Genomic DNA, 72,089 nt, shown 5'->3' on the forward strand with positions numbered 1-72,089 from the left:
TACTTAATAACCTTAATTATGTATGTTTTGGGAGGCATGACAGCACTGTGGCCAGTCATTGCAGAATTGCTTCCTGTGTTGTCCTAATGTAGCCACTTTGGCCTCTGGTTTCTAATAACATAGGATTAAACAGATTAGGAAAATGTACTGAACTGAAATACACTGAAGATAACTATTAAACTTTCCCATATCGGGATGCAAAAAGCACAACAGAAACATCCATGTTTTTTAGGGCATGCACTTTATAAGTGGAAGTGTATCACTATAACAGAGTGCACTCTTTCATTTCAATGAAAAAGAATACTACAGACAGCACCTGCCGTTTATTCATCCTTCCTGTTTCTTTGGTAGCTCAGACTACAGCGTCTGTATTTATCAAACATCTCAGAGTAGGAAAACAGTCCTAAGTGGCTCAAAAATGTCAAAATGATGCAAATTTGGTCCTACTCTTGGCAGCAGGAGTAAAAACGTTTCATCAGTTCACCTAATTTAGGAAACTACTCCTGACTTAATCCAAATTTATGAGAACTCACAAGCTATCTTAAGTTCCTAAGAGCTACCAGAAGATGGCATTCAAGCAGAGATGCAGAGATTGGCATGCATATCAAGGGAAAGGCTGAAAGTTTTGTAAATGTTGGGCAATAATGAACATTTAAAAAGATATCAATCTGACAGAATAATATTCACAACAAATCTTGTACGTTACGTGATAGATCCATCTACGCAGAGAAGCCAAGTGTGCCGTCTGAAATGAAAGTGTTGGTAACATTAAACTTTTTGACCCAAGGGAAAATGCAGCTCTGGAATAGCAATGATTTGGATATATCATAAAAAAAAACTTTTCCTGCATTTTGCACTAAACTTTAAACACCCTTGCAACGCGTGAGGTAATAAGTATACTTTTCCCCACGACTCCATGTGAGCTAATGTTAAAGCTAGCTGCATTCATTATATCAGCATGCACATAAAGATCATTGCCCTACTTTTGGATAGGCCTACAAACAGTCTGTGAACTACAAACGATATCACAGTATCAACACACAGGTGCTCAAGGATACAGACTGTATTGTAGTAGCTAGCATATAACCCTGAAGGTAAGTGAGGCAGGATGAGGGATTGACAGCAAAATGTCACATTGTGCAACTCCGTAAGACAATCAGGAACACTGAAAGAGCGAACGCCACTCCAGAAACCATACAACAATACCGGCTGCTAGTGTCACTAACTGTTACTTTACAAATCATACCCCATGAGCATAACAGCTAGTAGGTGTTTCTTCTGAAAATATGGCTGTTGGTCATTTATTGTTAAATATATGTGCCTGTTATTGGGCTTAACTCTTATTCATTGAGTGTGTTTCAGTCTTTCCATCTCAGTGTTTGTTGCGAAGCTGCACAATCATGTGTAGTTTAGTGTCGTATCCTACCTTATTATGTTTTCCTTCCTTTTATTCTCCTCCTCCTCCTTAGCATCAGTATCAGAAAACTACAAAATGTCATCATGATTGGCAATTTGCATCTCAGGATGGCATAAAATTGTGCTGCACCTTCCTGGGAGTGGGAGTGGGTAACTGCTTCTCATGTTCTACTCTGAGGTAGAATAAAATTCTTGTTCTAGTCAAACTTTTAGTGCAGTTTCTAGGAGTCATTCTGAGACGCTTGATAAATATGGGCACAGATCTTGTCATTACTTTGTTATGAAGAAAGATTTACCCTCAAAAATCTTCTGCTTTAAAAATGGAGGAAAGCATGATTGTAAATTCTCACTTTATTACAATGTTTGAGTCTTGTGGAGCAGCCTACTTTGGAAGATCCTTCTACTTGCATTAAAGTAAGCAGATTTTTTGCTTTCTTTTCTGTTACAGATGAGATGGCACCTTTTGGGATTTTATCACTACCAAGGGGTTTGCCTTTTTATGCATCTGCAAGTAGCTATTGTAATACAAAAAGAACTCCACAACAAAGAAAAGAGTTGGGGACCATCCCCATATAATGTCCAATGGACAATAAATGTAAAAAAGCAATATTTTTGATCAAAATACTTTTACCATAATTGACAAAGGTACATGAGAAAAGATGGCGTTTTATACAGTGGAAAAAATGGCTGACAGAAATGAGTTAGAAGGAGATGATGTCATAGCTGTCAGATGGAAGTGACATCATCATTGGGAGCCGGAAGTAATGTAATGCCAGAAGTGACATCATCAAGGTGGAGCCAGAAGTGATGCCATGTCACAGGCACCAGAAGTGATGTCATGGCGAGGATGCCAGAAGTGACGATTGGAAGCCATCTTGGGAACCCGGAAGTATGGAAGGTAAGTTATATTTCTTCTTTTTGTCTGGTGAGAAAGAGACAGAGGTGTTAGTACCCTATATCAACCCTGTGTCTCGCGATATTTCACTCACCTCCGGGCTTGTTGACTGCCTCCTAAGCACACATGTGTGACACTAAGTAAGGCCCAAAATTCTAATTACCTCAGTATATATCACAAAGTTAGTTAATTTACATTTTTAATTAGTTTTTATTTCTATACAATTTTCACCTGTCATTTAGTTTGCAGTTTAGTTTTATGAACTTTTGACCATTTCTATTTTACTTTTCAGGTTAGTTTTTATTTTAGCTTAAACGTTGGCTGTAAATGACAATTAAGAAAGACATACTATGCCTACATAGCAGAAGGATTGTAAAAACTTAAACAAAGGACTCAGTGAAACTCTTTTTAATCCAGCAATCTATACAGAGAGTTTTGTTTAGAACATTTTACAACATGTGTTTCACTCACATTGTAGAAGTGTCCATCTGTTCGAGTAACAGGCTATTTTTACTGGGCATTTTAAACTACAGATCAAGTACTTTACAGTACCTTATGAAGGCAGGTAACTCATACACTCTCCTACATATTTCATTAACAGCTGTGCCAGCACATTTTTTCCCATTTTGTGTTTGATTGATTGAAGTGACCAGGCAGCCGCTTTCTATAGAGACAAATTTAAAGCTTGTTGACCACAATAGCTTATTACTTTGTCGTCTTTGGTCACACTCCTCAACCCCTTTATAGACTTCTTTATGAAAGCATTTTAAAAGTGTTTTAAAATCCACTTGGCCCTTTCATTTTATTGTGTTTCAGATTTCTGTTTTGTTTTTTGTAAGATCACTGGCATTTTGTTACAGTCTTTGAATGGCTGTGCCCTTATTGTTTGCATTCCCTAAGCCCATTGCCATTCACTTGATAAACTCTGTAAACAAGCCCTGCCTATATAAGATGGACACTCACAATAGCATGCATTTGTACTGTCTGAGTAGACAGCCAAGGCAGTCAATTTAAAAGGAGAATTGAGAGACGAAATGTGAAATTTGAATGTTGCAAAGTCAAAGGGAGGAAGTCAAACTGTATCATTTGTCACATGCAATATAAGAAACTCACCTTCTAGTCAAAGAAGGATTGCCTGAAATGAGTAACACACTAAGTCACACATCAAAGTTTGTTTAGAAATATCCACAATCACAGATGCCCCAGGTACACAGTGCCAGCAATTTCAAGCGTCTTTTTTTGTGATCTTCAGAAGCATGACCTCCATAACCACACCCCAACAACCGAGTGATGTGTCATGGTAGTGGTTCCACAAAATGGTAGTACATATGGAAAACCAAAATGGTGTAACAGTAAAATGATAACATAATATTAATAGTTGCATAATTCCTAAACCTAAATAGGACAACAAATATATAAAAATGATCTCTGATGCTCCAAACCTCCAAATGTAATGCTGAACCTTCTGGACAAAATGTATTCAAAAGAGAAAAAAAAATTAATTTGGCATACAGTACATCATAAGAGCAGCTAAGCTTTCAGATTTAATATAAGGACAAACATTATGATTAGGGTTAGTAGGGGGCCAATAAAACTTTGCACCGTTATTCAGATTTTGATTTTTAGTTTTGTATTTTGCCTTAGATATACTGTTCTTTCTGTCTCTAATAGTATTCAGACTCTTGCCTGATTAAAGACTTAAATGTAACTTTTTGCTTTGCATCCTCCTCCAGCATAAGCTATTGTCTATGGGGGAGGAGCAAAAGCTTTAAATTCGTCAAAAATTTCGATCTACAGTTTTTCATGGATCTTGATTTTTTTAGGGTCCCCTAACACCGAAAACATTGTAATCTCAATGAAGGGCGTATGTCTGTCTTTGTGTGTGTGTGTGTGTGTCTGTGTGTCACAGTTTCTTGACAACAGTCTACAGCTAAAACAGCTGGACAGAAAAATACCAAACTCAAAAGTTAAGCCTATTATGAGATGACGATGTGCTGATTAGGTTTTGAGCCAAATCGTGCAACAGAAAGGGGCATCCTAGAGGAACTCTCAAATACCATAATTCTACAATTAATTATGAAATCTTCTAGTCAATTGCTATCGTAATAACCTATTTTATGATCAGAAAGTTCAGCATCAGAGTGTTAAATAATTACTGAAATGTTAAAGAATAGTTTGGGTAACTTGGTTCCTAGGGTGCAAAACTCTAATGACGCTCACATCGGAATTTTTCTTGGTCACTATACTCTTACCAGTTCCATTTGGATACTATTTTTGTCAAGAAATAAAGAAAACAGCATAAACAAATGAAAGTTAAAATGAATAACATGTCCGAACAAAAGAAAATACAATAAATTAATTAAAGACATGTTCCTGAAATTCATGATCTCACAGCACTGTTATGGTTCTAATCCCTGGCTTAAGCATATACTTTTTTAATTGCATCTCTTAATGTTTTTTAAATATTATTTTGTTAATATTGTTGTTTTTGTTTTATTATGTCAATTGTAATGATTGATATTTTGCTAATTATTTTGTGTCTGATCCTTTAAATGTTGTTTCTTATGTGCAATAGATTGAGCCTGGGGAGCTGTCCCCAGTACTATTTAAGGAGAAGCAAGACATGTAATGGCTGCTTCAGCATTGAGGAAATTCTCCTTTTCTTTGGTTTTGTGTTTACATTTGGGTCTTGGATTCCATGTTTTTTGATTTTACGTGCTAAGATACTGATGTTGGATTTCAGATTAGCTTTCCTCATTTTCAGTATCGCCTTTTGATTCCTTTTTTCTTTGCTCCTGCTTTTATATTATTTCTTTGTAAGATTTTGAATTCTTATAACAGACTTTTAAAAATTAAAGATCTTTGTTTGGTTTTTGTGGGTCAGATGTCATGATCAGGCTATAATTTTTACTGTTTTTTCCAACTTTTGCTTGACCTTTAATAATAATAATAATTCTTTACATTTATATAGCACTTTTCTCACTACTCAAAGCGCTCGTTTAATTGTTTTTTTTGTTGTTTTTTTTGAACGTCAAGGAATCTATTAGAAACATTTATTTTTGTTCCCATGTTTCTTTACTGGTGATAAATATGATTTAATTTCTCCCACGATGCTGTTTTGTCTTTGTTTTGGGTGGTGACATTCTGGGATAGTTTTGTTGACAGTTGCTATGCCGTTGCTGGGCTTGACCACTGGGAGTGGGCAATGCATGACATCATTACTGCGACGTCTTAAAAGTCACCGTGCTTCACTTCCTGGTCTTCATCTGCCCTGTCAATCACAAATTATGTCAATGTTTTTTTTTGTCTACAACTTACTGCTCTTTTCTTTGACCACAGTTCTGTCTACATGCTCCTGTTACAACCCCTGTTTGAATTCTGATCTTTCCCTGCTTTCTCCTTATTCCATTCTTTCACTCAAAGCTAGTATCACTCTGTGCAAGCTGTACACCCGAGTGTTTTAAGTGTTTTCCTTCTCCCTCTTTGTATGTGTTTTGATTTTAAAGCCTTTTGTCCCATTCTTGTTCTAAATGTTTTGACTCCACTCAATACCAAAAGGCCAGACCTTCAAAAATAGCCAAAAAACTCATCTCACCCCAAGGCCAGCCTGGATCCAGGGCAATGGGAGGCTCAAGACCTAACTGTCTCAAAATGGAGGTCAGGTTTTTAAATTCAAAAAGTAGTAGTAAAGAGTCTCAAAACTTAAAGTAAGTCTCTCCAGGGGAAAAAATATAAAAACACTTACTGGGGTTGGAGACAAGGCCACAAGAATTCTTAATAAACTTGAAGGTTTATTCGCAAAATAAAATTAAAATAAAAAAAACAAAAACAAAATGCTGAAAAGGCAAAAAAGGGGAAATTCTCAGCACGTGTTCCAATACAAAAATCATAAAATGTGTAATTTTATGTTCTCTTAATGTTTTTGCATTTAATGAGTGCTACCCTAACAGGGTGGTTCACCCTGACGTTACTACTCCTCAGCCTTCCTTTTGGATATTTAAGTCGCAGTAGAGGAGGCTTAGTGGTACATTTTAGTTTTATGTTTTATTATTTTCTTTATGGAATTTTTTTTTACATTTTTGCTCTATGCATTGTGAATTTGGACTTGTTTGCTGTCAATTGCCTGTTTAACTAACTACTTTTTTACTCTTTTGAGCTTTTCTTTTGTATTCTTCCTTTATTGGGATTGATGCCCTTATTTATATCTATTCTTTTGTTCAGTTTGTTTCTCCAAGCCTTTGTGAGTCATCAAAGATTTTATGGATAAATTAAAGGTATTTTTGAACACTAAAGTTAGTTTCTTCATTTCTGTCCCTGGTAGGCCACAGCCTCAGGCAGTATGGTGGGAACTAGATGGATTGGAGTGAATTTAGTTGGGACAGACTAGAGGAGATCCTGGCCTGCACTTTTAAAGACTTCACACCCTTTTCAATATGGGCTAGGCTACATTGGAGTGGTGTGGCCTACACTTCTGGTTCAGACCTTTGTGGGATTGCAGATTTGATTTTATGAATAGGCAGAATCACAACAGGACTCACTAAGACCAACATTGTTCTTTTGATGCTCACTATCTTTACAAATAAGGAGTTTTAAGGTGACAAAGGGGCCTTAGTTGCTTCGAAAGCTTGCATATTGTAATCTTTTTAGTTAGCCAATAAAAGGTGTCATTTTGCTTGACTTTTCACTACATTCATAATGGCTAACACAGTACAACACCCTAGTACTAAGGTGACAAAGGAAAGACATTGCCTAACACAGGAAGTGTGATGTGATTGCCTGCTTTATCTATAAAGTTAATGCCTTGATGGAAAATTCTGATTAATTCTAAAACTTGAAGTTTTAGGCATTAGAGGTAACCTACAAAACTGCATCTCAAGCTGGTTAACTAGCAGGTGACAAAACATACAGAAAAGAGGTGTAAGTTAACTTAAGAAATTTGCAGATGATCAGAAATTGGAGTAATGGCAGACACTAAAGGAGCAGTAAAAACAATTTTAGAAAGATTTTAGATTTAGAAATCAGTGAATAGTTGAAAAGTGCTAAACATAGGCAAAAAGAACATCAGTTATAAATACGATATAGGAGACACTGTCCTACAGGAAGCAACCTCTGAAATGGATTTAGAGGTTTATGTTGACAAAACATTTTTATCATCTAAGCAATGTGCAGAAGCAATTTAAAAAGCAAACAAAATGTTAGATTATATATCACTAAAACTTTGAATATAAATCAAGGGACTTTATGCTCAGACTATATAACGAACTAGTGAGACTGCATCTAGAGCAATGTGTGCAGAAGAGAGCAACTAAATACATCCAAGAACTTATAAAGACATGTCATACTGTGACAGGCTTAGAGAAGAGAATCAAACCTGTTCAGCCCAAGGCAGAGGAGACTGCATGGGGACCTAATCCAGATTTTTAAATTCTCAAGGATCCTGCAGAATTCTTTCTGCTTAACTGTGAATTACGTATTTGAGGACACCAGTGGAAATTAAAGGGAAATTTAGTACTGAAGCCAGAAAGCACTTTTTTCAGCAAAGATATGTGGGAATCTGGAACAAACTATGGAAACATGTAGTTAAAGCAGAAATCTTGACAAACTTTAAGAAGTATCCGGATGAGAAATTGGGACAGCTTAGCTATTAGCCATTCAAACAAGCTTTTTGGACTGAACAATCTCCTTTCATTTGCCAAATTTTTTATATTCTTATGTTCTAACTGTGTCCAGTGGTATAACTTTAAAAGTCATCATGCTATATTGATGAGCCAGGAGGGAGAGGAGACAGATTCTGCTAGAAAATGGCAAGGAGATATGAAAGTAAGCTTGTCTTAATTAGAAAATGGCAAGAGAAAATGCACTGGTGGCTCACAGTTGTTCGCACAAAAGAGAGACCCAGTTGGTATGTCAAAACCTTTCAATTTTTCCCTCCAGGTTCATTCAATCGTCTTCTCTGTTACTCATTAACCATCTTCTTCTAAATGAAATTATTCATTTTATTTATGACAGATGAAGTAAACTGCTACTTGGTAAATATTTCCATATATCCATGCCAACATCTCATCTCCAATTATTCTGCAAAATTGTCTTTTTTTTTGATATACAGGATGAGAAATGTATTTTATTTTTTACTACATTTTTTGTTGCTTACATGAATGCATGTTTCTATAGAAAGTTAGTAGATAACTTACCTAATTACTTTAAAAGTCAGTAGTAGCATTGCTACCTCTAAGTAAGGAGACCCTCAGTTAGGTCCAACCTGCGTGAAGTTAGCTTGTTCTTCCATGTCTGTGTGGGTTTCAGACGGGTGCTCTGGTTTTACTCCCATAATCCAAACACATGCAGGTTAGGTGGATTGGCGATACTGAATTGGCCCTCGTGTGTGTGTGTGTGTGTGGGTGTGTGTGCGTGTGTGTGTGTATATGTGATGGGCTGGCACCCTGTCCAGGGTTTGTTCCTGCCTTGTGCTAGCTTGAGATAGGCTCCAGCTCCTGCTGCAACTCTGTTCAGGACTACGAGGGTTAGAAAATGACTGACTGACTTTAAAAGTTAGTTTATTTAACTGTTCGTGAACAGTTTTTTATTTATTGGGCAATCAAGTCAAGAAAGAAAATTTCCCCAAAATTTGACTATTTAAATGTGCATGATAGTTTACTTAAAAAGTGAAATTCCCTGACAAAGGATTTTTGGAGACCTTGAAAGCCTATTAGCCAATAGTGGAAAAGAACAAAGACCAAAATCATTCAAGTTGTATTTTCCATGGTGCCAAGCAGTTTTGTCAAGACATTTGGAGATGTCTGGTATGTTAGAAAAAATTGTTAACGTTTCATTTCTAGGATTTCAGGCAGCACCAGTGTACTTGTAAGTGGCTTCGCTCAAAGCATAATTTGAAATTCTGTCAGTATTTCCAAAACCATTTCCTGTTATCTATAGCATGAAATGACATCATTCCTTTGTGAGGCTCGGCTGCTCATCAGGCTAGACACTGATTAAAATCACATGTCAACAGAAATAACATTTAGAAAACAATTAGGGTCCTTAGATTTAATGAGGTCCACCCGACGGAGGCGACTAAAGCATGTCTAAATGGGGGAATTAAATAATCTGCGGCCTCTTAATAAAACTCCAACAGTATTAGTCAAGAAATTAGTGTTATTTCCAAATTTAAAGCAGAAACTCTTATGATTAACTCATTAGTGCAAAAAACGATGTTAACTTTTTTGAAATCTGCAGAATCTAAGATGATAATGTTTTATTCACTGATGATTTTCTTAGAAGGGTTTTTTGAAAGATTTATAAATGAAAGACACTGATTTAAAAGAAAAATCAAACATATTTTTCCTAAACAGAAATTTTTCCAGCATAAATGCTCTTAGTTCATGGTCTCCTAAGGAAATGCTTTGGTCCAGTCCTCTGACTTACCCTCCTCTGTTCAAAGGTCCTTTCTGTAGATTTCTTTCCCATGTCACAATTAAAATCAGTAACACCACTGAAGTGCCCTTCTTTCCACTCTAATTACTGCAAAACTTTTAGTCTCATTAATGAGATCCCACCATACAGCAGAACCAGAGTTACTTATATTATCTCACCTACATTTGCCCCTCAGTTGCTCTTTTCCCTGTAGGCAGTTGTTGAATAATCAAATTTCATGTTCAGCTTTAATCCTTTTATAATCACTGTAAAAACTGCCAGAAAAAGATTTTTTAATAAGATAATTATTATGGTCATGGTATTTTGCAACTTAAAAAATATCAAGAAGCTGGTCAATTCATTTGCCATTTTCCTGTTACAGTATATTCATCTACATTATGATGCCATACCATCCTGAGTATTGGGATAGTGGACACCTTTGTGTTGCACCCTTAACTGGAAAAAAAAGTGCAAAAATACGGTTCTCTATCAGAACAAAGGTTTTTGTAATACAAAATAAACAGAGGATGGAAATAAATAGCAACATATCATGTAATGAGTAAACATGAAAAAAATCCTGTTTACATTTCTGGGCCTAATTTAACAGGATGTTCACTGTGTATACTAGGTGGGATACCTCATCCACTAGACCACCAACCCACAAAAAATCACTTTCAGACTCATCTACACCACAGTAGTTCCACTAACAGATTCTCCATACTTTCCCCAGCAGTTTTCTGGCTTCGTTCGTACACAATCCATAAAATTTCTTGACCTGGAAAACTGTCAAGTCGACATCCCTGGGATTTTTGAACTGGTTTTGTTCACACATAGACCAAAAGTGAAAATTTACTGTTAAATTCCTTGAATAACCTGCACGAGTGAAATTAGAATTTTTTCTAAATAATTGTACTCGCGTCGGTAATAAAAAGGTTTATGTAAGTAGGAAGAAGATGTCTTTGATGCCTTATCACACCTTAAAGAGAGGTGGGTCAACCCCCCCACTGATGTTCCCATGATCATTAGGTTTCGCAGTTTGACATTTGGCAGGCTTTCATGTCTTTGTCACTTTGTCTTGGATAAATGGACCCCCTGACAACATTATAATACTGTTACCTTTTGTCTTCAGGGGTTGTTACTTTGATGTCCTTATCGCTGGATCAAGCATCCAATACCAAAAATTGAAAGTATAGATGTTTTCATTCATCCGCACAATGGAAGAATGGATAGTTTAAAAAGAAAAATACTATTTATAATTAAACAACAGATTGTAAAATATTATGCTGATTTGAGACAACAGGACCCCCCTGTTGTTAATCAACTCTTTTACTTCTTTATTTGATCTTATCAAGTAAACACACATAGGAGATTCATTTCTAGCAATCAGCCTTAAATCAAATATTAGTGGGAGAAATTTTATGCTAATTATTACTTCTTTGAAATGTTTTTAATATAGTTATCATAACTTTGCTTGCAGAGAAACAGCAAATATTTATGGAAAGTATGTCATGTCAAGTTCTTTACATTGAAAATATCAGTTTTTAAATATGCGGTGCCTATAAAAAGTATTCATCCCTTGGAAGGTTTCACATTTTATAGTTACATACATATTATTACATTGAATCACAGATGATTTTTTTGGCCTTTTAAACACAAATCAATGGTGTCAAAAGTGACCAATAGTCAATGTCACAGTTAAAACAATTCTGTGCAAAGTAGTCTAAATTAATTACATATATGAAACACAAAATAATCAATTACATAAATATTCTCCCCCTTCACACTTAATACTTCTAAATCTTCACTGGTGCAGCCAACTGCCTTTAGAAGTCACATAAATAGTTTATTGGAGACCACCTGTCTGCAGTCAAGGGGTTTCAATTGATTGTAGTATGAATGTGCCTTATCTGGAAGGTCCAGCTTATAGTGAACCAGTTTTGTGGCCTAATACACAATGAAGATAAAATGAACATATAGAATAACTTCATGAAAGCACAAGTCAAGGGATTTAAACAAAAAAAAAACCCATTCTAGTCACCAAATATCCCTTGGAGTCCAATTGCATCAATCATTAAGAAATGGAAAGAGTATGTATGTAAACCTGTAACTCTGCCCATAGCAAGCTATCCATAAAACTGGAGTGATCATGCAAGAAGACTAATGAGGGAGGCCAACAAGAGACCAATGAGAACTATGAAGGAGTTATAGGTTACAGTAGATGAGACTGGAGGGACTATGCAGACAACAACTATTGCCCAGGTACTTCACTAGTTGCAGATTTCTAGAAGAGTGACAAATAGAAAACCACTGTTAAAAGACATGATATCTTGACTGGAGTTTGCCAGAAGGCATGTGGGAGATGCCAAAGTCAGCTGGAAGCAGTTTCTATGATCTGATAAGATTTATACTCATCTGACTAAATGCCAAACACTGCACTTATCAAAAACACACCATCCCCTCCATGAAGTGTGGTAATGGTAGTATCACTGTGTGGAGATGTTCCCCTATACCAGGGTCTAGTTGTGAGGACTGGGGTTAAAATAAATGCAGCAATATATAGGGACATCCCAGAAGAAAACCTGTTGCAGTCTGCAAGAAACCTGTCCCTTGGGAGATGTGTTTTCCAACAAGACAATGGCCCCTATCATAAAGCTAAAGCTACAGAGGATTTGGTTAAAAATAACATTGTTAATGTCATGGAGTGGCCGAGTTAGAGTCCAGATCTCAAACTCATGTACACACTTATACTTACTAAATTTAGAGTTGCCAATAAATTCAACTCACACATCTTTGACATGCAGGTGGAAACACATAAAGACACAGAGAGAAAGTAATGGCACCACGTTGATTGTTACTGGGCTGGAATGTGAATCAAGGACTTTGGAGCAGTGATGTAGCATCACTAACCATTGCACCATCTTTTTTAAAATGACGTTCTATCTAAACTAAAGAATAATTAATATTGCTTAACAAAAATTAATATGGTTAGCTGGTTTTAAATTTGCAGTTGCATATTCCCCCTGGCTACCTTTCAACAAAATCACAAATTAGGCCACACAACAGACAAATAGTTCAATAACTTATTGTTTATTTTAGGTAGCGCCCTTCGTAATGAAAAATTTTGTGGAAAAAAAAATTAACAAAAGTATGAACACAAGATTGCATAGCAAAGCTTTATGAATGAGAGCAGATGTGCATCTAATATACTGTAGACTACACAAGAAAAAGTCAATTCTAACAGTAAATGTTAACATCTAAGTCGGCCATTTGCAAAGTTAAACCAATATATACAGTACAGCAAATACAAGCAAACATACATAAATGAGCATGACCTTAAACATTTAAAAAGTAAATTGTTAGAAGAATGAGAAATAATAATGGAGACTCATAGATTTAAAGAGCAGTGGCCACTAAACTAACTTGCTTTATGTCATTCCTTCTAAAGATATAAAATGCTGAATTACACTGAGATGTATATATACATGCAGATTCATTTAGATGTGAATATTGTACATATAAAGTAAATATGCATAAATGTATGTACCTAAAGCATAATTAAAGGTCTTTATATCCCAGTAAACACTGATGGCACCTGCTTAGAAAAGGCCATCCCTGCAAATATGACAACATTTAAGGCAGAGAGGATCAAGGGGAGGCAATGTGAGGCCAACAATTGCTTTAAAAAGTCTTAAACTTCCAGTCTTGCAAGTCCATCCACTTATCCCTTCATTTTTTGTGATGGGAAGCTAGCGCTTATCTCAGTAGCACAGGGAACGAGCCTAAATTGGACACCAGTCTATCACAAGATGAACACACAAATACCCACACTTACTCACACGTCATTCAACAATAACAAACAAGGAACAAAAAAGCCATGATTTATAATAAGAAAAGAATTTAAGAGCTAGAGTTTAGCATACAGCACATATGGGATCAAGTTGTGGAAAAAGATGTGCTGCTAGATGAAACTAAATTGGAGCATTCTGGATAAAATATAAAGAATTTTGTGAGTTGCAAACATTATTCTGTCGGTCTCTTCATTGAAGCCACATTGTAGTGACAGTTCTCTTCAGAAGAGAGAAATATACTAGAAACCAAGGAATAAAGGCTAGTGCAAAGTACAGGCAGACACTGAATAATCTCCTTTCCTTTAGCTTTATAAAAATTGAACATTCAGCAGGGTAACAACTTAAAGCACAGAACAATGGTTACTCAGGAGTGGCTCAGAAATAAAAAAAAATGCTTTGCTTTCCAACCCTATTTGCAATCCAAAATATGTGGTTCAAAAGCAATGAGCAAAGAATTTCAGTGATCTGGGCCAAATGTGCCAAAAAGAATATAAGAGCATCACCTCCATAAAGCATGTAGACTTGCTAGAGACTTTTATTACTGAGTTAATTCATCCATTGTCAAACCTGCTTAACTAAAGCTGGAGACAGATGGAACATTGCCTGTAAGTATGTCTGAGAATATAAATTGAAAGTGCACTAAATTAAAAATGAATACATCCATTTCTAATCCTGAGTCTGTAGAGTTTTGACTGTGCACTACACTGTGATCCTTTGCCTATTTTTGTTCGGAAAAGCAACAAATAGAAAGGAATGCCAGTGCACTTGTGGGTTGGAAAATTAAGAGCAAGTAAAAAAATCTGACAAATTCTCCAAGTTCTGCAATAAACTGTAAGAGATGGACTTCTCCTACAGACAATTTGTCTAAGCAATTAAAGCATTGCCTTTACGTCTGTAGGTTGTCACCTCAGCTTAGTCCAGTTCAAGGCCACTGATGTTGGAGTCTATCCAAGTACCATGTGTTAGGTAGGAACCATCCCTGGATCGGTCACTAGTCCATTATAACCTCTTTGTTAACAGTGCACTGGTTTTATAAATGGTTGCAAGTATCTCTTGAATTTAAAAAAATATGGAACAAATTGTTTACAGTGGACTGGAGGGCAGCACATGCAGCAGCAAATAATTTCAGAATTGCAAGTGGTGTATTTTTCTTATTGCTTTGATTTGCTTTCATTCTTGCCGTGGCCCAAGACAGAGGAGATGGTAAGGCCAAAAATACAAAAAGGATATTGGAAAATAGGTGACTGCTAGCAAATCAAAATAACACAAATATAATGCTGTAACGATGATAATAAAAATAAAAGAAACTGAGAGATCAAGGGTCACTGTGACAGCTAACCTTCTTAAACTTGTTTAATCCGATTTTGGGATTTGAGGGGGACAGATTGAATCTTTTAAACAATGGGCACAAAGCAAGAAACAGCCCTGACTGTCTGACGCATACAATGGTAATTTGGATTTGCCAATTATTCACACATCTTGGGTTTTGTAGGAGGAAAATTCACCACGCAGAAATTGGGATCTTGTCCAGGTGTACAATTCAAAACCAAGACACTGAATCTGTGAGAGGGCAGCATAAGATGCTGAGCTTCAATGTTGCCAGTTATAAATACAGAAAATGTTATTTATGTCCTCTTATTTTTAAAGCAAATATGCATTAATGTTTAATACAGATTACGAAAAAAAACAAAAGGAATGGAAGTCCATGTGATTTTGAAGACCTATTTTGTCCCAAGCTAGCAAATAAGGATCGGATAATTTTTCAATTTTTTCTGAATAGCAAAGACATTTTAATTTGTACACATCACAGTAGTCGTTTTAGAAGATCAAAACTATTATTAAGGTTAATTTTACTATTTATGAGATGAACCCTTACAGCACACCCAATAGGCTTCAGCTTATAAATTGATTGACAAGAGGGTGTCTTTGTACCCATTTTGGATTTTATGAAAGTGTCTAATTTAGGGAAAATTGGTGTCCATTGATTACATGTAGATTGAGTGGTTTGTCTTATCAGTCAGTGGAAGAGCTCTAAGTCGGTCTTTAAAAATCAATGGCTAAATTCCATTTCTAACTGACTGTGATGCAAATCTGTAACAGCTGACCAACATGAAGAGTCAATAGGAAGCGCAGCTGAGTGAGTATTAGCCATTCAATTCATATAAGAACCACTTATGAAATATCAGCTCGAAAAAGAAAGTTGTGTCTTATGTGCAATCTTGGGAAAGAATGATGCTCCCCACTAGCAAGCAATACATCCCATGCTGCCTTCACAGTGCATCCTCAGTCAACTAATATTACTGAGATACTCTAAAATCCAGTCATAAACAGATTACACGACTTCTAGTTGTGGGGTGTTTCAGACCTGATGACTAAAGTTGCTGATGTCATTGCCAGACCATGTCAGTTTACATTAGAACAATCTAGACAAGAACAGGCCATTCCGCCCAAGAAAGCTCACCAGTCCCACTCACGTAAGTCTTTCAGAATAACATCAAGTCTAGTTTTGAAAGTCCCTAAAGTTCTACTGTGTACCACATTATTTGGTCACTCATTCCATGTGTTTATGGTTCTCTGTGTAAAAAAAAAAAAAACTTCCTAATGTTTGTCGGAATTTAAACCAGAGTAAGTTTCCAACTGTGTCCCCATGTTCTTGTGATGAACTCATTTTAAAGTAATAGTCTCAATCCTCTGTACTAATTCCTTTTACAATTTTAAACACTTCAGTAATGTCTCCTCTTGATCTCTTTTGCTTAAACTGAAAGGCTCAGCTCTTTTAATCTTTCCTCATAACTAATTCCATGAAGTCCAGGAATCGCCCTAGTCACTCTTCTATGGACTCTTTCTGAACTTCTATGTCCTTTTTTGTAACCTGGAGACCAAAACTCAAAACTCCAAAACACAGTACTCCAGATGAGGCCTAATCTGTGCATTATGAAGCTTGAGCATAACCTCCTTTGATTTGTATTTTACACATCGTGCTATATAACCTAACATTCTGTTAGTCTTCTTAATGGCTTCTAAGCACTGCCTGGAAGGTGACAGTGACAAGTCCACTACTACTCCTAGATCCTTCTCATACGGTGTACTTTCAATTTTCAGACCTACTACTGTGTATTCATACCTCACATTTTTACTTCCTATGTGTAATACATGATCAACAATCACTAGGCTTGTTATATTAAGCAATAGTGCGACAACATTCTTGTTGTCATATCTGCTCTGCCTTTTTTCCTACAGCTTTTGTACAGCCCAGTGCTGTACAAAAGGTTAACAGGTATGGTAAGTTCAGCCACATTCTCTGCCCTTTTTTTCCCTCATTCTGTTGTGGTGCATTAATTGAGATTTTACACAGATGAGCTTCTCTTCTAATTTCGAGGTCCGAAACACCCAAATTCTTTAATTTCATCACTGTATTATATGTATTGTACTTCTGGATAAGTATGGATTGGTTGTAAGTTCTCATGCACACAGACCCGTCTCCATGACTAAAGACAAAATCAGACCTGTTGCATTTTATCAGAGTGAGCCGTGGACCAGTCAGAGTGAGTTGCTGGGTATGTAACATTATGCAACTGAACTTTGCAAGAGTGCATTGCTGACTGCCTCCAAATTACTAAAATTATGAAAACAAAGGCTACAACTGAAAATCACAGGAATAATGGTCAAATTTAAAATGGCCTTTAGAGAAGGTTAAGAAAGCAAATGGAAGGAAATGTGGGATTATAGAAGCCTTTAGCTACAAAGTCTCCAAAATGTGGAATGATCTGCCTACTAGTTCAAGAAACTTTTGCCTATTATTAATGACTGTGGACCCCAGAGGTTTATTTTCTCCATTAAAGCTGTTAATTCCAGCTTTTTCTTTTTTTCTCTTCCATTGTCAACTGGTCACATCTTATTTCTTCTGTTAACAAGAATTAATATCAATATGATTGTGCTTACATTCAATCAATGAGATTGATTAGTGTTTGTATAACTTGAAATATGTGATCATGTATTACATGTTGTAACAAATTGTACTTTAATTTTAATGTATTAAAATTATAAATCTATTAAAGCACTCAATGAAGAGCAATATACAAAAGTAAACTGAATTGATCTGAATATAAGACAAATGAAGTCCAGCTGCAAATGCCTATAATCATTAAGAATTATGGGCAATAGGAAAATGAAAGTTGCTGAGTCTAATTAAATTTTCTTTTTTTGGAAAATATAAAGTGTTTGGCCAAAGCTGTCTTAGGCAGAGTCATTAAATTTTAAAAAGATTAGAGAATGACTGGAGCTGAGATCAGCTGTGGGCAATTTTTCAAAGACTTGTAATGTCCTGTTAAGGAGTAAGCTTATGAAAAATGAATTTTGTGTGACATTTTTGAGCACCTTATCAGCATGAACAGCATATGGCCTCAAAGTTTAAAAATTCAAGAGCTCTTTTCTTATTTAAAAGAAAGTATTGAGGCAGAGTCAGAAACGTGATCTCTTTAATCCATGGAATGAATGTATGCTCTGTGTGTGCAGAATAAGCCTCAAAGTCCTAGGTAAGTTGTTTAGGCCATCATTTATTATTTTATTTTTTTGTTTTACTTTTCCTTGCTAGTCAGCAAAGGTAGTCCACCTCAGTAAGTCTGTGATTGTCCTTGCCAGAAAACACTCAGCTAAAACAATTTTCTTTCATATTGACTTTTGTAAAGTGTTCATTTCTTTCACATTTGTTCAAACTGTAACGAGTAAATGGTGAAATGGCAATTTTAAACTAGGTTTTAAACTAGTCCAAAGCTGTGCCAAAGTTTCCGCTTAGATTGTTATTAAGATAAAAATGATATTTTGGAACACTGAAATTAGTAGGCAGTGTTACATCGAGCATTCTGTTCATTTGGATTGAGTACGCACACCAGTTTAACCCTGGAGCTGAAAATCACCTCCTTTTACTCTCTCTCCTTTATCTTTCTGTATAAAAATTTCCAATATACTCTTTATCTTAAAGGTATCCATAACTAGAATGTGAACAGTATAGACTCTGGCCACCATGACCCTGAACTGTATTAGGTAGGTTAGAAAAAGAATGGGATGGATCAATTTAAATTATGTAATATTTTATTAATGATGTTTTTATAATTTGATTTGTGACTTCATTTTCTAATTTAACTTGCCATATTTATAAAATATTCTCATTTTTTAAGCAAATATTTGTTGAGAATTTGAAACACTAAGCAAAAAAATATTTTCAAATCAGCATAAAGTGATTATGTTTTAAATAATGCATAAAACATTAAAGAACAGAAGCCCTGTGATTTCATATTGGCCAATGAATGAAAATCTAAATAGACCAGAGTTGACAAATTTGGAATTAAGGAGATACAGTCCTTTCTCTATAGTGCTTGGACATTATCCTGGATCAGGTGCCTTGTTTCACAGTACTCTACATTTATTAAATACTATCTTATTATAGTAGTAAGAACACACCGGGTAGACATACAAAGGCATATCAATGCTCTTCTGCTCTCTTTACTTTTATTTTATTTTTGAATTGTTCTGCTTAATACATTAGTCTGTCATGAACTATAAAAACATCATGGCATGATTTGATCAGCAGTTGTTTTGCTAACAGAGCTTTGGACAGTGGCATTTCTGCATTAAGGGCCAGTGAGCAACAACCTCACCAGATGTTTGTGAAATATGACTTATATGTTTCTCTGAATAATGTAACTTATTATTAAAATGTTTATAATAACCTTCGACTTTGTCTTCTGAAGCAATTTTTTCTTTCAGTTTTCCATAGTATACACATTGGAATATCTTATCTAGAAAAAATTTTGCATTTTGTAGGATATGACAATGCCTGTGTGCTGAAAACTTGTTTCTCATTCATGGGGCTAGTTTTATTAGCCCTGTAGTGTTTACTGCTGGGTCAGTGTGCACATGTGTACTCTTAACTTTAAATTTTAACCATGGTTTTTCAAGATCTCCACCCCTTATTAGATGAGGGATCTTTAATATCACATACTATGTAATGGCATAGTGAACGTCTTGTGCCATTCTTATTTTGGGCCTGCCCTTTGGCATTAAAATGAGTACTGGCATTTTTAATGTACATGTGAACTTCTGGTTTGAGCTTTTCACAGTCAAGGCTATGAAGTGCAAGCCAATGAAAAATCCAGTACCATTTGCTCCATAGCCAGAGTAATTTGAATTAAAGAAAGCAGATCAATATCAGGAATGCAATGTGCACAAGACAGTAGGCTCATCAGAACGGAGCTGATTAGCACCCTGATTTTCACTTACCACTAAGGAGACCTATCTGACGATGCTAAATTTGAAAAACCAACATGGAAGCCCTACATGTGTTCCTTCCACATTGTGGACAGAAAGCCCAGCAATATGAAGCCCCTATTTCAAAAAAGAGTGGAGCCCTGGTACAGAAAGAACACATACACAGAAAATAATTTTTCCAATAGTTTGCTAGCTTTGTACTGTCCAGCATACAGTGGCTAACAGTCCTTCTGGACAGCCCCAGTTGTCTGTTTGAGTTGTGCGGTGTGTGTGTGTAGTTCTTTTTGTGTTATAGTGGCTTGTCTATTTTCACCTCAGACAAGATCAGTTCTTAAACTGAGGTGTTTCCATTTCAATTTAGGCAGTTTATAGCCACTATTTTTTCTTGGAAAACAGGTGGTTTTGACGCTTTCAATTTAGTTAATGTTTAAATCTATACTGATGTTTTTTGTTAGTTGTTGCTAATTTCTGAAGGTATCACAATGATAAAATGCCAATTGAGACAGACCAGGCACCAGCATTCTATTGTCTGTTTGATTTTTTGTGATGCAAATGATGTGATGAACTTGTATATCTTTAGCAAAAGAGGGACAGATGTTATCACTTAGATAATCAATTATCATTTATAATTAATGTTAACAGTAGCGAAGTTATGACACACCAGAATTATCTTGACAAAAACACCACTGGCTTTGGATATTGAGATTTTCTTGTAGCTGGCAAACATCTAATGCACAGAAACCCCTTAATTAAACGTAATATACAATATTGATACTTCAGTGAAACACATATTCATTTCATTTATTGGTGTCCATTGATTACATGTAGATTGAGTGGTTTGTCTTATCAGTCATTGGAAGAGCTCTAAGTCAGTCCTTAAAAATCAATTGCTAAATTCCATTTCTAACTGACTATGATGCAAATCTGTAACAGCTGACTAACATGAAGAGTCAATAGGAAGCCCAGCTGAGTGAGTATTAGCCATTCAATTCATATAAGAACCACTTATGAAATATAAGCTCGAAAAAGAAAGTTGTGTCTTACAGGCAATCTTGGGAAAGAATGATGCTCTTCACTAGCAAGCAATGCATCCCATGCTACCTTCACAGTGCATCCTCAGTCAACCAACAGAAGTAGAGTTTTTTTGACTAATATTACTGAGATATCCTAAAATCCAGTCTTCATTTACAACCAATTAAACCAACATTTTTTTTAAATACTTTTGATGTTAAAGGTATATTTCTAAATATCTTTTTATGCCTTTTGAACTATATTAGTCTTTAACCTCTCTGTTGAGTCTGATGATTATCTCATAGGAGAGACACAACTTTTTCTGGCAACACAGCACATAAAGCAGGAAAAACACCTTCCAGTCCTTTGCAGAGAAACTGGCATGTCACACATACAAATTGAACTAAAACTTATTATAATATGAAAGGAATTTGCAAGCTCTGCATAATGGAGCAGGCGGGAATCAGAAAGTAGTGAGATTTATATTGGTGCTACACGTATACAGTATCACTAATAGTAAATGAATAAATTAAGTATATAAATTTGCATGTTTAGCAGCAAAAGTGACAACAGCACATCAATAGTGAAGATAATAATGCTGATGTGCATCTCTCTATCCTGATGATCTCAACTTTCTCTTGATTTCACCTCAGCCGAAGTTCAGTTCTTCAAGAAAATTAAATCATTATTGAAACTGTCATAGTCTTGAATCAATAGAAGTAAAAGAGGATGCAACAAGTTCATTTATAGGGATCACGAAGAATGGATTGATCAACAAGATCAAGGACAAGAGAGTAAGAAGGCCGTAGAAGAATAAGGGTTTCATGATTCACAGAAAAGGAACAAATAATATTTATGAGAATGATTGCTTTTCTTGTTAATCGTCTATCTTAAGGATGTGTCATTTCTATTACCCAGGAGGATGCCAAGGCAGCTGTCTTGAAAATGAAGCTGAGCATCATATTCACGAGAGATACACTGACTGCTATGCTATAAGTAAGTCTCATCATGACTACCAATATTCTGCAACTATACACATTGTCACAGCTGTCTTCTGTGTAGCATCCACAGTTTGCTTTGTTTTTTCACATTTTAAGAAAGTTTAAACAACAAGTTCGATATTTTTCAAGTCAAAGTAATTTCTTTACAATTGTGATATATATTAATTTGTCAAGTAAAATTGTTTCCAAAATTGAAGCATTTTTTATATATTTAAAAAAAATCAAGGAAACCAGTTTCTCAGCGTAAAAACAAAAACTTTAAAACTTACAGAATACATCCACTTGGAAGCAGCACAGTTTTCGATTTAAGAAAACATGCCTTCTTTGTTTCTGAGTCAAGCTTTTAACAAAAAAAAATTCAATGGAAGTAATATATGTTATCACAAGTTTTTGGTAGTATTTTCTTGAGGTAAAGATGCATTTCTTGCTCCTCGGAAGTGCCTCGGGTGGACTTTTGACACCCCAAAACCCCTTCGCCAAACTCCAAAAGCTTCACACTTGTGTTCAGTTCAGTTTCTTTAATGGTTCTGCCGTGGATTGTAATAACAGACTGATGCATGCTTAAATTATATGATTATTTTTTCCTAAACACCTTTTAACTTATTCCATTCGTGTTATTATTTCATATAGCCTATGGAGCAAGATCCACACCAAGTGGTACAGTCGTAATGAAGACCTCTCATAAGAATTTTATTGTACCTTGTACATATAACAATAAATCTAAACTGTCCTGATTATACTCTACTGGATATTTTTTATAAAAGACTTTGCACATTGTTACAATACTAATTTCACACTGCCAATCAATACTCAGCATTACATACTTTCTGTGGTAACTCGTTCACGCTCAATTAATACTGACAAAATGAAAAATGTGGAGTATAGAATAGAGCTAAACCGCAATAAAATGAATTTAAAGTGCATCAAACCAATTATTAAATATGATAGGGTTTGTTGAGTTGTTCTTGCTAAGGAAAGGATAATAAAAGAATTGAGGACAACATTTCTGAATGTGTAAACTTACTGATACCAATCAGCCCATAAATAAATGGAGAGAACATTAAAGCTCCATGCAGACTCGAGCATCGTGAGGTAGGAATGATAGCTCTGTACTACACCTTCACCTGTGTGAACATTTCTGTACTAAACTTACTAAACTTGAACCTGAATAAAATTATATGCTTGCAATGTTCTTTTCACTTTTTCTTACTTCATTGCACACTACATGCATGTTCAGCCTTTCTCTCGCTAGACTGACGAAGCATGCACATGCATGATGGTACTTGTGACAGTAGGCAATGTCTCTGCAAAATAATGCATTTTTTTGAATGGCAAGAATTAACTTTCTTTAAGTGAAAGGCTGTAATTAATTGACTTTTTTCAATGATTAGTGTGAGTTATCTACAAAACATAGGCAGCAGTTTACATCTGGGCATCTCCATTTAAAAATGTCAATAACAGCACTTGGAGATGACTCCATAAGGAATAAAGCAAACGCTACAGGAAACAGCCTCTGGAGCTGAAAGGTGCAGAAGGAAGAAGAGGAGTGAGGTGAAGCACACAGCCAGTCTCTTTGTAGAAAGTCAGAATCTCACAGAATTGTTTTACTTTTCCATTCTAAAATGACATGGGAACACTGTTCAACAATATGTGTGCAAACTCAAGGCAAAGATCAATTTTCCATAATACTCTTCTCTTGAAAATCAGTAGTGTTAACCTCCATTATAAGTGCAGGCTAAGTATTTTTCAAAATTCATTAAAAAATGCTTCACTTTAGAACGCAATTTAATGTAAAATTTAACATATACCATGGTTGAAGAAAACAATGTAACTTGAAAAATACAGAACTTATCTTTTAAGTCTTGTAATAAATAATAAAAATATGATATCTGGAGGACAAACTTTTACAAACTTTTTCTGAGAGGCTTCCTCTGTAATGAGCAAATCATTCTTATTATAAAGTGCCTTTTAGAATAAGCAGCTGTCTAAAGTGCTGTATAATTAACTGTGTGTTACACTGTGTAATACAAAGGTATTTTTTATGCGAGCATAGAGCTAAAACTTGCTTAGTGCACATAGTCAATTTATAGACTTATGGTTTCCAGTATGCCTCTTCGGCCAATAGACTACAGTGCCTTCTGAAGTCCAACTAACACGCTGGTTTGACTAGAAAGCAACAACACCTTTGCACCTTTTGCATGATATCCCAAAGTATTTTGTACCTATGATCCTGTGCCTAAACATCCATAAGATCAAATGTTAACATTCCATTATAAAATCAAATAAAGTGGTTATGTTTATGCTTTATGTTGTTGTAAAGGCATCTTCGAAATGGCTAACTTTATCAATCAAATGATTGCTATATACATAGAAAACACTTTTTCCCAATTTAGGTTATCTCAAATTGTGTGGATGTGAAGTATATTTTTTGTTCTTAACTACTTGTGAGTTGGAAAAGTTGGGTGCTATGTTAAGGAGTGTAAACACAGGTGAGGAATGACTACCAAGAAATTTATGATTCCTATGAATTTGGGTATATCTTGAGTATTTGGGTGCTACATTCAATCTAAACAAAGGCCACATGGACCATTCAGCCATCCCTTTCCATTCCATAATTTTGGTCTTACTTACTAATGCTAAAAACATCCTTGAAAATTACTTCAGAGCAATCATCCACACTGGAACCATCTGCTCTGGAAATCCTTTCTGTTTCTCAATGCTGATTATTTTCAGGTCACTTCTGTAAATTATATTCTTTAGAATATCAATGTGTCTTATCAAACTGCTGTCATCGGGGTCCAACCTGCAGCCTTTCCTGGCCATGTTGTCCTTAATTATTATAACTCCATTCAGTTTCAGACTTGCTTTGCATTTGATGAGGAACTCCAATAAGTCTCTGTCAGTAAGATGACCTAGCAGAAGAGAAGAAAAAATACACTCAAGGTTTTTATTTTAGCTCTTTTCAGTTTCATATGCTGATTTGATTTTGTATGACTCATGGAAAACAATGCAAGTTACTAAGATCCATCTTGAACATGCTAATGTTAATTTTAAAGGAGGGTGGCAAATGGAGGTGGTGCTTGGATTAAACAGGAATAATGTAAAAAGGAACAATTAACTAAGTTATGTAATCTGATAGCTTGTACTGTGTTGCCCAGTATTTTCAAATCATGGTTCTGCCAATCTATTCAGATCAGTAGAGACCTACAGTCTATTTCAGTAGTTTGGGACATAATGTGGGAATCAGTTCTAAACAGGATGTCCATCTATCACAGGGCACACTCACGTTTACAGTTGCGCATCCTTGTATGATGACAAAAGAAATTTACAAATTAGCTTAACATGCACATATTTGAGATGTAGATGTAAACCCATGTTTAAAAAAACCAAGCAGGTTTATATAGCAAAGAAAACGAATAAGCAAGAAATAATCATCCAACAACAAAAATAATGCTTGAAAACAACCCAACCAAATGCAGTCAAAAATAGAAACAGAATAAACATTGAAAATTGTGTTCTCGTTGTTATTCAAACAAAGAATGGTTGAAAAAGGCCACATATTCTTGTTAATATTTGATAGAATCTACTTAGTTTATTTTACCTCTTATAGTGACTATTTCGGATTTTTGGACTATGTAGATTGTAGTTATATGATATTTTTATATCCATCCATCCATCCATCCATTTTCCAACCCGCTATATTCCTAACTACAGGGTCACGGGGGTCTGCTGGAGCCAATCCCAGCCAACACAGGGCACAAGGCAGGAACCAATCCTGGGCAGGGTGCCAACCCACCGCAGGATATTTTTATATCTGAACTTTAATTAAAGTACTACACGAGCACTCTCTTTGTCTCCTTTGAGTTGAACAAATGCTTAGTATGCTGAGTTCTTCCAACTTTACTGCCATTTGGTTGAAAGGCAGTTTTAAACAACAACCTGGTGTCACTTCCAGCCAAATTCTGACATCACCTCAAAGGCTCAAAGGTGATTGATCATATGCTACAGGGACACCAGGTTTGAACTCCCATTAGGAGTTCCCTGGCTGCATGTACTGTCTGAGAGACAGCACAGTTCCATATGTTCCCTTTAGAAACCATGTGCCCTCTACCAGGCTTGTGTTCCCTGCATGTTTCTCCTCGAAGACACTCACCCATCACACTATCACCTAATGGCTTAAACATTCCTATACACAAGTCTCCACATTTTGTCAGTTGTAGATATGTATATACTGCAGGGGAAGCATCTAAATGGAAAACAAGGGCACAACTGGATTTTCATGGCCACTTTAGAAAATATAGGGTCACACTGACAGACGTGAGGGGACTTGTATGAACATATATAAAATGTCTACATCTGCGTATTAAAATGTTACCTTTCGATGATGTAATCTCTAAATCAAGGGTAATGATGTCAGACCCATTTACACCTTTGCAAAAATCCAGCAAGTAACAGTACTAAAGTGGAAAAAAATGCTGATTAAAAAAAGTCAAGTTGAAGTACATATAAACAGGGTACTTAGTAACACAGAGGAACTATATAAGAAATGACAGAGCAGACTCTTTTTTCTAATGAGACCATGTTCCTTTAATGTATTTACTGACATCCTTCACTTATTCTACCATTCTGTGATGGCCAGTGTGATTTTCTACTTTGTGGTGGGCTGGGTCGGCAACTTCACTTTAAGAGAAGCCCACCAAATCAACAAGCTAATTTAAAATCTTTCTGACACACTAACACTGAGGGCTTTCAGCCAACAAAATTTTCAGGAGAAGTGAGTCAAGATATGCTACTGGGGCTCCATCATACCAACCTCAGTGTGACTGTGACAAGTTTTCTTTCTTTTTAGTCTTACTGGTGTGTGTTCACACCATAGTGTTTGTGGGTGTGTGGGTGTGTGTGTGCATCTGTGTGTGTGCGTGTGTGTTGCGTGAGTTCCTGTAAAAAGTTCATAATATCTATCTATCTATCTATCTATCTATCTATCTATCTATCTATCTATCTATCTATCTATTGTGACAGATAGGGAGCGCTGTCATCCCCTTGAACCCTCAGACAATGTGTCAAACACCAGATAAAAGTCCAAATAATTAAATTTATTATTATAATAAGTGCACAAAGCACCCTCCACTCCACAATACTCAATAATAATCACAATACTTAATCAATACACAAATCCTCCACTCCCAGCAGCTCAGTCACCCTTCCCCCCAACTCGGCTTAGTGCTGGGATTTCCCACAGTCCTTTTAAAGTCCTTGACCCAGAAGTGTTTCTGTCCCTCAGTCCATGTGACTTTATAACACTTCCGGGTCAGGTGAAAACTCCTTTTCTTCAGCCCAGAAGTACATTATTTCCTCTGTCCCTGTGACTAGGATGCACTTCCAGGTTATACGGGAAATACAAGTCCTTGAGCCTCCCTGCAGCATCCCATGGCGGCCCCCACAGTATCCAGCAGGGCTGTGATGAAAGACTCCAAGTTCCATGATGCCCTGCTGGAATTCGGGGCCCCTCCATGTTGAGGGATGGTTCCATCTGGCGGCTTGGGGGTATTGGCCGGGATAAGCTGCTGGCCACATTCCACACTATCTATCTATCTATCTATCTATCTATCTATCTATCTATCTATCTATCTATCTATCTATCTATCTATCTATCTATCTATCTATCTATCTATCTATCTATAAGGAATGTTGTGATTGTTATTAATAATAAATTTAAACAAGCAAAATGATGTTTTATAGAACCCCCTGATAAGGGCTTTTCGGTCCCTGTACGATCAGTGAGAGTTTCCAGTGAGAGTTGGACTCCGCCAGGGCTGCCCTTTGTTACCGATTCTGTTCATAACTTTTATAGACAGAATTTCTAGGTGCAGCCAGGGTGTTGAGGGGGTCCGGTTTGGTGGACTCAGGATTGGGTCACTGCTTTTTGCAGATGATGTTGTACTGTTTGCTTCATCAGGCCGTGATCTTCAGCTCTCTCTGGATCGGTTCGCAGCCGAGTGTGAAGCGGCTGGGATGGGAATCAGCACCTCCAAATCCGAGACCATGGTCCTCAGCCGGAAAAGGGTGGAGTGCCCTCTCAGGGTTGGTAGCGAGATCCTGCCCCAAGTGGAGGAGTTCAAGTATCTCGGGATCTTGTTCACGAGTGAGGGAAGAATGGAGCGTGAGATCGAAAGGCAGATTGGTGCGGCATCCGCAGTAATGCGGGCTCTGCATCGGTCTGTAGTGGTGAAAAAAGAGCTGAGCCGCAAGACGAAGCTCTCAATTTAGCAGTCGATCTATGTTCCTACCCTCACCTATGGTCATGAGCTATGGGTAGTGACCAAAAGAATGAGATCGCGAATACAAGCGGCTGAAATGAGTTTCCTCCGTAGGGTGTCTGGGCTTTCCCTTAAAGATAGGGTAAGAAGCTCAGTCATCCGGGAGGGGCTCAGAGTAGAGCCGCTGCTCCTCCGCATCGAGAGGAGTCAGATGAGGTGGCTCGGGCATCTGATCAGGATGCCTCCTGGATGCCTCCCTGGTGAGGTGTTCCAGGCACGTCTAACCGGGAGGAGGCCCAGGGGAAGACTCAGGACACAATGGAGGGACTATGTCTCTCGGCTGGCCTGGGATCGCCTTGGGATTCCCCCGGAAGAGCTAGAAGAAGTGGCCGGGGAGAGGGAAGTCTGGGCATCTCTGCTCAAGCTGCTGCCCCTGCGACCCGACCTCGGATAAGCGGAAGAGAATGGATGGATGGATGGATGGATAGAAGCGAACATACTGAACACATCCTGAAGTTGCATTTTTTGAGCATTGTAAGCAATCTAAACTCCCAACTATCATGGCTGATATTTTGTTGCATTTTACATTTACTGTGACTAATGGATGTCCCAAGTCCAGGGAGCAAACAAGGCTTAAAATCTCATTCTGGGACATTTCATTAGTCCTTTGTTAGTGAACCAGAACAGTTCTGTTTTAACTATGATCTTTCATGAGCTGTTTAAACTCAGTACCTACTATTCTGTGAATTATAATTGCATTTTTTTCTATCTACTGTATGTACTGCTCACAAATGATACTTTACATTTCACAAATTAGAATCTTGTGTATATATTGTCAGGCAGCATATAGCATAAATGAGTACAGGTCATCAACATAAGGAAATGAAGACAGTGAATATGAAGATAGCAATAAATACATATTACAAACTCCAATTTGGACACCCCACATACAGAATACAGATTTTTAAGGCTTATACAGATATATATGCTTTTAACCATATTACTACAGTTAATTTTATACATTTGGCCGAGTAAGCACATATGCAATTTCCTCCATTTTAATCACTCAGCAAACTTTAGATATTTTTGGAATATATTTATCGTCTCAAGTTTTTACTTATGGCCAAGTAATTTGGTCTAGTGCAATCTGAGGAGAAAAAGTTAAAGTTCCTGATACAAAAAAGCAAAGAAATCTAAGTCCCAATGAAAACAGTGTTTACTCACAATATTGTGCATAAGGAAGCATTTTCTTTTTAAATATGTTACAAGGGGGTTCCCCAGTGCTCACTTCGCTTGCCAATACCCCCCCACACACACAGACACACTGGCCACTTCACATCTCTGCCGCTTGTCCCAAAGAGACGTGGTCCCTCCTCCGAAACCCCTTCTTAAATGGTGATACAATGGGAAACAAATAGTTTTTTTTTTTTGCCTCCTCTTTGCTCGATCAGCTGCTGGATTGCTGCTGCTGCCGTGACACGTGATCTACATCTTGTACGGTGCTTCAAACATTTAAAGCCTGTACAGCAGCTGTCCTACTCTTTGTCTTTTATTTCCAGCCCCGGGCATGGTTAAATCTTTTGGCACAAAGTCTTGTCTCACAGGACGTGAGTTCTTTTTTCGTTTAGAATTTAAAAACAGAATAAGAATCTAAAAATTTAACAACATCACATTAAAGGTTAATAAATTCTGAAAAGCCCAATTTAAAGCGTGACAAAAAAGTGACATTAAAACATCATATAAAATCGTTGCAGAAAATTGTTGCAGTTTTAGGCTTAGGATTTATAGAGAGTAGATTTATGTCAGTAAGGAGTTATGTAGGCATAGGAGTATATATACCACAAGCATTTTAGCATACAAGTTACATTTTCAGTATACCTAAAATATGTAATTATACAAGTTATGTATCCATTTTTTCATCCTTCTTTTGTGCTTACAGCCATTAGCGATGTACACCCATACAATATTAAAACCTTCTATCCATGGGAGCAGTTACTGCTAATATATTACTATGTGCTTGTCCTCAGCAGTTAATTCAATCCACATCATCAAAGAGGAACAGTTCACTACTGTGTGACATCTACATTACATAAAATTAAACTCAACCTAACTGCCCAACTGAAGCTCATATTATTGCCCTGGGCATAGAACTGCACACCTGGAGGCACTGAATGAATTGTCTTTTTGCAATCTTATACTAAACCAAAGGTGAGGAGATTTGTCAAAGGTAGACTTTGAAATGGCACAGTGGCTCCATTATTAGCACTACAGTTTTGGAGCTAATGAGGACTGGGTTTTGAAATTAAGTTTCTATTTTATACCAATCATTGGAAATGCCTTTACCCATATTTTATCTCAATGTACAAAAATTTGAAGGAAGCATAAAGAGAAAATGATATTTACTGTAATCAAGTGTGGATGAGAAAATAAACCACTGTAGTGTTTTATTTACGTAGTATCAATTCATACCCAATTCATCCTTTCATGTTACAACATGCTTAATGCAATGCATGGCCAAAGAAACCAGAAGTCTAATGATACAAACTTAATTACCATGACAATACAGTGCTTTTACTTGAACAGTTCTGAAAGTCTATTTGATTGTTATGGTAATCAGTTATTCTACTTTCAGTCAATGCAAAACCTAAGGGGATTACTTCAAATGACTGGTGGTGGAAGATAAAGTTATAGGAAAATACAATATTTTATATTCTGAATGCACCACCCAATTATATTTTCAGTGCAGGGTATAATATCCACAAAGAACCATAATTTATTACTCAGATGTAACCATATAGTTACTTTAATCGATAAAACGGAACATTTTAAAATGTATTGATTGATTGACTGCCTCATTGCTTTTTTACTCATAATTTTCAATGCTTAGACATGTTTATTTTCATTGATACTGTCTTGATAAGAAACTTACATGCAACCCACTGGATCCAAATAACATCATATTTCTTGACTGGTGGAGTCAAGTCCTGCAGGGAATAGCAGTAGTATGTCTCAATCTTGTCTGCGTCATTTCCAAGGTAATTCTCATGTGCATGGATCAGATACTCTTCCATCATGTCAGCCATCTCCACAGTCTCAAATATTGGTAAGAGGACATTCTTTGTGACTCTGCCAATCCCACAGCCACAGTCAAGGGCACATTCAGTGCCAGTCTTTCCTGTACCCTGCCAGAGAAAGCAAAGAAAAATGGAAAATCTCCTCACAATAGTTTCCTGTTCAAACCTATTGGAGCATCCTCCTCATTGCCAGATCCAAAAGCTATACAGACTAATTCCTATTGAAAATATAGCTTTTTGTAATGAAATACTTTTAAATTTTAAAATTACAGGTCTAATGTAATGCTAGAGGTGAATTATTACTGAGTGTATATGTGTTTAAAATTACTAGTACTTCTCCTCGTGTGTGCATGGGTTTCCTCCGGGCGCTCCGGTTTCCTCCCACAGTCCAAAGACATGCAGGTTAGGTGGATTGGCGATTCTAAATTGGCCCTAGTGTGTGCTTGGTGTGTGGGTGTGCTTGTGTGTGTCCTGCGGTGGGTTGGCACCCTGCCCGGGATTGGTTCCTGCCTTGTGCCCTGTGTTGGCTGGGATTGGCTCCAGCAGACCCCCGTGACCCTGTGTTCGGATTCAGCGGGTTGGATAATGGATGGATGAATTACTAGTACCGAGCAAAGGTGGACTACAAAGCTTTTAGTAAAAGATGCAGCCGAATACAAATTAAGATTCAGATGCAAAGCTAATATTAATGGGCTATGGGAGGCTTCAGATCATTCAATCAGGCACATTCCCAAGAGATCATAAATACATTGCATTTTCCATATTCTGTTAATATTTGAGACTCCAATCACAATGTTCTAAACTTCCAATGAATACAATGCCCACCATGATAAGATGTAAATGAATTACAGTACATGTTAAAGCAAAAATAGGATTCTCAGTGTGTAAGTATTCAGTCCATGTAATGTGGACACAGTTTATCATGTATAAAAGTGCAAAAAAGAAGTGTTATGTTTTCTGTTAACAGGCTGTGACTCTCATTAGCTACCTGTTAACAATTATTTTCCATTTTTTACTCCAGGTTAAATAAAACATGTATTACTTTTATACTTCTTTTTTACAAATTATTTTTCACCTGAAACATACTAGATAGATAGATAGATAGATAGATAGATAGATAGATAGATAGATAGATAGATAGATAGATAGATAGATAGATAGATAGATAGATAGATAGATAGATAGATAGATAGATAGGTAAAACACTTAGTTTTGTTTTCATTCGCTACTCTGCTACTACCTCCAGGGGTTCCAGAGTGTGTCCCATAATTGAGCTTACCTATTTAATTAGCTTGTTGATTCAGAGGGCCTCTCTTGAAGTGATGCTACCAGCCCAGCACACTACAGCGCAGAACTTCACACAGGCCATTACAGAGTTATAGAAGATGTGAAGGATGTCACTACCCCTATTAATGGAGCACAGTGCTCTGCCCTGTCTTCTATAGTTCCTCTGTCCACTCCAGCCTGTCATTGATGTGGACCCCAAACACTTTTAGTAATGCATCACCTCTACATCCAAGTCCTTAACTGTGACCGGGCAAAGAGGTTCTTTGGTACGGTGAAAGTCAATAATCAATTCCTTGGTTTTGCTGATGTTAAGTTGCAGGCAATTCTGCACCAAGGAACAACGTTCTCCACCTGACTCCTCTGTCTCAACCCCCTTATGAATACACCCCTTAATTGCAGAAACATCAGAAAATTTATAGAAGCGACATGACCAGGTGTTATGTCTATAGCCTGTAGTCTACAGGGTGAAGAGAAAAGGTGACAGGGCTGTTCCTTGTGTTGCTCAGTGTTACTTCAGGAGAACAAAACTAGTTGTGCCATTGCTATAGTTATACATTACTGCAAGTCAAGGGAAATTATGCTTAAGCTTTATAATGCACTAGAATGGCCTCACCTGGAATGCTGTGCTGGGCTTTGGTCTCCATATTACAAAAAAGACATAGCAGTGCTAAAGAAAGACCATAGAAGGGCAGCTAGGGGGATTCTGGGTCTAAGAGGAGAGACTGAAGGAGTTGAATCTTTTCAGTTAAAGCCAAAAGAGCTTAAGAGTTGGCATGATTAAGTGTTTAAAATTATAAATGGAATTAGAACAGTGGATACCAGTTGTTACTTTAAAATAAATTCTGGAACAAGAACACGGTTGGAATTGCTGGGGGAAATTTTGCACAAATTTTAGGAAGTTAACGCAAAGAACAATTGATACATAGAATAAACTATAAAGCAGTGTTGTGGATAGTAGGACTCTGGGAACCTTCAAATCCCAACTTGATGTTATTCTGAACAGTCTAGGTGAATAGGATGGGCAAGCTTGTTTTGTACAGACAATTGCTGTGGACTCATGCATCAGCATATGTCATCAGTGCTGTAATCTTATTTAGGATAGATGACCACTTGCTTTAAATATTTCAACTTTATTTATGTTATAATTGTTATTTTATAACACTTTTTAAACTTCTTCTCATCTTCTTTTTATGCAAATATAGTTTTGTGGGTCATAGAACTTAATTCTGGTACTACTTTCTGCTAGTGTTGTTTTCAGATAATTTCAAATTCTTTATGGCCTTTTCTGACACCATCTTGGTTATCATGTGGACCACAGTTTTAGCAGAAGTTGTTATGACTGTGCTATGCAACATAAAATCATGGAGCTGATGTCATAAGCGCAACAAGGTAAATGGTCAGCACTATGCTCTTCCTGGTCCAAGTCTGCAGATAAATCAAGAGAAATCGGTGTGTGTGATTGTTGTTTGTGTCAGGGCCGTTCTTAGGCATGGGCGAGCAGGGCAGTCGCCCGGGGCCCCGAGACAAAACCCTCACTCGAGGGTTTTTTTTTTTTAAGATCGATGCAAGCTACGTATCTGTACTACGAAGTTTAATGCTAAGCTTACTGCCCTTTCCTGGGGCAGGAACGCTGCAACAGGGAACTGGGGCTTGGGGCGTTCACTATGGCCAGGACCCTGTGCAGGCGGAGCCCTGTTACGACACGCCGCCACAAAAGTCAATAAATAGAGTGCTCTCATCGGAGGAGACCATTCCGTTCCAGATCACAGTTGCGTTGAATTAGCTGAAGAATTGGAAATTAATCCACAAGAAATTAGCTTTCCTGCACCAGAAAGCTTGCACAGAAGAAGAGTGCGCAGACAATTTGAGTCAAATTTTGACTACGAAGTGCAAGATCAACCAATACTTGATCCAAAGGATAAATATCGCATTGAGTTTTTCAATGTATTGCTTAACCAAGCGATATCGTCAATGACTGAGCACTTTGACCAAATGAAAGGTCCAAGTGATGCGGATTTGATTAAATCCTGTCAGGATCTGAATGCGATACTTACAAATGAAACGACTGGTTCTGATATTGCTCCTCAGGACTTGTTCTCTGAATTGCGTATTTTGGCAAATCTGGTGCCTCCTAATGCTTCTGCTCTTGAAACATTGCAGTTTATATACCAGAACAGCTTGGAAGATTTTGTTCCAAACATCGCAATAGCGCTATGTCTCGCCTTGACCATACCAGTTACTGTCACTGCTGGAGAACGCAGCTTTTCTAAGCTAAAGATAATCAAAAATTACCTCAGTACAACCATGTTACAAGAACGATTGAATGCTTTAGCATTAATGTCCATTGAGCGAGACGTTGTCCATTCGCTTGATTACTCGGCATTAATTAAAGATTTCGCAAGTGTTTCTTGAGCTTTATTCTGGAATGTTCTTTAGCCCAAGTTTTAATTTGGTAGAAAAAAAATGGAAAATGGTATAAAAAACACACTTTTTAATTGAGACTAAATAAATAAATAAAATGCTGTAAAATTTATAAAAATATGCACCACTGCACTGCACATTTTGCACACACTGGGCTTAGCTACATACCTCCACGCTGTGCCCAGTGGAAACAGGTCAAATCTGGCTGAACTGTAGCTAATACTACACGCATTAGGGCCCCCACAGTCTAATTATGCACAGGGCCCCCGACGTCCTAAGAACGGCCCTGTTTGTGTTCATTAATAGTGTAATAAAGACTCTTTTCTGGCATTGACTTCAACCTTTGGCTAACAATTTGGTTTTTGATGAATAATGGGGCAGATTCCCTGTAACCATCTTCTCCTGGTATTTTGTGACATTTTGCCTGCCAGTGACCTCTGTTATTCAAAGTTTGTCCCTTTATCTTGGCAAACATAACTATTACAAGGTGAAAGCTAAATAAATCACAAACTAACTATTGTAAGCATTTATGAATTTCAGAACTTTGACTTTGTACATTTTTTGATTTTGAGTTGTGTCTTATTTATGTCTAGACTTTTGAAAAAAATATATATATACAGTATATATATACATTTTTAAGAGCACTATTTCTACAACAATACCAATTAGCAGTTTTTACAGTTTAAAAAAACCTGAAGGGGATGAAAGAAAAAAAGCTACTTTACAATTATACAGCATTTAATCAAAGTTGGAGTAAGACCCTTGGGGTTAGGATTGATGATCCTTCAAAATTACACTGAATTAACATTCCACAACTAAATGTTAGTGCCCAGAGAAAAATATGGGCAGATACAGGAAAAATGTGCAGTCTCTAAAGAGAAAGTATCCAGGCCGGGATTCAAAACCAGCACTATAAGGTAACACTACTAACCACCATGCACATTTCTGCCCACTAATTATTACCCTTTCTATTAAATAATTTAAAATAGTATAAATTATATTAAACTTGTTGATATTAAAATTCTTTCCCTATATTTTATGCAATGCAATATTTAGTCAATGGTCTATTAAAAACCCATGCTATAAAAACAGCAATAGATAGATAGATAGATAGATAGATAGATAGATAGATAGATAGATAGATAGATAGATAGATAGATAGATAGATAGATAGATAGATAGATAATCATGCAATGATTAAATTGCACACAGAGGCAAAAGTTTTTTTTTTTTTTCTGACAACATCCAGTAATATATTATATAATTTTGATTTATTAGTGCATATTCTTTTTGTTGCCAGTATTTTTTTTTTCTGTTCCTGCAAGACATCTTGATAAATGTGCAATCAAATGTGCACTGGTTCTCCTAATGTAAATTTATAACTCAAAAGTTACTGAAATATGAGCCAAACTTGACCAGGTTAGACAAAATGATTTCCTGTGTTGAGGAGAAATAAATGAAATACAGGTTCAAAGTGACCAGCTTTGGCTGTATCTCATTATTAATTTTTCTGGTTTTTTTTTGTGTTTGTCTTTGTGTTTAATTTAAACTTGAAAAGGTATCATTACTTTCAGCTGTATAACTGTGTGTATACTGTATAATTTCCTTTTATTCATAAATGGAGATTAAACTCAACCTGACTGCCCATGAAGCCACTAACACAGTATAAGGAGTCTGAGGTTTCAAACACCCTCCATTGGTTTACCCACAGGTTAGGAGAGTTGGTGATGCTAAACTGGCATTTGTTTTTGTTTGTTTTACCTTGGGATGGGCAGACTCCCATTGTGCTACAGCCACTTGTGTTGGCAAAACAGATTCTCAGTACTCAGCATGAGCGATCAAATGGCAGTGTGCGCATGCCAGGCGCTAATGCAAGCCTGAATAAACAGCGGAATGGGAGTCTGAGTAAATCGTCATTACATGTCACAGTCACGCCTGTTACAAAATATTTTAAAAAATGTAACATCTACAGTATTGTACCTCTATGATAAGGCAAATAAATAACTGAAAATGCCCCCACTAAGTTAACTGAGTCTCAGAACGTTAATAGAATGTTGTGCCATGTATACAGTTTCTAACTTGTTAAAATAAGAAAGTACTTATTTTGTCACAATTACAACAAGCAGACAAACAAGCTTTAAAAAGTAACTTTTTTGTCATTTAAATATCATTTAAATGTTTAATAGTAGTGAGATTTACCTTATATTGTAACTTTTTAACTTCAATTTACAATATTTGACATTAGATTAGATTAGATATCATTTATTAATTTCATGGGGTAATTCAGAAATGAGACATGGATATGTAATAATATAGCTGAGACTCTAAATCAAACGTTACTATTTTCCATTTTACATGCTCATATTAGAGGTTATTTCATATTTTCCAAAAGAATTACAAGTAACTTCATGTGAAAGTACCCTATTATTTATTATATATGTGTAGAGACACGTGCTTTGAACATGGCAAAGGTGCTACATAAATAAAATGTGTTATTATTAATTGTATAATTAAGCCAGCAAGTCATGGCCAAAAACCAAACACCTTGGCCTAAGCAAAATCCAATGGAGGCAGCCTGTTGAAGCCCTATGCCCCAAATTGGAGTTATATGTGTAGAATTTAGGAATGTGAGTATAGAAAGCATATAATATGTGCTTTTCACTAATTCTTTCATTTTCTAAATTCACTTTTTCAGTGCAGTGTTGTGGAAAGCCAGACTAATCAGCTATCTAAGGAAACACAAAGAGCCTAGACTGAATAATCATTATTTATAATTACAGGCTAAGATCCAGTATTTACAGTATAATTTACAAGAGCTAATTTGCAATTGATTGCTCATTTTTCAATATGCCTCATATAAGGGTAAAAAGTTCTGCATTTTTAAAACTATGCACTGTGTATATATTAACAATCAAGTGCAATAGAAATTTAGTTATTTATTTTTGAGAAAGCACATCAAAGCAATTTTTTGTTTAACTGTACAACTAATCAATGTATAATTATCTGCTGTTTTTATTTATGAAAGAGAATTTTCTTATACTTTTCTATATGTTAAATATATCTGATCATTTTTATTGGAATTAATTTTATATATAATGTATACTATTTCATGCACAACTGTAATGATCCAGCTTAATAGCTGTAAGTGGCATAGAAATTCATGAAATCTCTGCTACTGGCTCATATAATAGCTGCAATACCAGGTTGAACCAGGAGAGGGCACTGCCAAACTCATCCCTATCTCTTTCCCGTCCTCAGGACAGAATACCATCGATACCAGGACCCAATTTCTGCTTCTGCCAACAACCCCACCTCTTCCTGTCAAGACATCTTTGGAATCCTGAGCCTTATGAACCAACTCAGGGGATTGATTCATGTCTGAGAAGATGTTTCCTCCAGTCTCAGTGCAAGTTTGCCTGTTGCCTGTGTTTCTTTAGTATTTTCATGTATTTTGCCATCTACAATATATGAGCTCACTCTCCAGTGCCCAGCTCTTTATCAGTTTGTGTCTCATTTGTAACAATGAGACACAACGTTCTGCCCTACTGGGCATTCTACCTAACATAAATGATCTAAATCAGTCCTCATGGTTAATGTAATCTCAAAGGAGTAGAGAGCAGTGAAGTCTTCTGTTAGTGCCATGTAGCATTCAGATTTAAAGTTCTTATGGACTCACTACATTTTCTGGGGTGTAGCTCATTGTCCATTCTCTCTTTTAATAGACTCATATGCTTTTGCAGAAGTGTGTGTCTGAACTAGCAGTGCTCCTGTACCTTTTCTGAAAAGTGTTGTCATTCAGTATCCTTAATCTCAAAACAGGTTATGTTCCATTTAAAGTCAGATGGATGAATGGATGGATTGAGAATATGAAAGATGTTGCTTGTGTTCCCATTATATTCTTTTATATATACGCACTTTGTTAATCGCCGAGGGGAAATGAAAACCATTTCAGAATGTACAGAGAGAAACTTTTCAGATAAAATTTAAGATACAGGCTACACATGCCAGTTGTATGGATGTCTGTCTTTATAACCTGTAAGGCTGAATCCCTAGTGGATTTTGACATTTTACAAGGCTTGAAAGTATCTGCAGCCTGTACTCATTTTTAGCTGCAGTATGCATATGGCATTGACATTATGAGTTTTTAAAGACACAATGAAGTTATGATGTGACACACATACAACATTTCCCAACATTGGCAAAGGATCTTACGATCTTGAAAGATTCTATAAATAACCATGATTACTTACTTGCACATTCACATATGTCATTACATACGCCACCCAATGCCCTTCATATCCTGGCTGGAGGATTAAAGTCTGGTAACATGAGCACTATGCATTTTAATCAAAAGGGTCTGAGGGTGCAAGAAAGAATTTATCTTGGCTTTATTACTAAAGCTCTGCTCTTGCCAAAGAAGTCAGTTTCTTAGTACACTGGATTAAATAATGAATCAGAATAACAAGCTGAAATTCTCATCTTTTAACACTGTTATAATCAACCTGTCTTCAAGCTGGCCTCTGAGATTAATTTAAATGGCTGTTTTTGGCTATACTACATATTATTAACAGACTGTTTGTGCTTCTTTTTGTTAAAAGCACATTTACACCCAAGATCTTAGAAACAGAATATCTCCTCTTACCATGCCTTATTATCTAGAAGTGTATACTATTTTATTATATATAAGTTTATATTTATATAAAATAATATCATATATAATCTTGCATTATGAAAACAGAAAGCTTGAAGAAGGTTATATTTTTATTTAAATAAGTATCTCTTCAAAATTATATATATATATATATATACAGTATAATTATATAATTATATACAGTATAAAAAGAAGAACATACTCCAACAAACTTTTTGAGGAATTCTCTGGAGCCTTCTATGTCAATTTCAGAGAGCTCTATAAAGTCGCCCATCATACCCTCTTCAGAGGCGGAAACATCTTTGTAGAAGTCCTTAGCTCTGGCATAGAACTGCTTTTCCCCATTAATGACTTCACTCGTTAGAGTATATAGTTTGACTGTTAATAAAAATATAAATTAGCATTAATAATGTGTTTTATGATTCAGAAAGAGTGCTATTTCTAGAAATGTTCAGAATGTATACATAACAAAGGTTTTTTAATCACCTGTTTGGTTCTGGACTTTATGATTCTCATATATCTGTTCATTTTTGAGACCCAGTTAATTAAATCTAAGAGGAGCTGAAGCATACCCTGGCAGCACTGAACTAAGATAAAGGACCTAATCCTGGAGGGAAAGCCAGATCACTGCAGGGCACGCTCACAACATGCATGTCTTTGTGATTGAAAAACCGTAGTATCCGGAGAAAAACCCAAACATGGACGAATTACAGCATGTAAACTGCACAGACAGCAACTGGGCAGGAATCTGAACCCAGTCTCCTGGAGCTAACCTCTTCTCCGCAATTCTGTTACTTATACAGCAAAGTTCTATGAAATACTCTGAAGCTTTGCAGATTGTTTCCAGATTTGCAGGTTATTGTCATGCATAAAACCATTGTGAAATAAAAAACTTCACTGCTGTTTTTCAGAAATGAAATATCCTTGATAAATGCAAAAAAGTTGCATCCTTGTCAGCTGATGGAGAGAAAATAGCATTTATTTGCTTTCAAACAAACAAACAATACTTACTGATAAATGACAATGAAGGAAGATCTCCTTTCCAAGAGTACAAAGCCAATGTAATACATACAGTACATCTTAGGAAAAGATGGGCAACTAAATTCAATTAATTTTTGAGAAACTAAGGAAGGCCTCTATTATTCTCTACTAGAGATTTGTCTAAACAAATAAGAAACAATGTAATATTTTATTCTTGGTGCTTACATGAGTAATTTCACCATATATATTTATCTAAGGACAATTTTAAAAAGTTGTGGCTACAAATCACGAAGCCCATTGATCCCTTTTATTTATTTTAAAGTTAGACAAGAAGACAAAAAGAAGAATGCATTACTTTATTGGCCTTTTGCCATTGCAATTAAAAATAACATTGACATATGCAGGGTAGCAATGTACTGTAGCTACTGCTGCTGCCTAAGCAAGCCGGTGTCCTGGCTTCAAACTGCCCACCAGATCATTGTTCATGTGGATTTTGCATTGTGGCTGCATAAGCTTTCCTCCAAGTAATTTTAATTGACGACTCTAAACTGGCCTCATGATGGACCACTGTCCTACCCAGCACTAATTCCTGCTCTGCATTCTTCCTGTATTGTGGGTTTGAAAATGTTATAAACCTCTCTGTATTTTCAATGACAAATGATTTCATTCACATTAAGCAGGTTATTAATATACAGTATATGAGTTACATTTAAGCAAAAAGGCCTAACTCAGCTCATCACATTGTAATTGCAATGAACCAGGTGATGTCTGTCACAATTATTCAGTAAAATGTATATATATATTGGTGTTAGATGTAGGGTTGTAGAAGATATTCCATATTCAGCAATAATCTAGTGAGACAATCTCTCGATTTAACCAGTGGCAATAATGAAGACCTTTGTCTACGGTTTAAGGGAATGTTCCTTTAGCTCAGTAGGATAATCAGAGAGTGTGATGATACCAGATTAAATCCAGGTATGGGCTACACCTTATCTCAATCCCCTGGAGATAGTGTTTGGTCAGAGTGTGGCTTAATTAACAAGGAGAATGAAAATTTTAAAGGTATCAGCAGTAAGTGTCAAATGTGCAATATGTATGAACCAGACTGGTGGGTTTAAATGTGAAAGATGTGAAAATCGTTTAGGTGAAGTATGGTGAAGCTGAACGTGGTCTCGTGTGAGTGAGTACTGGAGCGTGTATATCAGTGTGACTCTGAAAGCCTGATGCTCCAGGGTTGATTCTTGCCTTGTACCCAAGGTTGCCTGGATAGGCTGCAGCCCCTTATTCTATAATAGATTAAGGAGGTTTGATAACAATGCACATGTTTAAAAAATGTAAATTACAGATTATAATATTATCAGCTGTTTTAAAAAAAAAGTTTTGCTTGTTTTTACTATTTTCAAAATATGCAGTCACTCAGGATTATGAGATAATTTATGAAGCATGTCTTTCACACCACAAGTATTACAATGTAATCAGTTCTCAGGTGTGCAGTAGTCATTTAAAATGTTGAAGTCATACTCAAGGGCAGCTTCTCTATGCAGACTTCACTGGGTTAAACTTACATTTCCAAAACTCATTTACTTACTTATCTATTTAATTTTTTGGCAATATTTTATAACATCATTGCAACATTATAAGGTTACAAAACAGGAATACCGTCCTCTCAATTTAGTTCACATTTTTGTAGTCCTGCTTGATAATGTAAAAGGTGCGAGATGAAAACTATAGTCATTAGTGGAAATGATAAAGATAACAGAGTGGGCTTGCCAGCTTGTGCTGGAGCATACCATGTGACCACGTTTGGCAGGTTTCTTTCTGCATGAGTAGTTTGCTTTTGTTTATTTACTTTATTTCTGGATCAAGTCCATGCAGAGCACCCAGGGAAGCTGCAACCCAGAAATGGGTCAGTCCCCTAACTTCAGCCAATGAGTGGTTAAACTTAGATGCTGCCTGTCTTATGATGTGAAAATGCCCCACAGACCGCACTAGCTATCCGATTGCATGTAACATATGCAAAATGTATTAGTTAATATTAGACTATTTACAAATAGGAGTCCTTAGTTCATGTGTCTATGTGTGTGTGTACATATTTATATCCACCACATAAATAGATTACAGTCTTGTTGAGTTTTAAAGATAAATTTATTCTGAGCAAGAGCACACAAGTCATATTTGACACCTAAGTAAAGGAGAAAGAAGCAAAGCATCTTGTTTAAGTTCTGTGTTTCAGTTTTCTATGAGATAAAAACACTGACTAATGGTTAAATGGTTATAATTTTGTACTGTATATTAATTTCTCTTAATCCATTTGACTTTTAGGCTCCCTGAGTGGCCAGCTTTGCATGGAGAGGGCCATGTTGTATGTTCTCTTCTGTTCCTTAATTTGTTTTACTTTGCTAGATCCCACAAGGTCAGACCATTTAACTGCAATTTTAAGCTTTTAGACTGTACAAAACAGAAGGCATGCTTTTGACATAACATATTTATTTAAGAAGTAGAACAATGTCTGTTTTATTAATAATAATTATTATTATTATTATTTATATAGCACCTTTTCTATGACAGAAGAAGTGATTTGTTGTCTTATTAAATAATTATATTGCTTATTATTTAATACGTGAAAATAATAACTATAATGCAACATTCTGAAACCTTCTCAATCCAGTTTAGTGAAGAGGCGGAAACCAACCCTGGATTGGAATCCATTTTATTCAGTAAGTCCACATATACATGCACCGTCTTTTTAATGCTGTTTATTATTTATAATTTAAACCATAAGATGTAGTTTGCATTGGTTTACAGTGAAAAACAAGCTCACTGAATTGTATTCAAGATTAATTTGCATTTTACATTTTTATTTCTGTCAAGTTAAGGTTATTTCGGGCAACAATAACTCTTTTTACACAATACCGGCAGACATTGGTTTTGTGGGCATTTTTATTGCAAAATGAAGAACAATTTGGCATGCATGACCCGAGCAGCACAATTAGCAAGTCTCTAAGTGCTGTATTTTCTTTAAAGTGGCTGCACCTAAAGTACTGCTGGTTTCAAATGCCTAAATAGTTGAAGGATAAGAAAACAATAAAGATGAGTCCTCCTTGCAAAACAAACTACAGTATGCCAGCTCAAACATACAGAATGCACTGGGTGACTCTGTGTGGCCATTTGCTATTATGTGTTCGCACTCACGCAGCACTTAATGTGTCAAGTGGGGCCTTTAAAGATATTTATTTGTTTGTTTGTTTCCTTTAACTTTTATAGAAATCTCTAGGAAAGAGCTTTCAGCCTCCATGCTTCACTAAAATGGGGTTAGAAACTACAATCCAAAAATCAAAACCAGATAAAAACGGGCAATTCTGTTAAATGACTATATACCCTTAGGGGGAACTGAGCTCAAGAACACTCAGCGTGATGAGAAGATTTACCTGCCTGAAGGAAAATATTAAACGTTACATGAAAATAATTCTTAGACAAATCAAAGTGAATTAAAATGAGTTATTTTCCATGGAATACATGTCTGCAACAAATAAAATTTAATAAGCAGCAATTTTTCACCATTGGTTACAATAACCCTTCTTCTCAAGGATTTCAGCTGCTAAACTCAAAACTGAATTCCATCAGTGTAATATAAAAGTCTGTTTTTTTCCCAGTCTAAGCTTTTTCTTCTAGTATACGTGCTACATGTAGTTAATTTTGTTCCATAAATATCCGACAACTTAATACTATCTACTCGTAACACAAATCATGGCCTTCCACCATATAGAGGGTCTAGTCTCACTTTCCTTATGAAACACACCATGCTGGGCAATCTTAACAGTACACTTACCCAGAGGGATCTGTTCTAGCAGATAGAGATAGCTCTCAAAGAAATCAGTCCTAATGGCCTTGTGCAGAATGAATGACATGCTGTGTCTGCAGAGATCATTGTCAGTTTCTTTCCAGCGGGATATAAAAGCTAGGTGCGCTCCCATGAAATCCATTTTTTGCTCTGGTTCCAGCAAGGAAACGTGGTGTCTCACAGTAAGTATGTCTCTGCGGCTCCCAATTACTTCTATGTATGTTCTGGGCCCTGGCGTTGACATTGAAACTGATCAGCCCTGATCCCCCAGCAAGCGCGTGTTGACAGCTAATGAACCAAATACACTGAGTGCTTAGTGAGAAGGAATTTTATCTGTGACTAAACTTCTCCTTTAGGAGACTAAAAACTTAACAAATATGGCTTAAGAATATGAATATATAAAAACACAGCAAAAGTTAAAATATAATCAGTTACATTCTTAATAAAATGTTTTGTGTAATCATTTATTCCATTATTGCAGAAAATAACTGGTAAATCATTTCCTTCTATTCTTAAATACAATGCTTCACCAAAAATTATATTAAATGAAAAAGGAAGTTTGAGATTCATTTAAAGAAGCAGCCCTTTAACTCTAAATTCTAATCTAGTCTGCCCTGCGGTGGGCTGGCGCCCTGCCCAGGGATTTGTTCCTGCCTTGCACCCTGTGTTAGTTGGGATTGGCTCCAGCATTCCCCTGTGACCCTGTGTTAGGATATAGCGGATTGGAAAATGACTGATTGACTAATCTAATCTAATCTAATCGAATACAATCTAATCTAGTCTAATCTAATCTAATTATACAATTCAGTAGAAATAACACGTGAAGAGTGACTTTTTGAACTGCAAATTGTCAGACAGAAAAGGGTGGCAGAGTCAGGGTAAAGCCCAGCAAGGCCTTAGGAGACAGAAAGAGAAATGTGATGACAGTAATAACTTGCACCTTAATTTCCATGCCAAAGGAAGAGCACCACTCTGGCTGGCCAGCAATGTAAATATAGGAAATGCCCTGGGTGGGCTACAGAAAGTTGTGCATAGGAGAAAAAGAGAAATGGAGAGAGAGTGTGACAGAGAAAGGATGAACTGCAATATGGAAGGAAAAAAAACAACATTTTAACAAGACACTGTAAAATGAGAAACAACAACAACATTTATTTATATAGTACATTTTCATACAAATAATGTAGCTCAAAGTGCTTTACATGATGAAGAAAGAGAAAAAAAGTCAATAAGAATTAAAATAAGAGAACACTAATTAACATAGAATAAAAGTAAGGTCCAATGGCCAGGGAGGACAGAAAAAAAAAAACTTCAGACGGCTGGAGAAAAAATAAAATCTGCAGGGGTTCCAGGCCATGGGACCGCCCAGCTCCCTCTAGGCATTCTACCTAACATAAATGACCTCAATCAGTCCTCATTGTATTCAGGGTTCTCATGGAAGGACTTGATGATGATGGTCATGTGGACTTCTGGTCTTTAATCCATCAATGTAGGGACATCACGTTGCTTTGATTAGGTGGTGGTGGTGCAGATCGCCACAACAGAAAACAGGAAAAAGAACAGAAGAGAGAGTAGGGGTTTGTACGAATTTTGGAGCCACCATGAATAATAATGACAATTAATTGAATATACAGAGCATCAGGATTAAACTGAAATGAAGCTATGAGAAAGCCATGTTAAAGTAATGTGTTTTCAGCAGTGTTTTAAAGTGCTCCATTGTATTAACCTGAGATATGAGACACTTTGGGAACCTGGTCACTCTTGTAAATAGAAACCTAGACAATCAAGGGTTTGGAAAGTAATAAAAGTGGGGAAAAAAAGATAAAACAGAAGCTGGTGTGGAGAAGAGGGAAAGCCACTAGGGGGAGTAGAACATTTTTTACATAATTAGTGGCCAAGGCCGTAACGTCTTTCAAAATGTGTCCTGAGGTGGACAGCCATCCTGATTAGCCCTTAATGTTGTTGGATAGCTTCTGGCCCACCGTGGCACTGCAATTGGATAAAGTGGGCTTAGATAAGGATAACATATCTCCCAAACAGCACCAGAGTGCTTTGTTTAAATCCTGAGCCTGTTCTCTATATATATATATCAATACATCTATTTACACATTCTCCTTGTATCTGCAGAGCCCTTTTTTTTGAGGGTTCTCCTGTTTTTCATCCACATCCATAAAATGTGTGTGTTTGGTGCAATGGGGACTATAAGTTAGCCCAGTATAAGTGAGTGTGGGAGTCTACATGTGCACGTTTGACAATAGACGAGTGCATGTTATCCAGGACTGTTCACATATTGATTGATCTTGAACTGGATTAAGCAGCTTGAGATAATTTATAGATCAATAGCCAAAAGTTGGAGTAGGCTGTGAAAATGGTCACCGGCGACCAGGCCATTAAAGCAGAACACTTTATACCTAAAGTGTAGTCAAGCCTGACACCAGTGGTGTGATCATACCATAAAGCAATTTCATTGTTTCTAATGCAGCACCCAGTGGTTCACCAGGCAACCCCACAGAGCTCATAAAATGATACTATAGTCATTAATTTTTTTGTCTTTAAAGTTACCAGTGGATAACTGTGACTGCTCACAGATACTCATGTTGAAATAGTTGTGCTAGCACAAATAAATTATCAAACACATATCCTAGATGGACCAGTAAACTTTCTTAGTACAGAATGTATAACATATGTAGTCAGTTGCTTTTTATTTCCGCTCTCCTCTATCCTTCACTACTGCTGCCCTGTTATGTTCATTGACTGTTCGGGAAACTTCACCATATAGGTCATTAGATAACTGATATCATCTGCTTTAAAGATATAATATAAAGGAAAATATATTTCATATGTTGTATTTTAATGGGAGAGGCAGAACGTATACCTTTATGGGATGTTTTTGCTGCAAGAAAACCCACTTTCTCATAAAATAAAAGTAAAGTAATGCCAGACTGGATGTAGCAATATTCAAGTCTCATATCTTAATATAATAAATCTTTATACGTGCCTGGTTCTTTAATACAAGAAGTCTTTCCCTAGCTGTTGTTTTTCTATCATTCAGACCCTCACAGGACATCACAGCCACCTCACTGCTGGAAAGTAACTCTGATAAAAGCATCTTTGAATTTTACTGAACCTGACAAAATAAGAGAGAAGAAACCTTGATGCAAGCTATCTTTCATGTTTTTAAGTTGTTTTAGAAAACTTAAATAAACTTAAGTCTATTTATGATCCTGGAATAACATACAGTATGGTGTGAAAAGAAACTGAGTGCCCAAATTATTTGTGCAACACAGAGCCCAGAAGGTGACAAATTACATAAAGAAAGAAAGGAAGAGAGAGTATGGCACAGAAAGATAATCATTAGCACTGCTCTCTCAAAGCTCCAGGGACTTAAATTTGATTTCCCAGAGATATCACTACCTGTGTTGTCTTTCCACATTCTCCAGGGTTTACAAGTTTTTTTTTTCTTCACGGAAACATTGGTTTTCTTGCACATCCCAAAGATATGACTCGATAAATTACTCAAAATTGACCTTTTTTGAGTGAGTGTGACTATGTGCGTGAGTGTGCCCTGTGACAGATAAGCATCTTTCATAGTTTGATTTGAGTGCCCCGCATGGCTATGGCCTTTTTAGTGTTTTTCTTCACTTCATACCATTTTTTATTTATTTTCATAACTGGGCAGTTAGAACAATAATGCTGAGCTCTTTAACAATTCTTAGGTCTCCTGCTGTGAGCCTTTCCCAGATAGGCCTTTGCTTTATTGATGATATTGCAAGTACATGGATTGGGTCTGCACTAAAAATAGCAGAAACCTGACAAAGTAACAAAGATCGGCATGGGTATAACATAGAGGCATAGATATTTTTAGGAAGGACAGAAAGAACAGAAAAGGAGGTGGGGTTGCTATTTATGTCAAAGACAATTTAAACACAAGTCCTCTTTAGCTGGACAATGATCCCCATCTTAGTGAGGATATGTGCCTTTGCCTGGAAAGTATTTGGGAAAAAGGCCTTATTTTAGGAGTGTATAGACTGCCCAATCCAGACAATTTCAATGCACATCTTTTTGTAATATTAAGAAGCCAAGATTACAGGGGGATATTATAGTTATGGAGGACTTTAACTACCTGAATATTAACTGGGATAACCTTGCAAATACTGAAGAGCAGGAGTTTTTAGAAGTAATCGGTGACTGTTTTTTTAACACAGTACTTTAAAGCACTAAATACTATATTTAGTATATTTAGTATTTTGTAATAATCAGGATAGAACTGATGGTGTAGAGATGATTGAACCACTGGGCTCAAGTGACCATAATATAATACAGTTTTCGATATTTTGGAAAAGTGTGGATGCTAAGACTAAAACTGTTAAGTTTACTTATGGACGAGCAAATTTTGAGCAGATGCGGCAAAGTCTAAGAAGGATAGACTGGGATAAGCTTTTAAGTGTGGAGACAGTCGAGGAGCACTGGAACAGGTTTAAATGTGTTTTACATATACTGCAGGTCAGGTACATCCCTAAATTTGGTATTAGGAAATTAAAAAAATTATGAAAAGTTGAAAAAGAAGCTGCAAAGGAAGAAGAAACTGTATAAGGCAAATAAGACTAATAACTCCAGCCTGAATCATAGGGCATATGAGAACATGAGGGCAAACATTAAGAAGGATATTAGGAAGGCTAAAAGACAGTTAGAGAGGAATATAACAAATAAGGCGAAAGATGACCCAAAAAGATTATTTCAGTATTTTAGTAGTAAAAGAACAGTCAAAGAGGAGTTAAGGTGCATCAGGAGTAGTAATGGAGAATTAAAAAACACTGACAATGAAATAGCAGATGTTCTAAACTTGCATTTTTCTAAGGTCTTCACATGTGAGGAAGTAGATAAACTCCCAGCAGTAACAGAGACTACTGAGGAGGTACTGAGTGATTTGGAAATTGTAGAGGAAGAAGTACTGCTTAGATTAAATACACTGATGCATATTTTTAGGAATTCACTGCGCACTGGGGAAATTCTGAAGGACTGGAAAATGGCAAATACTATCCCGTTATATAAAAAGGGTGAACGGACAGATCCAAGCAACTATATGCCAGTAAGATTCCAGTAATGGAAGGAATTATTAAGAATAAGACTGAGCAACACATAGCAAGAACAGGAGTTTTACTGAACAGTCAGCATAAGTTCAGAAGAAGGAGGTCATGTTTTACCAACATGCTGGAATTGTGTGAGGAAGGATATGATCAAAGTGGAGCATGTGATATTATTAAGAGTAGTTTTCCACAGGGGTCAGTGCCAGGGCTGCTGCTATTTTTAATAAAGTATGTGTAAATGATTTGGATAGAAATATAAGTAGCAAGCTGGCTAAATTTGCAGATGATACCAAGCTAGGTGGACTGGTATATAATCTAGGATCTGTAGGATCATAACAGAGGTACTTGGACAGCATACAGGCTTGGGCAGATTTGTGGCAGATGAAAGTAAATGTAAATGTGGAAAGTAAAAATGTTAGGTTTAAATACACAACACGAGTCGGGTCTGAAGAGCGAAAGTACACCTTATGAGAAGGATTTAGATGTTGTAGTGAACTCGTCACTATAAACCTTCAGACGGTGTCCAGGAGAAATTAAAAAGGCTAACAGAATGTTAGGTCATATAGCACAGTGTGTAGAGTAGAAGTCCATGGGGATTATCCTCAAGCATTATAACACACTGGTGAGGCATCATCTGCAGTACTGTGTACAGTTTTGGTCTCCAGGTTACAAAATGGACATAGCAGCACTAGAAAAAGTCCAGAGTAGAGCAACAAGGCTGATTCCAGAGCTACAGGGGATGAATTTTGCGTAATGATTAAAAGAGGTGAGCCTTTTCAGTTTGAGCAATAGAAAATTAATAGGAGACATGATTGAAGTGTTTAAAATTATGAAGGGAATTAATACAGTGGATCAAGACTGTTGCTTTAAAATGAGTTCGTCAACAACACAGGGACGCAGTTAGAAACTTCTTAAGAGTAAATTTCACACAAACATTAGCTTTCTTTACACAGAGAACCATTGACACGTAATAAGTTACCAAGCAGTGGGGGACTTTCAAAACTAGACTTGATTCTATTTTAGAGTAATTAAGTGGATAGGAGAGGTTTGTTGGGATGAATGGCCTGTTCTCGTCTAGATTGTTCTAATGTCCTAATGTTCTAATGATCTAATCCACAATAAAAAGGGGAGCAATGGCTTGTGACTTAAGCTTTTGCTCTTGTTTGCATGAAGACCCTCAGTTGTACATTCTGCATTTGCTCTTCTGCCTTTGTTTCTTCTTTCTTTTTTATTTAATTTACTTTACTTTAAGTTGTGCATGCTTATGTGATATGTTTTTGTCTTCTATTTTACTGTGTTTTACTCAATTTAATGCTATTTAACATTTGTTTGTACTTTATTATTCTTTTAATGATTTCCTTAGTTTTTTGGGATTACCTAGTTTTGTTTAATTTTGTGTAGTTAGTTTAGTATGTTGGGAAAAGTTTTACTTGGAAGACTGGGGGTCCCACCTCCCTTTGATCTATTTTTAAAACATAAGAAAACAATAATAATTAGCAAATAGAAAAACAAATTTAATAATAAATACATTTGTGAATTTCCCCTTGGGATTGTGAATTTTCCCTTGGGATTAATAAAGTATCTATCTATCTATCTATCTATCTATCTATCTATCTATCTATCTATCTATCTATCTATCTATCTATCTATCTATCTATCTATCTATCTATCTATCTATCTATTATGTTCAAAAGGTAATATATTCAAAAGAATGCACAGTACAACAACAAGCACAAAAGACAGTGTGGTCTAATGATTAAGGCTTTGTAATTCAAGCTCTGATGTTGTGGGTTTCCAGTTACTGACGCTGTAACAAAACAGGCAAGTCACCTCACCTGCCTGTGCTCCAACTGGAAAAGCAAAAAATAAATTTAACCAAGTGTATGTCTCAAATGTTGCATGTCACCTTGGATAAAGCTCACTTATCTACTTGTCCATTTTCCATCAAAACTGTAAAGTTGTTAGGGAGCTTATTCTAAGACATTGTCCCAAGTATTCTTTTTTTTTCATTTAATATTTCGGTTATGTTTTCTGTACATGGTTATTTTTTGAGACCTGCTCTTCTTCCAATGTCTTCATTCCGTTTCATCTTACCGGTAGTGACCTGATATCTGGCAGTTGTATAAAGCTGAATTCATTGTCATGTTCCTGAAATCATTTTAGGCACTTTTTTTAGTTATGTACCAATAAGCTTATCCTGTTGGAAACTTCCGTTTGCAGACAGATACAGTGTCCACAAACAACACTGGTGCTTGAATAACCTATTATAGTATTTAAATATCTACCTGTTTTGTATTAAGGAAAAAATCATTCCACAAAAACACATCATCACCACATCGTGAGCTTATAATAGATCTATGGATTCCTTTTTTTGCCATTTTCTTGGTCCTTCTATCAGTGTGAATTAGCTGGAGTTGAGATTTTACTCAATCATTCATTGACAACATTTATTTGCCATTGCCACTGCATCCACACCTTCTTGTTTTACTGACAGGAGTGAAATTTGGTGGCTTCATTACATGCACTTCCTAGTCTATGGCAAGTTAAAGACAACTGTGTTTTTTCAGTACTATAGTTGTACTCAGCTATTTGTATGCTACTCTGTTCAAGCCATATTAGGCTACACTGGCCCTTCACATCAATGGTCTGCTTCCTACTACAGATTCACCATTGCTTTTCAGTTGGTGATGTATTATAGCTACACAGATAACAAAGCCTTCTGTGAAATCTAATGAAGTTGATGTTTCAGATACCTTCATACAAGTAAAATCTGGTTCCCCTTACCATACCCTATTCAAACTCCCTTAAAGTTTTATTCTCTCCCATTTCCCTTTTAAACTGAGCACAATCTTAATCTGTTAATGGGTAAACTATTTTTAAATGTGCTGACTGATCACATCACTTACTGAGCAGTTACAATGGTTGGGCAGGATGCACCTACTTAAATAATCTCTGTAAAGGTAATGGCACTAATGCAGCCTGACTGCCATGCATAGGCTTCTCCACCTGTTATGAAAGGAAACACGTTGTCAGTTGTTGTTGCCTTGACCTGAGCTCTGTTTCCGTGTTCGTCCATGTCTATGCTTGTTTTCTTAGGGTACTTCAACATGTATCCCAAAGATGTGCATGTTAGGTTTATTAACTTTAGTCCCAAAGCTTTCATTACATACTCCCAGTAGTACTTCAACGGAAATAATAGGCTTGACAAATGGATGGATAGATGAATAACTGCATATTTCCACAGATTTTAATACAGAGATCAAAAAACAACATTTACCTTTAAAGAGTTCTCAAAATTCCATATAAACATTGTTTACCTCAGCGATCTTCACTATTGCAATGTAATTTACACAATAGATTGTTGTTCTTTAATTTGTTGGCTGTTAGCATCATGGCCTATGAGGACCATTTCCTCAGCTTCTGGATAGATGAGGATTTTCATTCACAAAACATTTATTCTAAATATGGCCTGCTTGAGAGGAGATGGGAGTGTGGGGAGAATCAGAGATTCAGAAGGTGTTGATGGTCTTACATCTGAATTCTAACCCTAGGTTTTTGTTGCCTAATTGATCCCTAAGGGACCTGCCTCAGGCCAATAGGTTAATTAATAGATATTTACTTCTGTTGCCTATGGAATTTGGTAATTTTACCTATTATTACTACATATCCAACTTAAAAAAGGATAACAGTGTTTCTGTCTGTGTGTCTGTCCAACTGCTATATCTCTGCCATTCCAAAAGGTGGTGCATCACAAATATTAACACCGGCATATAACAGAGACATATGCATTGCATGATGCACTGCAAATGTTAACGCCGAGGACTACATTGATTACTTAGATGTCAATCTGTCTTAAACTGTTAGCACACCTAATGTGAATTTCCCCTTGGGATTAATAAAGTATCTATCTATCTATCTATCTATCTATCTATCTATCTATCTATCTATCTATCTATCTATCTATCTATCTATCTATCTATCTATCTATCTATCTATCTATCTATCTATCTGGTACTGTATACAGGGAAAGCACAGTGTACAGAGATTATTTTCCACCCTGATCAATGAGTTTGTACTTGAGCCAAGCTGCCATATGATATTCCTGTTGGGGATCAAACTAACAGACTTCAAAGCATTCAACAATATGAATGTGCTCACTCTGAATATGAGGGAGAGTGTGCCCTGTTATAGACTGGTATTCCATCATAACCCTAATACTCCAAAATAGGCTATTAGCAAAAACGAATGAGCAAATGAATATTATACTATAGATAGATAGATAGATAGATAGATAGATAGATAGATAGATAGATAGATAGATAGATAGATAGATAGATAGATAGATAGATAGATAGATAGATAGATAGATAGATAGATAGATAGATAGATAGATAGATAGATAGATACTTTATTAATCCCAAGGGGAAATTCACATACTCCAGCAGCAGCATACTGATAAAGAACAATGTTAAATTAAAGAGTGATAACAATGCCGATCACAATGCAGGTATACAGACAGACAGTAACTTTGTATAAAGTCTGTAACTGAAGCTGCTCCTCTGTCTGGAGATGATACTGTTTAGTGGATCTATATGTAGACTTGAAACATTATGACATGGCAGTTGTGTAGCAGAATCTTAACACCATGGAGTATGTCATATGTCAGTAGAGATAATGAAACTTTGTGAACACCATTGAATGTAAAAGAAAAGAAGAGAGCAACAGCAAGATGGTAAGTATTCCATAAGGTAAGATTTGCATGCGCTTTCATTATTATGGGCCATGTGCCATGGAAAGCTGGTCTTTTCTTACAATATTAATATAAAGCCTAACTAAGCCCCATAAAGCCACAGTCATGTTACCTGTCATTCAGACAGATGGAAAATTAATTGATTTTGCAGCTGTGCTGCTTGGTCACTTGGAGCTTCACTACACATGACTTGTGCTGAGCTCTGGAGCTTTGCCAATTACAAAGGAGCAAGAAAAAGCATGCAAGCTTGTGATATGTCACTAGCCCTGACTCCCCATTAACATTTTCACGTGTTCTCTGTTTATATTCTAGACATTCCACATTAACAGCAATAACCCCAGTTATTGTATAAGTATTACATTCCCTTTTTATTTGTGAACTATTTATTATTTATTTCATATGGAAACTTTCACAACATAATATTTACATACCAAACAAGATGACAAACTGTAAGTTTTTACTGTTGCTACTAATAGTAATAGCAAAAAAGAAAAATAATAATAATAATCCACTAGATAGAGACACAAAATCTGAAATCAAGCAGAGATAAAATATTAAAGATCCAGGTTGATGGTGTAACCGAAGGGCTCAGAAGATACTGAGGAGATACAACATGCATCAAGAACAAATCTATCATGGATATACACCCAAGAGAGTGATGAATGCATAGTGAACATAAAGTACAAAAGTATTTCAAAGCCAAACAACAAATGTGCAGCTTCTCTGGACTACTGCAACAGCTTGTTGACCCTATCTGCCATGTGAGGTGGTTCACCCACTTGCTAGCCTGACTGTACCACACCAAACACTTTCTTTCATCTCTTCTTGTCTCTCTCTTTCTCTTTCATGAGCTCTTTTCCTCACCCCAGTAAGCTCTTTCCCAACTCCTGTCTCTAGACTAATGAACCTTCAGATTTGAGGTGGTTTAAAGTCCCCATCATGTCCACTCAGTTCAACCACTGCTGCTCGTCATTCAACTGGCATTGTACTTGACCCTCACCATTATACCTGCAGGTGGTGATCCCACATGGCAGCTCCATGCAGGTTTCTTTTAGGCTGAGAGCAACTGGACGTCATAGCTCACCCGGTCACTTGTCATTCACTTGCAAACAGCGCTCCTGGACCTGGCTTCGAAAATGAGCTTAAGTATTTCAGTTTTTAGCAAGGCTGTCTTAAATTTATTCAAGTACTTTATAGCCTTATTTAAAGATGAATTTGGAAGTGATCACAAGAATAAAAGATGAACTTGTGCAGCAGCTGCTGTTTCACAGGTTTGTACCAGACTGTGGTGGTGAAGCTGTAGCTAAGTCTTTGGATGCAACTTTCCATTTAGTGTTTGATTCACATACTCAAGCTCATCAATGATCATGAACTCTGGGTAACAACTGAAAAAATGTGATTGTGAGTTCCTGCACAAGGTTAATAGACGCATTCTTTAATATACTTTGTGGTACCCATAGGTATGGGAGAAGACACAGCATCTCTGGATTAGGAGGAGGAGTGAAGTGATGTTTTTTGTTTTTCAAACTTGAATGTATATTTTTCGTAATATTCCATGAAACTATTGGATTTTCACATCTGGTGCCATAAGCCTTTTTCCAGCTACTTGGGCCGATGTTCCTGCGACTGTGTGGACCTGCAGTGTTCTACGCTTATCCCTGTGAGTGTATGTACATATGCAACCTGAATCTTCAATTTAGTTTTGAGGTTTGCCCCTTGTTCTACCCATTAAAGTGAGCACCACCTTTTTTATTAATCGATTGTTCTCACTCATTTGGAAAAAGGATTACACATCAAAATCAGGAATGTTTTGAGCACAATTGGGCTGAAAACCATTTTCTGATCTTCACTCACTGCTGATACCTTGAATAGTTACTATCTATGCTAGATGGTGCTAAATTTAAAATAGCCAACAAGGAAGCTGTATGTGCACTCTTTAAACTTCATGTATAAGAAGCTAGCAAATGACAATACCAAACCAGAAAAGTAGATAACATTTAATGTCTCTGTTTCAGAGAGGTGTCTCGTGTCCTGGTGCAGAAATAACACTTATGTAGGAAACTGATTTTTCAGTGGTTTGCTGGCAGAGTCTGGCTATGAGTTGGTTAGTGATGCTACCCGATGTCCCCAGAGTTTTGTGTTTCAGTTGTGTGGTGTGTTTAATTTATGTGTTTATTCTACATTATTCAGGCTTGCCCTTCTTCACTTCAAAGTCATTCAATTCTAAACTTTAAGTGTGCTGTTTCAATTTATGCATAGCAGCTTACTCTTCAAAAAGTGAATTTAATGAGTGATATTGTTGATATTGTTGCTATATTCATTGACTGATTCAAGTGTTGATTGCTGTGTATTAGAATTACACAATTTACTTGATAAATATTCAGTTGTGGTTTGGTTGGCCTTATGCTGATGCTAGTTTTGGTCTTTGAGACTGAGACCACTTTTAACATGCTGCTTTGGTGGTTGTACCATTTGTGTTTACAAGATAAGTTACATCTATATTGTTTGTATAATTTTTGAAAGGGTTATTCCAATGGCAGACCCACATTTTTGGGGCCCTGAAGATTGAACTGTTATGGCCCCTTTGCAACCATCAAAGGGCAAACGCTGTTCATAAAAACAACATGTGCAGACTGATCTAACACTATTTCACCTTTATTACTGACCTTACTTTTCTAAATATAACATTTATATTTGAGTAGATGTGATTAAAATATCGTATCCTTATGAACACTTTATTGGAAAATATTCTCATCAATATCGCTATCATAAGCACTATCATGTTGAAAAGGCAATCACAATGCTAACGTGACTTATAATTCAAAGTTGCTGCACATTTAATGTAAGTAAATGTCTTACACATATGAAATAAAAATGTTAGATTTGAATATAAAATGAAAGGCTTGAAAATTGAAAGTATAACTTATGATAAGGACTCAGTATTGGACTCATCACTGTCCATGTTGGAACAAATGACATACTGTATATAAGGTTAGTCTGTCAGTTCTGCAATCCAAATTTAATGAGCTAGGTGTCAGGCTGAGGAGGAGAACTGCCAAGGCAGTTTTCTCTGAAATTCTGCCTGTGCCAGGCACCAGTCTGGGTAAGACTGAGGCAATTTGAAGGCTTAAAATGTTGGCTCAAAATTTGGTGTAGGGTGGAAATGTATAGGTTTAAAGGGAATTGGGAGTCCTTTTGGAACAGATGGGACCTGTTCCACCACAACGAGTTACATCTGAACCAGAGAGTACCAATGTTTTGGGAGAAATATAAGTAGGTTAGTCAAGGTTTGTTTAAACTAAGGTATGGGGGGACAGGGAGTTTAGGACAGGCCAGGTTTAGAACTGTACATTAAAGAACAAACAATAGTGTAAAAATAAAATTGCACAGTATTTTAAATTCTAGCCTAACATTTAAATTTAAATATAAAATGAGTAGTGGAGCATAGTTATGATATTATAGCAATAGAAACCTGGCTAAATAACAAAGATGGAGATTAGTGTAACATAGAGGGATACACATTTTTAGGAAGGATAGACAAAACAGAACAGAATTTAAACGCAAGTCCACTTCAGTTGGACGATGAACCCCATTTTAGTGAGGACATGTGGCTTTTTCTGGAAAGAATTTGGGAAAGAGGCCTTATTTTAGGACTGTTTTATAGACCGTCCAAAGCAGACAATAATTTCAATGCTTCTCCTTTTAGAAATATTAAAAAGGCAAGTTTATTGGGGATGTTATAGTCAAGGGGGACTTAAACTACCCAAAAATTAACTGGGATAACCTTGCAGATTGAGGAGCACAAGAGCAGGATTTTTTAGAAGTAATCAGTGACTGTTTTTTAGCACAGTATGTTAAAGCTCCAATGCAGAGTGAAGCTTGTCTGGATTTAGTATTTTGTAATAATCAGGATAGAACTGAGGGTGCTGAGGTGACAGAACCACTTGGATCAAATGACCATAATATAATACAGTTCTTAGTGTTTTGGAAGAGTGTGGATGCTAAGAATAAAACTGTCAAGTTTACTGTTGGTACGGAAAATTTTGAGCAGATGCAACAAAGCTTAAGGAAAATAGACTGAGATAAGCTTTTAAGTGAGGAGACAATTGGGGTGCAGTGGAACAGGTTTAAAAATGTTTACATATACAGTAATGCAGAACAGGTACATACCTAAATTTAGAATTAGTAGGAAATTAAAAAAAAAACTCTGCAGTGGGTTAATAAAACAGTTGAAAAACAAGCTGCAAAGGAAAAAAACAACTGTATAAGGTGTATAATACTAATAACTCCATTGTGAATCACAGGGTGTATGAGAACATGAGGGGAACCATTAAGACAGATATTAGGAAGGCTAAAATGCAGTTAGAGAGGAATATAGCAGATAAGGCAAATGATGACCCAAAGAGGTTATTTCACTATTTTAATAGTAAAAGAACAGTCAAGGAGGAGGCGGAGTGCATCAGATATAGTAAAGGGGAAATAAAAATTATAGACAGTGAAATAGCAGATGCTGTAACTCCTGTTTTTCTGAGGTTTTCACATGTGAGTAAGTGCATAACCTCTCAGCGATAATAATGACTAATAAGGAGGTAGTGAGTGATTTGGAAATTGTAGAAGGAGGACTACTGCTCAGATTAAATAGGCTGAAATTATACAAACCCCCAGGACCAGATAATACTTACCCTTGAGTTCTTTAGAAGGGTAGCGAGTATATTATTTATCTTTACTTTCAGAAAGCATTTGATAAGATACCACATGAGAGGTTGGGCATCAAACTAAAATAAATTGGAGTTCAGCATGTTGTTTGTAGATGGATGCAAAATTTGCTCAAACACAGGAACCAGAGGGTTATGGTGCAAGGAACTTTAACATAATTTGTTGGCATTAAGAGTGGTGGTCCACAGGAGTCAATGCTAGGGCCACTGATATTTTTCATATATATATATATATATATATATATATATATATATATATATATATATATATATATATATATATATATACTGTAAATGATTTGGATAGGAATATATGTAACAAGCTGGTTAAGGTTGCAGATGATACCAAGCTAGGTGGATTGGCAGATAATCTAGAATCTGTAGCATCATTTTACAGGAATTTAGACAGGATACAGACTTGGATAGAGTTTGGCAGATGAAATGTAATGTAAGTATATGTACAATATTACATGTAGTAAATAAAAATGTTAGGTGTGAATACACAATGAGAGGTTTGAAAATTGAAAGTACACCTTATGAGAAGGATTTTGGAATCATAGTGGACTCGACACTATCAACTGTCAGATAGTATATAGAAGTCATTAAGAAGGCTAACAGAATGTTAGGGTATATAAGACGATGTATAAAGTACAAGTCCAAGGAGGTGATGCTCAAGCTTTATAGGCCTTTATATAGGCCTCATTTGGAGAACTGTGTACAGTTGTGGTCTCCAGGCTACAAAATGGACATAGTAATGCTGGAAAAAGTCCAGAGAAGAGTGACAGGGCTTATTCCAATGTTACTGGGGATGAATTATAAGGAAAGATTAGAACAGCTGATCCTTTTCAGTTTAAATAAAAGAAGATTAAGAGGTGACATGTTTGAATTGTTTAAAATTACGAAGGGAATAAAAACAGTGGATCGAGACTGTTATTTTAAAATGAATTCAACAAGAACAACGGGACACAGTTGGAAAATTGATAAGGGTAAATTTCACACAAACATTAGGAAATTTTCTTTACACAGAGAACCATGGATACATGGAATAGGTTACCAACTAGTGTGGTAGACAGTAGGGATTTTCAAAGTTAGACTTGGTGTTATTTAGAAGAATTAAGTGGATAGGAAAGGCAAGCTTGATTGGGTTGAATAGCCTGTTCTCATCTTCATTGTTCTAATTGTTCTAATGTAGTACCATGAAGCAAAAGGGGGTGCTATCACTAACCTTGACACCTGTCTGCCTCCACAGCTCAGAGAAAATGCCCACTGAAGGCAATTGACTCCGCTCATTTTGAGACAATTCCTATAAGACTGCACATCCCTAGAATAAGGCATCTCACAACCTGAAATATATGTATATGATGATTAATTACTTTATGACCACCAACATTAAAGCTGTGTAATCCTGATATTATATTTCCTTTTAGTCTTTTTAATTCCGAAAATATTCATGTAATCTTATAATTAACTTACCTGGTATAGAAGGTTGATGGATGATTATTTTATGTAACAGATTACCTTTTAGGAGTCTAACCCTTTGACGAAACTGTTTATTCAAGTAAATGTCATGGAAGCCCGTAGTCTATCCCAGTAGCATTGGATGAAAGGCAGAAATCAAGCCAGAATAGAGAGCCAGTTCAGTGACGTGCATATTTACTCACAATCTATCCAATTCATAGTTGACAGGTTAATCTAATCATCACATTTCTGTGATGTACGGGGAAAGCTGTAATTACCAGACAAAATTCAGACATGAGATTTACATGCAAATTCCATCACTGGACCAGGCTGACTTTTCAACCCAGGCTGCTGGAACATTAAGGCAGCACCACTAGTCACTAGTGAAAAACCATTCATCCCATATGCTCAGACACAAAATACTGCCTTTTAAAGCAAATGACTCAACTGTCAGGCCAGTGTGGCAGAAACCAATTTGTTTAGTATGACCTGAATATTCTCATAGCTGCTAGCATGCTATTAAGTTTGTTATCATCATTACTGGAATATTAAAAATAGAAATTAAAATATTAGCCATTGTTTTCTGTTAATACTGTTATTGTATGTCCTGCGGTGGGTTGGCACCCTGCCCAGGATTGGTTCCTGCCTTGTGCCCAGTGTTGGCTGGGATTGGCTCCAGCAGACCCCCGTGACCCTGTGTTCGGATTCAGCGGGTTGGAAAATGGATGGATGGATGGATGTATTCTTACTGCTAAGAAACAGACAGAAACTTTAAGGATTAATTTTTATTACTTACCTTAATATTACTAAAGTCAACCTTGTTATCATGTGTTTTTTCTTTTGTAATCTTTGCTTTGTAATGTGTGCTGTGAAAGGAGCTATAACAAATATTGACTGATTTACAGATGCATGGCTTAATGTAGAATCAGAGAAATAACTAGTTAATTAGTAATATTATAATAAATACCAGAACTGTTAATATATATTTTGACAGAAGACACAAGAACTCTTATGAGGCAGCACTTTTAAGAATTTCAGGATATTGAGCTTGGGGTTCAGAAGGCTTTCCCATTTTGTCTAGTTTATTGGTACTCACACGCACATTGTACTTATAAATCAATATTAAATGATTTGTTTAGTTTTTGAAACAAGATTATTTCTCTTATTGTGTTGCCATTTAAAAGCATGTTCTCCTTTTGTTGGGTGCAGAAAATTTTAAGTATGTTTCATTTTATGATGTTGTATTATAGATGAATAATGACAAGGTCACTGTAGCTAGCACTGCTTCCTCAAACCACCAGCAGACTGGATTTAAATGAAGTATACAAATTTTCCTCTCACGTCCCAGTTTAAGAGAGAGGTTCCAGTTCCTTCTCATCCTAAAATAAGCAGGTTCAGAAAAAGTTTCAGAAAAAAACAACAAATTTCAATGTATAGTATTGTAAGGCCTGGGGAATGGGACCACAGACACAAATTTTAAAGAGGAAATTTCTTATTTTGAGTAAAACCAATCAAACATATGTTTGTTTAATTCAGAGTCACGTAGCCAAAGCCTATGGTACAATACAGTTTTTATAATAATCAATGATATGAACAGAAATTGTATTCAATTTGATATTATCCATTTAAAATGTCTAAAGTAAATTAATTTAAAAACACATGTGTACTATTTTAAATATGGAATTATTTCCAAACATAGCTATTCATTAAGGATTTTTTTTAAAGGTGCCGAAATGTACAATTTGGTAAAGGCGTTAGGATTGTGCTTGTAAGTGAACAGCAAGACATCATCCGCAGCTCTAGATGGCGCCAACACATCAGCTGGCCGGGAAGGGTAGGTTCGTTACAAAGAGGCGTGAAGGCTCCCCAACGCGTTGCATTATGGGATATGTGGAGATTCTTCCATAGTAACGCTGTCGCTTCTTGGCGAATGAAAAATATTTATGAAGAAAAAAAAAACTGTAAAAACCTTATTTACTAGATAGAACTACAAGCTTCATTTACAACGGTGCTGTTTAACATTCAGGCAAATCATGCAGGTGGAGGACGCCCGCTATTTAAAGAGGTAATCATTAATCGTTTTCATCAAATCATCTTTAAATGCCGCTTAAAGGGAAAAAAGAGACTGCTTGTAAATGTTGTGGCAGGCGTGCTGCTTTCGGTTAAAGAGTATTTCGCTCTTTTTATGTGCATGGAATCACTCATTTCACTGGCAGAGTCTCGAAACAGACACCGTGACGCTGTTTTTCGTTTATGTGTGGTCGGGTGGAGGCTGTTACGCTGTGATCTCATCAAGACAGTAAGAAAACAAACAAGTGCGTTGCACCTCCCTCTCAGCAAATCGTCCTCGTGTGCGCAAGGCTATTTTTATTTTTCTGTGTGTAAAAATGAAACATCATTTAAATGGTAAATAGTTTAATTATGAAACCACAATCTGGCGCTTTTGTGGTTCACTTCAACCAATATGTGCATCAGGGCCCCCTCCCAAATATAATTAGCATAACTGTCATTGGAGCATCACCAAGTGCAGGGAACTGAAGGTGGACGGACGGACAGATGAATGAATGAATCATTAAATGAAAGGAAGAGTAACGCTGTATTGTGAATAATCGACTTAGTCTTATAATAACTTAGAATGTCGCAGAGGTTTCAGTTTTTAAACATATGATGGTAGGCATAAAACTGATTTCGGATGGGGGATGGGTTTTTACACCCCTAGTACCCCCGCTTTGGAAATAACGTTAAAAAAGCGAATTTTACCTATTCTTTACAGGGGTGACATTATGGAGCAGTGTTTAGCCCTACTAGTTCACAATTCTGGTGTCCTGGCTTTGAATCATAGTTGTGCCACTGTTTGTGTGGAGATTAGACGTTTTCTTTGAATTTGTAAACCTTTTTCTCCTACAAGGGAAAGAGTTAATTGGCGAACCTAATTACAGTACGTGAATTTGCCATACATTTTATATGTGCCTATCCGAGTTTGGTCCCTGCCTTATATCCAGTGCTGGAAGAACAGACATTGACCCCTAAAAGCCTTAACTGGGTGAAGCAGGTTTGATAACCGATGGAGGAAGCGTCATGCCTGTGTTACGGATTTGTTTGTCAAAGAATTTCAGACCTGTAAATGTGTGGAGTTGTTTTATGAGAAGTAAAGTCGCATGTGACCCAATCTCAGTGAGGAATAAGGGGTACTGAAAATGAGACAAATGATGCAATGTTTGACAAACAACAGGAGGCAGTTCAGCTCATTTAGTTAGCTAATAGGTACATTGTTACAGTATCTTATCCAGATACTTTTTAAAGACATACTCCAACATGATTCGATACATTTTTTTCATATTCCCACAAATCTTTGTGCGAAGAAGCACTTCCTTGCTTCAATCAGTTCCTTTTAGTGTCCAACTATGTGATTTGCTATTTAGGACATAAAGAAAACGGAGGCACTTGTTTTTTAAATAAACTTGTTTGATGTTTTTAAGCATTTGGAATAAGCAGATTTGAAAAATGTATGTATTTTTAAAACAACAGGGAATGATTTTCACTCAAACATTAAAAAGACAAATAAAATTGGTATAACTAAATAAAATGTTGAATGCAAATAAGGGAATATTATGCTCAAAACATCAATTGTGCTAGTGAGGCCTCAGTTGTATTACTTTGTGCAGTCCTAGTGTCTGATTAAAAAAAAAAAAAAAAAGGTGTTAGAAGCACTGTAGGAAGGAACACCAAGTGCTTCCCTGTTTTAAAGGATATGTTCCACCTTAATGGGCTAAGGGAACCAGACCTCATCAGAGATGAACAGAAGGTTTTAGGGTAATCTTAATCCAGGTCTTCAAGGTTCCCTGAAGCATGACTGATATTCAAATAATGTCCTTCCAGTCAATTGGTGAAACACATACTGGTTAAGTGGAACTCCATCAATATGCTTGAGATGCTTAGTATTGTGGTTTGCAAGCTCTATGCTGGGAACCTTGAGGCAGCAGGATTTTGTTCCAACCAGTTTCACAATCAGCTAGTCATTGAACTTTAATTTCATTGTTTAATTAGCTGTTTTTTTTTTCTGCTGTTATTCTACATTTAGAAAAGAACAGTATTCTAAGATTTGCATTCATAAGAAATGAACAAATATTTCTGTTTTTTGGCATAGTTTTAGTTCTTAACTCTGTTTTATCATTTTCCTGTTAATTCCCTTTTTTCTGTGGAATTTCCTTAATTGTAATAATGACAATTAACAATAAACAAAGTGCAAATGGCACAAAATGATGAAAAGCTTGACACCAGAAATTTCAAAACTTCGTTTGCTATATATATGATAATGGAATGTAGCAATCTACATGGTGACAATTTATAGTGTTTTCATCATCTTGGTGTTTAATATGTTCCTCATCATCATGATTTTCAATGTTCTATCCAAGTGTTCTGGTTATTTTGGCTATTACTTACAGATGGTCATGCTAGTGGGTCGAAAAATGAAGCGGCTGCAGCCTTTCAGTTTTCACTGCTATTTGCCCTGGTGTCTACTCTGTTGTTAATCGTTGTTATTAGGATACTGTTGAAAAGAGACGTCTTAAGAGAAGAAGCTACATTATTAGGAACACAACAAAAAGGGCTAAGAACTACAATGACTCACAGTCCAGACTATTCCAATGTGTAGAGTAGTATTTTGTTCTTGTGTTTGTGTATATATTTACTTAGATGGACACTCTGAATTGCTCGTGTATTCATGTGTGTGAGATTATCTTGGACTGACTTCTGTCTAATACTAAATAACATTGGGATAAGCTTCAGCTTGCCATAACCCTTTACTTGGAAACTGGGTTGAGAAAGAGGATGGACAATCAAGATGAAATATAGGAACTATTTTTTTTTCTCTACACAATGGGTTATCAATTTATAAAGAAAAAAATTCTATCATATACTGTAGTTGAAGCAAACACCTGAAAGACTTTAAAAAAAGTATCTAGATGCTAAGTTAATAGGTAAGTTCAGGGCTGTAGGGTTGGTATACAAAACCTCTGATTCCTCTATTTCTAATTATATTGATATATTTACTATGTTGATTGAAAGCAAGCATGTAAGATATAAGGCATTTCATTACTGCCAGTGCGAATCCTCTGGCTATTTTTTGCACTCTAACCTGTTAAAGTTTGGGTTTAAAGGCTATAGCAATGTGGTTATGGCTTACTAACACTGAGTAACATTAAACATAATACTAAACTTATACAATTAAAAAAGAAGTTATATTTTAATCAAAAGTCTAGAAGAAAAATAGTTTAATCAGTATATGTGAAATTGGAAATTTTGACACATTTTATTAAAATTTACACCTAATCAGAGACGAAGTCGGTGCAGTTTTATTGATGCCGGCTCCAGTTACTCCGTAATTGCTTCTGACTCCACAGCCCTGGTTAAGTTGTGCCAACAAGCCAGACACACTAAATGGTCTTCTTTGACATAAAAATATTGTATGTAATATTAGTGAAAAACTGAAATACAATAATTTTACAGAAAAATATAAATAGTGGTGATTGGAAAAATTTTCCATAATGTTTTTTGCAATGAATATGCTGTGTTTGCAGGTGAACTTGTTCAACAAATATTTTCCTGAAAATTCACCTTGCAGCCAGCTTAGGCGTACATTTTTTTCCAATCTCCCCATAATGCTTTGTGAGGCCAGCGTGATATCACAGAGGTGTAGTAGCCATGTGCAGAACTTTCATGCTTATTGTAATGCTGGGCATACACCATGCAGTCTTTAGAAATTGTGGGTAAGCAGCTACTCGCACATAATGATAATAGAGTCGCTAGTTGTGTATGTGCTCAAATTGTGCAAGCAGGTTTGTTCTGATTGATACGCAACAACGTGGGTATAAAGTGTTCATGGCCCCTGTGGACAGTTTTACTAATTCAAAAAAATATGACAGCCTCAAGCTTCCCAGATTTTAACAAAAAATAAAGAGGTGCGCTCATGCCTGCTGCCATACTGTGCTCTGAATGTACAAAGAAAAGAAAAAAGACTAACTGGACATGCTGACAGTTAAGGTGCAGACAATACGGTCTGTATTTGCAGAGAGAACTGAAGCTTTGTAGTCTATGCAATCTATCGTTGTACGTGTTTATTTCCGGTTCTTCCAGTAAACGTTTCCTAAGGTGTTTTTGTTATTGGTTATTTAGTTCCATGTGTTTTGGAATATGATATTTGGATTTTTGAAAGCAAAAATGTGAAAATATGCATGACAACAGCAATACGTGATGCACAATGAAATTTTATGGCAACATAAGAAAATCATCTTGTTGCTGATGTGGCCGTCACTAGGTTGCAAGCACACAAGGGAAAAAAAAAAATCTGTTTTAGCTGCTGAGATGCCCTCCCCCTGTACCGTTTTTTGATGGTGCTGAGCAATATCTCTAACCACACTTGTTTCACCAAGGGGAAACCTCACTCTTCCACTCGCAGTTGTTTGAACCTCTCAAACATGCCTTTAGATTTCAGTTGCTGTATATGTGTCATCAGTGAATGGAAAAGGGTAAAAATGGGTCCCAAAGCCACAAAGGTTGAAAAACACTGTTGGATTTCCATCCCACATGTGTTAAAAAAAAATAAACAAGAAACTTTAAGTATTGTCATTTGAGGGGCACATTAGCTGACTATAATGAAAATATGTGTACTGCCACTAGGTATTGTGCTACTGTGCTCAGCTGTGATTCCCAAAACAAGCCTTAAAGGTCCCCTCCTGCTCCCCGTATCGGAAAACACAGGACCTGTAGTGAAATAATAAAAACAAAAAAAAAATGATTTCTGTTTACAAGGCACTTCTTTCTTCTTGATTGAAGAAGAATATGCGAAACATCAGCACAGATATATGGGAACAAAAAAGATGCTCCTGCTGCGTTCAGAGCCGTGACTTTGAACAAAGGAACAAGCTAGTTCCACAAAGCCACTTCATAGACGAGGTTGATGTGTGTCCCAAGAATGGAATACTATGAGCGCAGTGATCTATATTTTATTTACTTATTGCTGGTTTGTGGCCATTTGTTTTATTTTGTTTGTGGTATTCATTCTGTCTCTGTCTTGTTTTTTGAGGCACAGCAGCACAGTGATTATCACTGCTGCCTCGCAGCTAAGATTGTATATTTGGCAACAATAATTGGTCCAGTAGAGTTGGCAGACTTTTTTCCTAGCTCCAAGGGACACCTAAAAGTCCATGGCACCTTTATAATTTACTCAAAACGAGTTTAGTTCCTCCTTTCTCCGTTGACTTTAGTGCATTTCACCAAGTGTAGCGAATATTGCGAACATCCTGCTGTTGACTCTGCAATTCTGTTTCTTCAATGGTTATGTTCTGCCATGGCTTGTAGCAAATGACAATCAGCACTAAAGTGTGCCAAGTGTCAGCTATGGCAGTAGACATGTCAATATGTCCTGAAGTCTCCCGATTTAGTACTTATTTGCCGTAATTCAACATGTGAGTCAGCGGTATGTGCATACTGAAACTACATTATTTTCTTTTCCCATATGTACTCAAATCATACTTTTAGTTCTACGTAAATTGAAGTTTGGTGATGGGGTCAATAGTTTGCTGCCAAGTGAAGTTCAGATTCTGATTCTGTAATGTTCAAAACATTAAGAAAAGTTGTTTTTTGCATGGTGTCTGTAGGTGTATGCAGGTCTGTGGAAAATCAAACTTGATTTTCACATCTTAAAATTACATTTTTTTTGTAAAGTTGCTACATCATGGCAAAAATAAAATAATTTAGAACAAGCAGCTTCTGAGATATCTGCCAAGTTGTATCATGTTTGTTATGTTACAGGCTCCAGGGCTATTATTTTGGTCCAGACTTTCCCCATATCCTTCAAAAATGGTTTGACCTCTATTAGTTATATTGTAAAATCTTCCAGTGAGAGAGATTTTCCTGCAGTATCTCTAAAGTATAATTTTCATGGAAGTACTGTATGGACCATTTTATTCAGATTTTGTTTCTTTTTCTTTATAGACAATAGATTACAGACAATATTACACTGTAGAAAGTTTAAATTCTAGTGATAATGGCAAGAAAACGGCAGTAAACAAATGAAACAAGACAGCGCATTTTTGCCCTTAGTAGTAGGGAGGCTCCAATCAGTTTGCCACCAGTCAGAATAGGTTAATTTTCAGTTAAAAAAGATTCAATCAGTGATGGGTAAAACCAAAACCAGTATTTTCAGCCCCTGCTTTTCTAAGCTTTACAGTAATTTTGTTTCAGTGCTTCTTTATGCAACATAGGATTAGTTGAGCAAGCATGCGTCCTTTCCCCACCCACCCCCATTTGTAGCAAACTTCCTACAGTATAAACAAACAGCAGTGCATGGAGGCTTGTTTTAAGAGTTGATTGGGATTATTAGCTTTTACATTAAAGAAAGTGGAGTAATGCACAGAAAAAAGTAATTGGAGAAGTCGTCCTGTGCAATAGACAATCAGCAAGAATAGTTATTTTAATGAATATAGACCTTTATTTTGTCCTTTATATTAAAACAGACACAGTATGAGTTTGGACAGAAAGCTTGTTAAAAATGCAGAAGCTTATGCTTTTAATTGGAAAAAGAAAAAAGATAAAGACAAATTTGAAATTATTCCTTAGTGAACAAAGATTTGTACTGTGTTTTATTTGTTGCTGTGTATCATACAGCATGTGTTTTGGTAAGAAACAAGTACTACATAGTTAAAATGGTAATCCATATTTTGTAATTATACCTCAAGAGCTGAGGCTGGGTGGGAGTGGATGGGTTTGGGTTACTTTTTATGCTATGTCCGTTTATTGATATATCCTGTCAATTTATCTTTACTTAATAAAAAGTTAATCACAAAAAAGAATTATGAATATGTAGCTGATACACTGAAGAAAAAAGGTTTGACAGGGCAAGTGGCAGTAAGAAGAGACATTCCTTAAAGGACAATAGAGCCTTGAAATACCAGCTGTGGACTACCGCAGACTGGAAGGAAGTCTTAAGAATTAAAATTTAAAATCTTTGGTTCATCATGCAGGGTGTTGTACGCCATCAAGTTGGTGAAAGGATGGTTCCTCAGTGTGTGACACAAACTGACAAACATGGAGGAGGAAGTGTGACGGTCTGGGGTACTTTTGGTGGTGGTAGAGTTGGTGACTTACACAGTGTGACTAGAATGCTGAATCAAAAGGGTTGCTACAGCTTGGCTGTTATATCAGCAAACGGTGGCTACTTTGATGAATCAAACATTTGAATAAAATATCATCATCATCATTGTCCAACCCACTACAGTGAAACCTCGGTTCACAAACGTCTCGGTACACGTATAAATCGGTTTGCGACCAAAAATTTCGCCAAACTTTTGCCTCGGTTCACGACCACACACTCAGTATATGAACAAGCCAGTTTCCCTTTTGGTTTGTACATGTTCAGTCTGTCTCTGTGCATTTCCTGTGCAGCGAGCGAGAGAGCGCGACACACACACACACAGGCAGCGCGAGAGAGAGGTGGACGCATAAGGTAGGAAGGCAGTTAAAAAATGCACTGGGCTTGATTTTGTTTTCACTGTTTACAGCGATCAGTTCGTAGCGTGCATTGATGCAATGTAACTTTTCTTGGTGGTTTATTAAATTACGGATTTTTTCAAATGTTCATTTTTTTTCCCTGTGTTTAAAACTCATTAAAAAAAAAAAAAAAAAAAAAAAAAAAAGTGTTTTTAGCCAGCGGTTGGTAGCGCTATAGCGCGAACTATTGCAGTGTTAGTTTTCTCTGTTGTTCAAGGTTTTCTCAGTGTTATTCAATGTTTTTACATTTAGTTTACTATTGCGATGTGCATTCTATGGTTTGATTAACTATATTTGTGCTTAAAAACTTAAAAAAATATATTTATATATTTTCATATACTTCATATGGTCTGGAACGGATTAATTGTATTTACATACAATCCTATGGGGGAAATTGCTTCGGTTCACGACCAAATCGGTTTACGACCAGAGTTTTGGAACGAATTATGGTCGTGAACCGAGGTTCCACTGTATATCCTAACACAGAGTCATGGGGTTCTGCTGGAGCCAATCCTAGCCAACACAGGGCGCAAGGCAGGAACAAATCCCCGGACAGGGCGCCAGCCCACCGGAGGGAACACACGCACACACTAGGGACAATTTAGGATCACCAATGCACCTAACCTGCATGTCTTTGGACTGTGGGAGGAAACCGGAGCACCCAGAAGAAACCCACACAGACACGGGGAGAACATGCAAACTCCACGCAGGGAGGACCCGGGAAGTGAACCCAGGTCTCCTTACTGCGAGGTAGCAGCACTACCACTGCAGCACCGTGCTGCCCTGAATAAAATATTGTACACTTAATGATTCCTTGACTTATTTTTTTATTTGCCATTGTTTATTTGAAAATTGCCTTGATTTCATGAAATATTAAGACATTAATACATATACATTTGAGCCTTACATGTTAGTTGTATGTTAATCAAATGAAAGTGCTTTCTGTATATAAAAGCAAATTAATTCTGTGATGGTGCATTTATCACAACGTGTGTGCAGTTAGTTGGCCAGGTTACATTAGGAAAATCAAAAATCACTGCAAATTGCGTTTTTACCTCAGCCTACTCACCCTGTCTGTAAGGAAATTGAAAATAACTGCAGCATCTTAATTTTATCATCCCATATTGATGGCATGACAGCAAGATTTTTGACTGGTCAGCCAGTTCAAGGTAAAAAGCACCTGTGGCCAAATACACTATGTATATTAAAATCTGTAACGTAACAAGTGATTTTTGAATAATGGTCTCTATAATGTAAGCTCAGTTCAGCACAGAGATTGTTTCTGTTGGACGACTCCAGGAAGATGAAATTAGCTTATAAGCCAGTCATCTTCATTCACCCAAAATCATTGTGATCCCTAAAAACCCACTCCATGCATAACCTGCCATTAGAGATATCTACCAGAAGAACTAAAGCTGCCATTGCCAGTTATGTCGTACAACACACAGAACACACAACTTGTATAATGTTTTTTTCAGATAATGGTCAGTATCTCCTCAGAGCCTGGCTCCTTACACCACTTACCAGCCTGCAAACACCACAAGAGAGGAGATAATGATGAAAGAAATTCCCACACTTGGTTGGTGATAGAACAGACCATTTATTCATTACAATGTAGATATCACTGTTTGGGTTCCTTGGGTAGCACACTGCTGTACAGCCCTACAAAGTTTTGCTGCATTGTGATCTCTTGTGCAGCAAAACGTAGTGCACCCGAGATAGGCCAAGGTGAGAGTATGGAAGATCCAAACACTGTCCCTCAGGACAGCAAAGCAATGGCAACATACTGTAAAGACATTTGGATGTTGTACATCAAATGTAAAGAGACTTGTATGTATTACAACATTTATACTTACTTGACAAAATTATTTTTTTTAATTCAATAAGAATGTTCTTAGTATCTTGCAGTTCTGTGTGTATAGCCTGCATCCATTCACACTGTGTTTCCTTTTGTGTTTGCAACACCTTGCCAGTCAACACATATCATGGTTCTGGTGCAAGTCTGGGCACTGCACAATGACACATTTCTGTTACTTTCTCCATTGAGCTGCTGTTACTTGCTCCCATTCTTGTTTTTTTATTTTATTGGTGACTCATACAAAGAGACCAGCAAAAGGATATTTTTGCAGTTCTCAGCTTCAGTCAGTAATGCATCAAGTTTACATTCACT

At 36.5% G+C, this 72,089-nt stretch overlaps 2 protein-coding genes across 2 annotated transcripts in view; one reads left to right on the top strand and one right to left on the bottom strand.

Annotated features, from left to right (window-relative positions):
* Positions 1–23,123: 23,123 nt before the first annotated feature.
* ntmt2 (N-terminal Xaa-Pro-Lys N-methyltransferase) lies at positions 23,124–44,554 on the bottom strand. Its single transcript, XM_028810585.2, has 4 exons — positions 44,352–44,554; positions 39,744–39,919; positions 31,038–31,290; positions 23,124–24,760 (listed from the first exon to the last, which is right to left on the bottom strand). Exons 1-4 carry the CDS (start codon positions 44,503–44,505, stop codon positions 24,504–24,506), a joined length of 840 nt encoding a protein of 279 aa, XP_028666418.1. The 5' UTR covers positions 44,506–44,554; the 3' UTR covers positions 23,124–24,503.
* A 17,683-nt stretch (positions 44,555–62,237) lies between these two features.
* The window catches only part of kifap3a (kinesin-associated protein 3a), a 145,123-nt gene continuing 135,271 nt past the window's right edge, over positions 62,238–72,089 (top strand). Inside the window, exon 1 of the mRNA XM_051932977.1 lies at positions 62,238–62,435. Coding sequence (XP_051788937.1) covers positions 62,404–62,435 — 32 coding nt within the window. The 5' untranslated portion in view covers positions 62,238–62,403. The remainder of the gene's footprint in view (positions 62,436–72,089) is intronic.

This window comes from Erpetoichthys calabaricus, chromosome 10, assembly GCF_900747795.2.
Source record: "Erpetoichthys calabaricus chromosome 10, fErpCal1.3, whole genome shotgun sequence".
NCBI lineage: Eukaryota > Metazoa > Chordata > Cladistia > Polypteriformes > Polypteridae > Erpetoichthys > Erpetoichthys calabaricus.

Excerpts from the sequence above, each read along its gene's own strand:
- ntmt2 (XM_028810585.2), bottom strand. The coding sequence starts at position 44,505 with ATGGATTTCATGGGAGCGCACCTAGCTTTTATATCCCGCTGGAAAGAA. Across the intron at positions 39,920-44,351 it reads GCTAGAACAGATCCCTCTGG|TCAAACTATATACTCTAACG; the intron begins GTAAGTGTACTG and ends TTTTATTAACAG. Across the intron at positions 24,761-31,037 it reads TTGGATCCAGTGGGTTGCAT|GTCATCTTACTGACAGAGAC; the intron begins GTAAGTTTCTTA and ends CTCTTCTGCTAG.